This window comes from Herpailurus yagouaroundi, unplaced genomic scaffold, assembly GCF_014898765.1.
Source record: "Herpailurus yagouaroundi ecotype Mexico unplaced genomic scaffold, PumYag 100, whole genome shotgun sequence".
NCBI lineage: Eukaryota > Metazoa > Chordata > Mammalia > Carnivora > Felidae > Herpailurus > Herpailurus yagouaroundi.
The window spans coordinates 89,505,960-89,578,048 of record NW_024412391.1 but is presented as its reverse complement, the minus strand read 5'-3'; the positions used below and the strand labels follow the sequence as shown (position 1 = coordinate 89,578,048).

The following is a 72,089-nucleotide window of genomic DNA, read 5'->3' as shown; positions in this document are numbered from 1 at the left end:
CAAGATTGTGACCCGAGTGGAAACCAACAGTCAGATGCACTTGAGTTACACAGGAGCCCCAGGCTTTTTTTTTGTTTTGCTTTGCTTTTTGAGAGAGAGAGAGGGAGAGAGAGAGAGCCTGGGCACATGCTGGAGTGAGCAGAGGGAGGGGGAGAATCTTAAGCAGGCTCCCCACTCATCACACAGCCAGGTGTGGGGCTCGATCTGGCAACCTGAGATCATAACTTGAGCTGAAATCCAAGTTGGACGCTTGACTGGCTGAGCCACCCAGGCGCCCCTAAAATTTACTTAAGACATTAAAATACCAAAAGGTAAAAGCAGGTCTGCTTTCCTGAACACAAAGCAGCTGCAGGCAGTGGGGTGGGGAATGTTGAGGCAGCACTGTGGTGGAGGGCTTTCTGCCCCGACTGTTTGGATTTTCTTTTGTTTCTCCCTACTCGGGATGGCTTTGGGGCACTTACAGAAATCTCTGGGTCTCCACGGAGCACAGGCTCGACCACCCACTTCACAGATGAGGCAACCGAGGTACAGAGAGGTCAGTCATGGACCTAAGGGGCCCAGCTGGTTGACTGAAAAGTCAGGTGTCTAGAAGTAAAGATTGAGGTTTTTGAGCTTTGAAAGAATTTTTCAACACACTCCAAACCAGAAAGAAATTCGGGCAATACTTGCTAAATACACATATAACCCCTCGATCAGCATATATTTATTACATCTCTGGTTATTTACCGAGAAGGGCGATATATCCCTGGTACCAGGGGATTAAAAAAAAGTCACATTTCTCACCCCCAAGGAACTTGTTGTCTAGTTTGGAGAAGAAAATTTTTTAAATCTATTTTTCTGAACCGAGCATCCATCTATCTCTGCATTCCATGAGCACTTACTCAATAAATATTTAACGAACATCTTATTTATTAGACATACTCTATGTCTGTACTCCACTTTCCTGTTACCTCTCTTACATTTTCTCCTTCTTTTACAGCTCTTCCCTTTTCCTCTCCTGATTTCTGATTTCTTCCTCCTTTTCTCTCTCCTCATCACCAGCACCATCATCTAAAACATCGCTGTAAGCAGGTGAAAGCCTGGAATTTCTTTTAGCATAGCAAATAGCCTTGCATTCCACATTGGAAGATAAAAGGATTAAAATGCAAATGAAGGGTTGAAAGCACAGGTTCTACTTGTGTGACTGGATTTCAGTTAAAGTGCAATTAATCAATCCATCATCAAGCATAAGTGACTGATAACAGAGTCTTTCCTGTTTTCATAGGTGCAGTGGGCGGGAGAGGGGGAGTAAAGACAGTAAGAGGCCTTGGGCACCTGCAGGGGTGGGGGAGAGGTAGCATCTAGAAACAAGGGGGTCTGGGACTGCCAAAGTCTTGGTAGTTTTGCCCGGGACAAATAGAAGCATTACCCTGAAGTATCTGTGGACAGCAGCTGCGACAGCAAGGCAGCTCTACGTGATTTATGAAAGGGCTCACATGATTTATGAAGACTTAAAAAAACATCAGCACACAGCTGACTTTCTATAAAGGAGCTCCCTTCCCCGGGGATTCAAGGAGCTTGGAATTTAATGAGGGAAACGGAATCTACAATGAGAGACGATAAGGAAATGAGACTGTTTCTCACACAGACATACCAGAATTTATGTATCCTGACACTCTGGCCTTCACAGGCCTCAGCCAGAGCCCGAGATTCCTTGTTCCCCAGGACACTCGTTGGAACCCTTCCACTCTGCCCGTCACCCTGACGCTCTTTCTACTGTGATCATCCCCAAGGAGGATTCTCTCAGAACCTTAGTTGGCTAATATCTGCCCCCCCCACCCCCGCCCCTTGCTTGGTTGTAATCCTGCCCATCCCTCACATCCTAATCTGACTGTCACATAGGATCTCTCTCACCCCCTAACTTGTATAGCACTCTGCTTGCAACCATAGCAGGTAGTATGTTTCACTTTGCTATTGGCCCACATATTTTTTTCAGGCAAAAAAGACAAAAGCGAAAAATTAAAAACAAAAAGAAAAACAAGAAGGTGTTAGGCCTTGGTGGGCTGTGGGTGCCTGCAGGAGGATATAAATGGATGACATAACCAAGGAATCCCCGTGTCCTAGATCGCTTCCAGAGAGAAGGGGGTTGGTTCTGTATGTTTGCCAGCGAGCATTCCCACCACCTGGCCCGTGGCCATCCAGAGTCCCGGTGGAGTTGGGAGTGGTGGGGGAGGGGTGGTGTGGAGAGGCCTGGGCTGGGCCCCCTATTTTACTCCCACTTGTGTGGACACAGTGATTGGTCTAAGCGCTGGCGGGTGTCTCAAGTCCAGCCAATCAGAATACTTGCCCAAGATCTCTTCATCTAAAATATTAGATGAGGAGCATTTGGGCTATGAGTGGGGCTGCTGGTGTTTGTCCCCAGTGAGAGAGAATGAAGTCAGATAGACACATGAGCGAGGAAGAGATGGAGGGGGAGAAGCTAGTTCCAGTTCCCAAGCTTATGGTTTCTTAGGTCTTTTGTGCCTGTGTATACCCTACCTTCTTTTCTGTTCGCTCATTTAAGTCGGGTTTCTACTGCTTGCAACCAAATGCCTTTGCTAAAGTGACCTCAGTTAAAGGAAATGATCTTAAAACCCAAATGGGTAGAATAATGAAATTTTTTTAAAGAGCCAAAATATAATCACTTAGTAGGTGAAGTAATTCTAACAGAAAGTCTTGCTTTTTTTTTTTTAATTTAATGTTTATTTATTTTTGAGAGAGACAGAGCATGAGCAGGGGAGGGGCAGAGAGAGAGGGAGGGGCAGAGAGAGAGGGAGGCACGGAATCTGAAGCAGGCTGCAGGCTCTGAGCTGTCAGCACAGAGCCCGATGTGTGGCTCGAACTCACCAACCGAGAGATTGTGACCTGAGCTGAAGTCAGATGCTTAACAGGCTGAGCCACCCAAGTGCCCCTAGAATGTCTTGCTTTTTAAAAATAGTTTTTCTGCCCTGGCCTCAGTACATATGCCTATTGTCAGTGCTTAAAGAGGCAAAACGAGAGGAAAAAAGAGGTATAGACATTTGCAAAGACAGGTACAACATTCCAAAGGAAAAAAGGAATGGTCATGGCAGAGATGGTCAGCTATCCACCAAGGTTTATGTTCCCCTTGCATAGCTTAGAGTCAGCCGGGGAGAGACTAGATCAAGTTTCCACTTGGTAGAGAGTCATGTGACTGGCTAAGAGCCAGGTGTACCTTCTCCACCTTCTCTTCCTCCCAAAGACTTTGGGATGACAAACCCATGAGTAATTAAGTCCCGAAACTGCCATATGGAAGTTGTAAGAATCGTGAACTACTCTGGGGTTTTCATTGCATTAATCCCACTACGACTGGGGAGCTTACCTGTTGCAGCAGTTGTACCCCACCAGTACAGATGGGTTTCTCACGCTCAGGCTGGAGAGCAACAACTGAGTCCTGGAAAGATTCTGTGCCGAATCTTGGATGTTAGAAAAGGAGACTAGCACCCAAGAATAAGTTATGTCAGACAGACCTGAGCTTTTCCTGAAGCAACTGCTAAGCAAGAATTAACAGCGAGGCATGTCAGTACATCTGGCATATTTGGATGTAAGCAAGACGATTGACATAGCTTTGTTAATATCCTCAGACACAAGGCAAATTTACGAACAACTGAGCTAGGGGAGCTGCGCTACATTGGGGATTAGATTGATGTTATCTGGAGGACGGCTCTCCTCCTTATAGGTGATAAGACTGTATGCTGTCGTGTCCTGGTCTGTATACATTTTTTGAGATTTTCTAAAAAATATAAAATGTCATCGTTATCATATTGGAGCCCTTGCAAGAAAAAAGGGATGGATTACTCTATGGTCAACAACAGATTTAAAATTGAGACCAGCGTTTGGCACACTTTCCTGTACATGGCCACACAGTAAATATCTTAGGCTTTACAGGCCGAGAGGTGAAGTTGAGGATAACATGTAAATACTTTCATGTAATTTTCATGTGTCATTAGCATACTTTTGTCTTGATTTTTCCCACTGAAATTTGAATGTAAGAACAATTCTTAGATGGTAGACTTAGATGGTGCTAATGCAGGTGATAGGCCAGATTTGGCCCACAGGCTGCCATGTGTCAACCCCTGATCTCAGACGAAATATTGGAGTGAATATAAAAAGATGAAGTTATTCTAGATTAAAAACAAGATGATGACATCAGACCTAAAGAATCAGCCTCCCACATACGGGAGGAGAGACCAGGCTTAGGTATAGAATGAGATTTGGCGGCCTTAAAACATTCCTCCGTGGACCACACCCCAGAGGAATGGTTGTTGAAGACTCTGGAGACAGTGCAAAGGACAGAAGACTTCAGCTTTGGGATTTTAGATGAGCTGCTCCCTGGAAAAGGAACCCACGCCTTTAGGGCACGGGGAGTCACAGGGGTGTTCTTCCTGGGCTCTAAATCTGCCCGATAAGAAGACAATCCAGGACACCTGGACTCCCCGGGACGGCTGGCCTAGATGGCCCTTAATCCTTTCCCAATCCTGAGAGTCTGTTTTCCTTCCCTTACAATCAGGCTTCCTGAAGACATGGGAGGTATCTGTTTCACGATTCTATCTCTCACCGTAAATGTTCCATGAATATTTACTAGTGAGTGAACCTACTAGAGTTTGCAAATTGCTTTGATATATGAGACAAAGAAAAATAAATTCTCCAAGCAGAGGGAGGTGGGCTGCCCGAGCGTGGGGCTTTGTGGTATGAAATACTCAGGGGTTACTGGACTCAACGCAAAGTTTGGCTTCAGTTCTTTTTAACCTTGGCCTTGAGGAGCAGAACGGGTTTTATTCCCATTCTCGGACTGCGTTACATTAGTGCTTTCAACACCAGAACAAACACTCCTCCGGGTTTCAGGCCAAGCTAATCCCGGATGCCCTCCAACACCCACCCACACATTTGCAGGCCGGAATCTTCCCCAGGAAAGGCTGAGTTTTCCAGCTTGGCTCATAAACAAGCAGTACACAAGTCCTCAGAAACCCATTTAACGAGTGTCATCCAGGACTTACAAGCTGGCTGCAAAAATAGAGAGAGAGCTCAGTAAAACACCCAGGGGCTGCAGAGCTCCTGGAAACCGAATGCAAGGGCAGGCACCGGGGATCTTACAGTGAAAGTAATTTCCAGAGCTCACGTTCAACGCCCGGCACTTTGATAAGCATTTAGAAGGGGTCCTATTACTACTGCAAATTAACAGACAGCTGCCTCGTCTGGATTTTGCCCCAAGGGGCCGGGATCAGCAGAAGGTCAACCCAGCAAACTGCTGAGACCTCGGGCGCTGGCCTGGGGGCACAGCCGGGCCTGGGTGCCCAGGTAAGCAGGTCCTTTCCTGGACAAAAGGGACTCCTTGCTAGCTTGGTCCCAGCAGGGTTAGGGTGGTGTCCCAGACCAGCAGGCCACATGTCCCGCCTCCTTGGATCTCAGTCAAACACAAGAAGTGTAAATGACTTTTTCTTTCTGTGCATCAAGTCGAAGCCATATTTAAACGGACACCAAAAAGCTTGTTGTTTTAAGAAGTTTTCTTTTTTTAAAAAATTTTTTGAATGTTTTATTTTATTTTTGAGAGATAGAGAGAACAGAGTGCAAGCAGGGGAGGGGCAGGGAGAGAGAGGGAGACACAGAATCCGAAGCAGGCTCCAGGCTCTGAGTTGTCAGCACAGAGCCCGATGCGGGGCTCGAACTCATGATCCATGAGATCATGACCTGAGCCGAAGTCGGACGCTCAACCGACTGAGCCACCCAGGTGCCCCAAGAAGTTTTCTTAAGAGACAAGCCCCACCTGTTTCTTCTGCTCCCAAGGGACTGTTTCTTTACTTAACAACTCAGTCGTCTCCCTGGGAGGATAATCAGAAAGACAGAATCAGCCCCTGGGAGGGCCACTCACCAGACAGGGCAGGGAGGAGGTGGGCTGTTATAGGCAGGGTCCCCAGGAGCTCAGTGTGGCCTCTCTGCTCTGGGCCCTGGAACCAGGATATTCCAGTAAGAGTTCTGGTGTCAGGCCCAGTCTGGGTAGGTTTCAGAAACCCCAAGAAGAGCTGGACATGCGTAGGCATGGGTGAGATTTGGCAAAGAGCACAAAAGACACATTCCTGGGTCATTCCCCATGGCCTTTAGTGAGTTCTGGGTTCCCCCACTGCCCATCCCCTAAGGACAGGCAGGAAAAGTAAAGGAGGATAAACGGGTTGACATTCTTTGTTACGAGGGGCACATGTGTCTATGAGAGACAAGATGGAGGATGCTTACAACATGAGGTGCTCTGGACTCTGCCAGCAGGCTGCCGGGGCAGGCCTGGACCTTGGTGGTTCTCTGCGTCCCCTAGCCCCCAGTCACAGGAACAAAGTTCTGTTCCCCAGCCAGCTCAGTGGGGTGGCTGCAAGCTGACAAACCCTCCAGACTTCCCCTGGCACGGCTCTGAGACCCACCTCTGCTCTGATCATGCCCTGATTAGAACCCTTCAAAGGAAAGTGTGAAGTTCTTCAAGTGGTGTCTGGGCCCTTCTGGACCCTTCCCGCCTTTCTTGTAGCACCTGCAGAGAAGTATGGCTCCCCCAGCCTCTCCCACGGCTCCTTCACCACCAAGTCACCTCCAGGTCTCCACTCCACTCTGGCGCTGTCCACACTGCCGCCCCTCCACCTCCACCCCCCTCCCCCCCACACACACTCCCCGGCTAGCATCTCTTCACCCTTTACAAATTAGCATGGATGTCACCGCCCTGAGAAAGCCCTCCCTGACATCACCCCCCCAACCAAAGTGTGTTAGATGTTTTCCGAAGTCCTCTCTAAAATCTTGTTCTTACCTTCATAGTTCAATGGTCACGCCATCGTGTCTGTATCACCCACTAGACAGAAGTTCCACGAAGGTAGGGCCATATCTGATATATCTGGGTTTTTTTTTTCCTCCCAGGCACCTAGCACAGAGCCAAGAACTTAGTAGGAGCACAGCAGTCTGGTTCATTAAATGAAAGAAAGAAGGAAAGAATGTGCTTTCCCATTGCTTTCTTGCATTGGTTGGCCCGGATTACGTCATAGTGTCAGCATCTGCTACCTGTCTGTACCCATGGATGCTCTATTCACGGGTGCCATGTGTGGACAGGAACACAGGACTTCCTTCTGCATTGTCAACCGGCTCCAACACAACACCGCTCCCCCCCTTCCCATAGGGAACTCTGACACCAGGTCCTGCTCTCTCCTAACCTGCTCCCTTTGGTTACAGTTGACTAGATCTTTCCACGTGGTTCCTGTAGACCCAACAACTGGAGTTGGATAGAGATGCAACTCAGTACCGATATGTTAGGAAACAGCCTTAGAATTTAAGTTTCCAGCACATTCTGTGGGAGTCTGCCATGGAGTTGCAGAGGAAGACAGTGCTGGCAGACTACATTTCCTCCACTACTGTCCTGATAGTGGGAGGCAGTGGCCTATCCTAAGGGACATGTGTCATACCAAACTCACTGAACCAAACTCAGTTCATCCCTGAAGAGGAAAATGAACAGATTTAATTTGGGAGAGAAACATGACAAGCAAGCAAAGATTGTATAGGTCAAGTTGGAGGTGGAGAGGAGAGAGGAAGTGATATGTGAGCGCTCTCTTCAAATATTTAAAAAAAAATTTTTTTTTAACGTTTATTTATTTTTGAGACAGAGAGAGACAGAGCACGAACGGGGGAGGGGCAGAGAGCGAGGGAGACACAGAATCGGAAGCAGGCTCCAGGCTCTGAGCCATCAGCCCAGAGCCCGACGCGGGGCTCGAACTCACGGACCGCGAGATCGTGACCTGAGCTGAAGTCGGACGCTTAACCGACTGAGCCACCCAGGCGCCCCTCTCTTCAAATATTTGAAAAACAGGCCATATGAGGGTCATGGATGTGCTTTGTTGGGAGGGAGCTGGTCCATGAACTCCATGAATTATAAGCAAAACTTTACCTGTATGCACATTTTACTTCCTGGAGAGAAAGTCCATAGCTTTATTTTGTTTCTCAAAGAGAGCTCCAAAATATTAAAAACCTAAATATGATTGAAAACCAAAAATTTATTCAAACCACTGAAATATATTCTTCAGCAGAACTGAAGACCAGTCAAAGGCATGATCAAGTAAGAAATGAATATATCCAGTAGGAGAAGGGGCAAAAGAAAGGACAGAATGACAAGGAAAGCTCCACATTGGTTATGGCAAGTGTTTATAACAACACCCTTGAGTTAAGTTTTCCAGATGAAGTTTTACTGAAGCCTGACCATTCCTGTAGTTTGACTCTGTGGTTTTCCTGCAGCTGATCTTAAAGGTGAGGTTTTCTAGCATCTGACACCTTTAGTATAGTATAAACCTTTAGTATGATTACATGTTTTTTTTCTAGAATTTCCTTAGTTGTGTGTAGTTGCTGGACAGTGCAGGAGAGAAATCAGCCCCAGAAATAGCTCCTGAAACGGTCTTGAGTCAGGATGCTCTCTGTGTAATTCTTCAGAATCTTCAATACTCCTCCATGCATCCCAAGAAGCAGCCAACACAGGTGTGTGATTACCCAGCAGTGGGTACGATAGGCTTTAGCCTTCCCTCGTGGAATGGAGTCACGAGAGAGCAGGGTGAGGGTCTTACTCCCACCCTCCAAAGCTCCAAGAGTGGCCCTGCTTCCAGAAGCATGACAGAGTTGAGTATTAATTACTTGCTGAATTTCATGCCGAATAAAACCACATGTGTCTTTCAGCTGTGGTTTGGAAACATTTCCACCCTGGATATTATCTGTGAAAATTGGATGGGATTACATCACCTTGCTGCTGGTTTATGCATGTTCAAATTTCATGTCAGCAGGGAAGAGAAGGCGCTTCTGTGTGTTTCTCCTGGAGTGCTTCACAGAGAGACAGCAGACTGACTGGGGCAGGGAGAGCTGTGTCTGCCATCTTGGGAGCCTGGAGTTTACCCTGCAGGCAATAGGGACCCATGAAACGTTTGTTTTTAAAAACTTGAGTGGTGTGTTTATAATAGCCTAGTGTCGGCATGGAGTGATGAGGGTGTAAGAAGGGAGAAAAGTTAGGGATTGAGGGCCTGAGAATAGAAGATATAAAAGATGGGAAGCATTTTGAAAAATATGGAGCATAAGAAGTAACTCTGATGATTCATTGGATACTGGACACTCAAGGGGGTGCAGCATCTCAGAAAAATTCCAGGTTCTGGCCTGAGTGACTACTGCATGGTAAAGCCATGACAAACAAAGTTAGGGATCACAGGGAACAGGTTTGAAAGGAAAATAATGAGGTATGTTGGGCCCCTTGAGCTGTGAGCTATTTATGTGGCAAGTAAGTGTATGACTTTTAGGGGGCAAGTAGGGATATGAATTTGGTATGCTCATGAAAAGTGGGGCAAGGAAGACAGTTTGGGGTCATTGTCCCATAGGGATAGATGACCAGCAGCATGGGTGGGCTTGCCCTGGGACAGCAGTCAAGTGAGGACCATTGCCAGCCAAGCTGGGGAATCCCGGGAACCCCGATGCTCCCATGAAGGAGATTGAGAAGAAATGCTCAGATTTGGGAAGGATGTATCAGGAAGAAGTAAAAAAGAGAGAAAAAGTAGTGGACCTGGAGGGATAAGAAAAAATCAGGAGAAAGTGGTTACAAGAATCCAGGCACATACAGAATTCCAAGAAGTGTAACAGTAAATGCATCAACTTCTGCAGAAGATCAAGGAAATAATAGCAAAAATATTTTTTCTTGAAATGCCAATAGGGAGAACATTGGTGATTCTTTTTCGGGAGCAGTTTCAGAGGAAGAGTGAAGATAAAAGCTACATTGAGAGGCTTTGAGGGGCACTGGGGTGGCTCAGTTGGTTAAGCATCCAACTTCTGCTCAGGTCACGATCTCATGTTTCGTAGGTTTGAGCCCGTGTGGGGCTCTGCACTAACAGCTCAGAGCCTGGAGCCTGCTTCAGATTCTGTCTGCTTCTCTCTCTGCCCCTCTCCCGCTTGTGCTCTCTCAAATATGAATACATACACTTAAAAAAAAAAAAAGAGGCTGTGAGATGAGAATGGGATGTGAAAAAATTTAGAGGAAAAATGTATTCTAATTTTTCTTGACTTCTAAGAAGGGGGATAGGTCCAGTGTAAGGAAGTGTTTCATATGGGAAGACGTGCAACAAGAGAGTAGGTGATCCCTGGTCGTCTTTCTGGTCTAACCAGGCAATAAAGAGTCAACTCTGCTGGTTGATCATGCACTTCCCACACTCCTAGATGAGACTATGGCAGAAGGTGGAGCTAAAAAGAAGGGTATCCAACCTTTCCCAAGATACTTTAATGCGACTACTACCACTGCCACCTTGTTAGAAAATTAAATTTTCAGGACCAACAAGATCCTAAGATAACAGGCATACATCAGGACTCTTTAGGGCAAATCGGAAAGTTGGGTCCCTCTGGGGTGGAAGACCACCCCCAGAGAGGAGCTCAGTGAAACCAGCATCCTCGGGGAAACAGCTTCAGAAGCCCTGTGAGCATGCGCAGGTCTGGCCTCCAGCCCCTCAGAAGGGGGCGTTTCCGGGCACTGCTGAGACTGCCGAGGAGGCCGGGCAGTCGCTGCGTGTCCCCACCATGGCCTCTGCGGGGGTTGACTTCTTGCTCTTTTCGGTGGCAGCAGCTCAGAAAGATTTTTCTGCTGGGAAGATTAGCTTTCATCTTTGAATTGTGGTTTCTGGTCTGGAGTCCACAAGGCTAAAGCTAAAAAGTCTCCTTCCTGCTGTCAGAAGTCCTCTTGCTTAGAAGAGACAGAGCGTCCCAGGGCACAGGGTCTGGAGTCGGCTCAGTTGCAAGCAAACGAGGGTAATGCCCACCTGACGTAACGTAAAGGACCCACCCCAAATCTCCCTCGACTATTTCATCACCATGGCTGAACTTTGCCCTTACCGTTAGCCTTGTAAAATGTAGACAGCCCCTGGAAATAGAGAATAATCCCTTCTTTTTCACATTTTACTGTGACTCCTGAAAAGGAGGGAGAAATCGGGATTAAGCCTGTGGTGCAGGGGTGGGAGCTACAGATCAGAAGGGCAAACAGGTGAATATGTGTGTGTGAGGGGGGTGAGGGCTGGGAAGAATGGAGCTGGTGATAGTTGACCTGCTGCAAAGCTCTGTTGGGAGCGGATCTCCTGGGGGGAATGCGGCTGAGCAAGCACATCTTTGTTTTTGCTTTTTGAAATTGGTCTCGTAAACAGACTCAGGTGAACATATTTGACAGAGTCTGTATCTGTTATCCCGGTGTCTGGCTTGGGCTTGGCAGCAAAAGTAGAAAGAGGGAGGTGTTTGAGAAATGACTTTCATTCCAGCCTCTCTGGAAATATTTAATGTCGAAAATATTTGGATAGTTAGGATTTACAACTTTTAAGAGATCTGCAAAGAGTAGCAGGAACTACCTAATTACTGAATCTGACCTTTCAAAGTTTTATTTTCATTTGTTTTATTGTGAAATAAAACAGATGCACACAAAACACACATATATATGTGTGATTTCAAAATGATAAAGCAGGGAATGAAAAAAAAACCACCTAGTTATGCATGCAACAACATGGGTAAATTTCACAAACCAATTATTGAGGAAATGCAACCAGACTAAAAATAAAAAGAATATGTACTATGTAGTTCCATTTATAGAAAGTGCAAAACAGGCAAAACTGATTGATAGTGTTGGAAGCCAGAATAGAGTTACCTTTGAGGGGCTGACCTGCCATTCTTTATTTTGTAAACTTCTGCTTACTTTGTCTCTCTCTCTCTCTCTCTCTCTCTCTCTCTCTCTCTCTCTTTTCTCCCCCATTAGGATAGCTAGTGATTCAGATGGAGTTCTGATGTGCTGGAAATTTTAGCTCCTTTCACTGAGCTGTATACTTCTGTTTCTGCACTTTTGTGCATATATTTTAGTTTGCTAAGATAATAATACAGAGAACACCCAAGAACTAAACATCCATGTAGAGTTGTAATCCATCCAAATAGGTTGTGCCATTTTCCTAGATACCCATTCCGTGTGTCACTCCTCCCTCTCCACCAAATGTAATCAGTATCCTGGCTTTTGTGATAATCATTGCTGTGCTGTTCTTTATGATTTTAAGACTTTTGCATATATCCCAATAATGCGTTGCTTCGTCTGATTGGTTACTAAAACGTTTTACAGTTGGAATCATACTGCATGTACTTTCTCTGACTTGATAGTTTTGCTCATGTTTTGGCGATTCTTCTATGTGGATGTAGGATGTTCATTGATTTTCACTACTCTGTGGTAGTCCACTGCATAAACGCATTGTAAATTATTTGACCGTTGATGGATTTCTTTTCAATTATATGCTATAAAATTTAACTCCTATATATATGCTTGTCAACTATATATATATATATATATATATATATATATATATATATATATTCTTGTCAACTAAAACTAGTTTATAGCAGACTCCACTCAGGGGGGTTCATCCCTTTTTTCTAGAAGTGAATATTTGCTGGAAAGGTATAAGGTCTGGCATGGCTCTGTTCTTCTGGTGATAACACTGTGGCTCTGTGGCTGCTCCAGCAAGACTATGTTCTTTGGTGCATACATATTTACAATTGTTACACCTTACTGCTAAATTGAATCATTTGCAATCTGAAATTCACTTATATCTAGGAAATCTTTTGACCTTAGAATCTTTTTTGTAGATGATTAACATACAGTGGCTTTTGTTATTATTAATATGTCCTGATACATTATCTTCTATCCCTTTACTTTTAGTCTCTTGTGCCCTTAGTGCTGGGAATCTGCCTTGTGTAAACACATGTCCATAGAGTTGGCTTTTGAAAAATTCATCCTGAAGGGGTGACTGGGTGGCTCAGTCTGTTAAGTGGCCGACTTTGTTTTAGGTCATTATCGGTTTGAGTCCCATATTGGGCTCTGTGCTGACAGCTCAGAGTCTGGAGCCTGCTTTGGATTCTGTGTCTCCCTTCCTCTCTGCCCTTCCCCTGCTCACACTGTCTCTCTCTCTTTCTCTCTCTCTCTCTCTCAAAAATAAACATTAAAAACATTTTTTTAAATTCAGCCTGACAACTTTAGCATTTTAATTGCATTATTGAGTCTATTTACATTTGCTGTAATGAATGTCTCATGTACTGTATTTTAATTTGCATCTGTCGTCTTGTTTTTTGTTTTTCAGTTGTCTTGTATGCACTTATTTGTTCATTTTTGGACTTTTGGGAACTTGGTTTTTTATCCATCTTTTTCCTCCTCTAGTTTGGATATTGTGCATTCAGTTTCTATTCTTTTGGTGTTTACCTAAGAAATTATAACATGCCCATTTATCAACATTAAATTTCATTAATATCTTTATCCTCTTTCCAGAAATATAAGGATCTTAGAATACCTTGGCTCCATTCACTTCCTTCCCAAATTTTATGCTCTTTTTATGTTGTACGTTATTTCTCAATGTCAGAAGAGTTACTGTGGATTTATTCAGTCAGTAGTCATTAAATATTACCCAAATATGCATTTCTTTGTTAGCTCTTTGTTATTCCTGGCATTCCAAATCGTTACCTGGAAATTACTTTCCTTTGAGCTGAAGGCATACTTTAGAATCTTTTTTTATTTTTAATATTTAAAAGAAATGCTTATTTATTTCAGAGAGTGAGAGAGTATGAGTGGAGGAAGGGCAGAGAGATAGGGAGAGAGAGGAAGAATCCCGAGCAGGCTTCATGCTGTCAGCGCAGAGCCCAATGCGGGGCTCTATCCCACAGACAGTGAGATCATGACCTAGGCCAATATCAAGAGTCAGATGCTTAATCCACTGTGCTGCCCAGGCACCCTTAGAATTTTCTTTCGTGAGTTCTGTGGGTAACAAAACCTATCTATTCTTGTTTCTCTAAAAATATCCAACTTCATTTCTGAAAAATATTTTCTTAGGCTCCTAGGTTGAATAGTTCCTGGGTTTAGTTTGCTTGTTTGCTTGTTTTTCCTCTCAGTACAACGAAATTTCCACTGCCCTATCTTCTAGTTTCCATGTGGCTTTTGAGAAGTCTGTTGTCAGTTTGACATACTTTTGAAGGCAAATTGCCTTTCCTCTCTTGCTTCCCTTACAGTACCTCTGCTTTGGCATTCAAATTTCCCAGTGTTGAAATGATCTTATACTTACTTTCTTTTCCTTTCTTTCTTTCTCTTTCTTTCTTTCTTTCTTTCTTTCTTTCTTTCTTTCTTCTTTCTTTCTTTCTTTCTTTCTTTCTTTCTTTCTTTCTTTCTCAATAGCATGAGTGGGGGAGAGGGGCAAAGGAGAGGAAGAGAGAATCTCAAGCAGGTTCCACACTCAGTGTGGAGCCCGACATGGGGCTCAATCTCACAACCTTGGGATCATGACCAGAGCTGAAATCAAGAGTTGGACACTCAACTGACCAAGCCATCCAGGCGCCCCCTATGTCGTATTTCAATTCTTGAATCTCTTGGCCTGAAAATTCTCATAATTTTCTCTGCAGACATTTCCTTTGCCACATTCTTTATCTTTTCCACTTCTAGAACTGCAACTAAGAATAAGTGAGAACTTTTCATTTTATCCTTCATGTCTCTTAACTCTCCTTTATAATTACTGTTTCTTTGTCTTTTGTGCTAAATTCTGGATAAATCCTTCAGCTCAGTGTTCCAATTTACTCTTTAATCTCCAGCTTTGTCTGATCCATTTTCAAATGCAAACAAACAGAGTTTTTAAATTTTCATCATTATGTGTTTTCTTTCTAAAAGTTTTGATTCTTCTTTGCTTTGTTATTTTGCAGTATTTTATTCTCTGTTTAGGGAAAGTTGTAGCTCATATTCTACTAACTTAAACTTTGCAAACATAGTTGTTTTGTTTCCGTGTCTAAAAGTTCACATACAGTGTTCAACTCTGCTGTTTCTCACTCAAAGATATCTTGTTTCTTCATCTGTTCAGTCATTTTAACAATGTGAGCTGTGGGGCACTTGGTGGCTTAGTTGGTTCAGCATCTGACTCTTGAATCAGGCTCAGGTCATTATCCCAGTGTCATGGGATCAAGCCCTGTATTGGGCTCCACACTGGGAGTGAAGCCGGCCTGAGTTCTCTCTCTCTTACCCGTCCCCCCCTCTCTCTCTCTCTTTTTCTCAAAAAACCCAAACCAAACCAAACCAAACCAAAACAAAAAAAACCCTAATGTAAGCTGCTAATTTTCCTGTGTGGTTTGCTTATGCATGTAAATCTTGTAAGTACTGAGACAAAGGTTAGTACCTTTGTACCTAAGCCTGGGTGGCTCAGTTGTTTGAGCATCTGCCTTTAGTTCAGGTCATGATCTCACAGCTCATGGGTTCAAATTCCGCAGCTGGCTCTGCTCTGAGCCTACTTTGGACTCTGTGTGTCTCTCTCTCTGCCCCTCCTTCACTGGCACTCTATCTCTCTCTCTTTTAAAAATAAATAAACATTAAAAAAAAAAAAAGAAGAAGAAGAAAAGGATTATTGCTTTCCTCTGCCAGGTAACAACCAATCTAGGATTATTTAAACAATTTTATTTGAAATTTTCTGGGCCATCCAGATGCTATGAAATTAGGGCAACAAATCCACACGAGAGCTAGCTTGTAAATATAATTTCTCAGTCTTGTCTCCCCTTCCTCTCAGTGCCAAGATTTGAGACAGGCAATTTTCTTTCTCTTTTTCTCCTTTTTTTTCTTTTCCCTGTTACCATTTTCTGGTCAAAAGGCGGGGGGGAGAGTTTATCTCTAGTTCACTGTTGTACTGAAGATATAGCTTCTTGATGTTCCCACGTTATGGGGAAAGGTTTCCCATTAGACTCTTACTTGGAAGGGACCTGCACTTTACTTTCTGGCCTCCACACTGAACAGGATCATAAAAGCTTAAATGGTCAGCTTCTGCAAATGTTCTCAAGGTGAAAATACTGGATGAAATGCCATGCTTGCCTCTCTAGGTTCTCATGTTCACTGAGATCTGGACCCAAGTATTCACTTGCTTGCTAGCTCACCAAAGCAATCATTCAACAAATAGTTCTGGAGTGCTCCCAATATGCCAGCTACTTCTATGTGTTGGGGGTGCATCAGGGTAAGAAACAGACAACGCTTCCTTCCCTTAAGGCTTGTATGTCACAATCACTGAGTGGTTGTTTTAACAAGATTTTTTTTTTTTTTAAATATTTCATCTAGCTTTTCTATTTGTTTGTTTTCAGTGGGTTGACCTAGCACTAGTCTGACATATGTCAAAAACAGAATATCTTTCTTTCAATCAGACCTTGTAAAATGTAGGACAGTAACAGTTTTCAGGGGATCTCTTTACCTCTCTCTTTTTTAGGTCCCTTGGATTTAGTGCTTTGAAATGAGCATACGACTGAGAAATGGGAAGATGAAAGGTTAATCCCATTTTACATTTTAGCAAGTACAAATATCAGACCTTAATTTTCTTCCTGGATTAAATGGGTTGATCATGTCTCCACTACAGGGTGACCAGAAGGCATTAATGGTAAATGTAAGTGAAGGCACACTGCGGGGATTATTCTTCAGATGCCAATATTCTGTTGTTTTTGAACTAGAGAAATAGTCCTCAAGGAGTGAAGTATCATGTCCAAAGTCATCCATAATAAGGTACTATTCAAGTCAGTCTCTTTTTTTCAATGTTTATTTTTGTTTTGAGAGAGAAAGAGAGAGAGGGCATGAGCAGGGAGGGGCAGAAAGAGAGGGAGACACAGAATCTGAAGCAGGCACCAGGCTCTGAGCTGTCAGCACAGAATCCGAGGCGGAGCTTGAACTCACGAACCGTGAGATCATGACCTGAGCCGAAGTCGGATGCTTAACCAACTGAGCCACCCAGGTGCCCCTGAGTCAGTCTCTTTTGGATGAGAAGGTATAGTTCTTTCAGTGAACAGGGTTCACACTCAATACAGGCTTTTAAATTTTCTGGCTTTTGGGGAGAAACAACTCTCCTGAATTCACAGGACCACCCCATTAAATAGGGTATAAGCAACAGCAGAACGGTTGCTCTGATGAACAACCATAAAGCTACATACTGTATGTTCTTGGGAGCAGAAGGAAAGGGAAGATGGAAGATGTGGGGGGAGGAGACCCAACCTCTCTTGAAAGTCCTGTTTTCTAATACCCACAGCCCCTTAAAGAACTACCTCATCTGGGCCGACTTTATCCCCCTGGTATCAGTGAACACCCACACTGAGAAGGCTGAGAGGCAAATCGACTGTCTGGTGGGCCTCTTCCGTGTTCTGATGACCAGTGAAGGGCTGACCGAGGCATGTTCCTACAGAGCTCCAGGCACCTCTGTGCTGTTCCGTTGTGATGTAAGTCCGGAAAATCGTGACCGAGTGGTCCAAAGTTCTGCAACGTAGCTGAATCCGCTGCTACCTGGGTTGAGGTAGAAAGCCTGCAATGTACTGGCTAATTATTGGTTCCTTTCTCTGCGTTCACCAATGGATTCTAGAGAGATTTAGAAGATGCTTTGCGCTTCTGGTCCGGTGCTCAAGTTGCTCCGGAAACCCAAGTCCATGGACTAGTGGAATTCACAATCATACCCGGACAAAGTGTTTATTTATAATAAAAAGAGAGTTTTTCTAATAAAGAGAGGCAGATGTTAACCATCTTGATTCATTTCAAATGTGCTTGGACTAATTCAACAAGCTTCAAATGGAGGATCAGAGGGCAAGCCCTGTTTTCCTTATATCCTTCAGGGTCACATTAAATCCATGTTGTGCTTTCTGACAGATTAGAAACAGACTGCCCAACGTACCCGACAGTGTTGAGATGCAACTTTTCTGTTGAATGTAAAACCCCAGTTTCGTTTTCATGGTTATGATTAACAGTTGTTATTTATGCTAAATTCCCTTTTATTCAAAATCTCAGACATGCAAGGAGGCTGCCTAAACGCCGATCATTTCACACTCTCTGTTTAAACCACTTATCCATCATTAAGTGCCAAATGGGTATCAAGGTAAGCAAAACTCAAGGGATGTTAAGAGACCCATTCATAATTTTCTAACAATATAAAGATATGTTTCTCAAACGGAAGGACAACGCTGCATGAGTAAGACTCCCCTGAGTCCAAGGATGCTGTTTAATTGTTTCAGAAGTTTACTCTTGCCTTAAGTAAAGTGAAACTGGTAACTATTAAGTCCCAGTGCAGACCCACTGATGAACAAGTTGCTTCAGTGCAAACAGAGAGGCTCAAATATTTTGACTTTACCATTTTTCACTGAAGTTTTTCAGGAAACCTGACCACAGCTGTCCTTGAGGCCAGATGTGAGCTGTAAAATTCAGTGAATTTAATATACCATGCAACCTCCCTGCCTTTTTCGACAGGCTGAAGCCCACAGCGTCTGCGTGTATTAGCTTTACATAGCTCTGGTTGCGGGGTCCAGATGCCTATTATCCTGGGGGAGGGGGGGCGGGAGGGGGTTGGGCGGTGGCTCAGATTACTGCCAAGCTGGCGCACAACCACTCCATTCAGAACCTTCTGCTTCTATTGAGGTGAAGGAACCCCACAAATTGCACTTGATACTGGCCGTTCCGGAAAGTATTGGGACGAAGTCAGGTACCTTCCGTTTTTATCACGGTGAAGCCGCTGCCCGAGCCCAGTTCACTGTGGCCTCCGCGAAAGTACTTTTCCCGGAGGGTTGCAGGATTGCGCCGGGCATGCCCCACAGGACAGTGAGCACTTTGCAGAGCGCCGCGCTGCTGGGTTCTCAGCTCCCCACCTCTCGCCAGTGCATTTTCTGGTCTGTTAATTAGAAACTCAGGACGGTGCAAATGCCTGTCTGTAACTCCTCAGGGCGAATTCACAAAGCCTGGAGAGCAGTGATGCAATGGAAAGAGCGCGGGCTTTCAGAATTGGAAAGACCCAGGCTTAAATCAAGCAACACCATTGAATTCCCTGAATGCCCGTTGATTCCTGCCTAAGCCTCGCTCCTCCCGACTTTAAGCAGTCATTTTCAAGCCAGGCTCAGGACTGCTTCAGGGTCTGCAAATGTCTGAGTGGCTTTTTAAAAGACACATTAAAAACTTTAAATAAAATTGTAATTAAAAAGCACAGACACTCAAATAGGCCGGGTACCTAAACTGCCCCAGTGTTCTTACGGATGGCCCTTCCCCATATGAGATAATAAACTTTTACTCATGAAGTCCTACTTTAACCTATACTGTATGTTGGAATCCCAGGTAACATTTGGGGTAAGAAAAAGGCCTCCACTGTTTAAAATATTTCCCTGGCTCAGTTAAGCGCCCGACTTCAGCCCAGGTCATGATCTCGCTGGTTGTGAGTTCCAGGCCCGCATTGGGCTCTGTGCTGACAGTCCAAAGCCTGGAACCTGCTTCCCATTCTGTGTCTCCCTCTCTTTCTGTCCCTCCCCCCCACCCTCATGCTCTGTCTCTCCGTCTCTCTCACTCTCTCAAAAATAAATAAATATTTAAAAAAGCTTTTAAAACATTTGAAAGTCACTGCTTAACAGCCCGATTCCAACCCTCCCCAAATGTCCTTCCACTCCCGAGGAGGACCCGGGTATTGTGCATCACCCAGGAAATGCTGCAACTTTAAGGTGCTTCATTTTTTAGATCTTTCATCACTCCTTTGGAGGTTTAAAAAAGTGACAGGGATGTGGGGCCGATTGGGTGGAGCACATCCTCTGCGCTGGCGAGCGGATGGATAGCACTGAGCCTGGGCACAGACTTCTCCACTCGCCGAGCGCCCTTTGGAGGAGGAGTGGTGGGGTCTGGAGGATGGCGGGGTGGAACTTTCCCGCAGAGGAAGCCAACGTAGCCACCGGAAGCCAGCAAGGCCTTCCAAAGTTGGGGCTTGTTGAGTGCAGCTGGAAGGAACGTGAAGAAGAGAGACGGATGAAATACATGCAGAAAGCTAGGCAGTGAGCGAATGATGCAGGCTTGGGTATGGGGTGCAAATGCGCTTGGATTTCATCCAGTGAGAGCTCAGTAAGCCCGTGGAAGTTTATATATATGATTGATACACACAGCGTTACATTAGTTTCAGGTCACAAGGGTGGGTAATTTTTTTTTTTTTTTTCAAGACAGATATTTGGGAACTTCCACATGTGTCTTTTGTATTTTCCGGACGGTAGTATGAATTACTCTTCCCTTTTTCAGCTCTCATGGTTACATTATATAGCTTTCTGGGTTTGGGCTTGCTTTTTTTTTTTTTTTTTTTTTCTTCTTGGATCAAATAGGTCAAACAGAGCTGTTTAAATTTTCACTGGTCTTGGTCACTTCCTAGGGTGACTTTGGCCAAACTCTTAAGCATCTGAATCGAATTTCCTAGACCTGGCACCATTTCCTGGGAAGCAGATTAGCTCACAGTAAGGGAGGACCTCATTTGCACGAGTTCTTTCTTCCCAAGACACTCTTGGGACTCTTCTTCACCCAGAAAACTTCTCTTTATCTTAGCACAGATGTGCTTTGCCCAGAGTGGCCTTTACCCAGGTACTCAGACAGGATCAGGGCCCTGAGATACTTTCCAGAAGCCCCTGCAACAGCCCAGGACTGGCCTGTACCAGTTGTCATGCTTGTAATGATTTGCCGGCCTTTACTTTTTCTTTTAAAGAAATGATCATCAATGCTGTAGCCTCTGGGCTCTTACAGACATGAAAAAGTCCGCCAACTATCTTGATAAAATCACCAAGTAAATAGGGGCACCTGGGGGGCTCTGTGGGTTAAGCCTCCGACCTTAGCTCAGGTCATGATTTCTCGGCTCGGCTCGTGGATTCGAACCCTGAGTTGGGCTCTGCACTGACAGTGTGGAGCCTGCTTGGGATTCTCTCTCTCTGTCCCTCCACCCACTTGTGCTTCCTCTCTCTCAAAATAAATAAATAAAAACTTAAAAAAAAAATCACTAAGTAAAATCAAGTTATATGGCCATGGAGAAATCTGAGGTTAGCTTGATATTTTTCCACCTTTTTCCCCCCACCTTTCTTAGTACGTGGTTGCTTTTTTGCTTGGATGACTGAATAATTTTTAGAGCTTTATTGAAGTATAATGTACATAAAATAAAATATACATGGTCATAGTGTACGATTTGATAAGTTTCAGAGTATGTATATAACCATCAAATAATCACCACAATGAAGATAACAGACATGTTCGCCGCTTCCAAATGTATCCTTGTGCCCCCTTGTAATTCCGGCTGTCTCCATCTGCCCTTTCCAGGCAACCGCTGTTCTGTTTGCATCACTGCACATTAGCTTGGGTTTTCTAGAGGTATCTATAAATGGAATCATACAATTTGTACCTCCTGTTTTGGCCTGCCTTCTTTTACTGAGCATAATTATTTTGAGATTCATGCAAGTTGTTGAATGTGTGAATAGTTTATTCATATATTTACTTAGTCCATTACTGAGCGGTAGTATACTACTGTATGAATGTACCAAAATTTATTTATCCATGCACCTGTTGATGGCATTTGCATTATTTCCAAGTTTTTCCTATTGCAAATAAAGCAGCAATGAATATTGCTCTGTGTGTGTGTGGGTGGGTGGGTGTGTGTGTTGATAACATTGGTATTTATCAAAATAAGAACTTCTGCCCTTTAACTTTTTAGTTGTTTTTTTAGTGTTTTACTTATTTTTGAAAAAGAGACAAGAGTGCAAGCAGAGGAGGAGCAGAGAGAGAGGGAGACACAGAACCTGAAGCAGGCCCCAGGTGCTGAGCTGTCAGCATAGAGCCCCACGCGGGGCTCAAACTCAGGAACCGTGAGATCATGACCTGAGCCGAAATTCGACGTTTAACCGACTGGGCCATCTAGAGGCCCCGAACTTCTGCCCTTTAAATGACACTGCCTAGAGAATGAAAATACAAATCACACACTGGGAGAAAGCGTTTGCAAACCACACCTCTGAAAAGGTCTTGTAACCAGAATACACGTATTGTGTATTTGAAAGTTGCTAAGAGAGCAGAACGTAAAGCTTCTCATCACAAGAAAAAAAAAGTCTGTAGCTACGTGAGGTGACAGATGTTAACTAATCATTTTGCTATACGTATATTATTTATATAACATATACCAAATAATTATGTTGTATATTTTAAGCTAATACAATGTTATGTTTCGATTATATCTCAATAAAACTGGAAACTATATAAAAAAAAAAACTTCAAAAATTTCATACTAAAGGGGCACCTGGGTGGCTCAGTCGGTTGAGCATCTGACTTCGGCTCAGGTCATGATCTCCCGGTTCGTGGGTTTGAGCCCCGCGTCGGGCTCTGTGCTGACAACTCAGAGCCTGGTGCCTGTTTCAGATTCTGTGTCTCCCTTTCTCTCTACCCACCGCCCCACCCACTCACACTCTGTCTCTCTCTCCTTCAAAAATAAATAAACATTAAATTTTTTTTTAATTTAATACTAAAAACCAAAAAATCCAACTGAAAAAGAAATGGGCAAAAGATTTGATCAGACATGTCACCAAAAGAGTTACTTAGAAACATTGAACACATTGAGGACATTGTGGGTCTTGCCTCCAAGCTCTGTTAGGCTGGCCCAGAGCAGCATTTGGTCTGGAGCTAATTCTTTCCTATGACTGAGGCATCTGAGCACTGTCCCCGATGGCCCATGAATTCTGAGGCTTTCCACTCTGGCTCTTGGGAACAGAACAATTTCTGGCCCTGCGCGAACCTCAGCAATTATCTTCCCGATCCTTTCGATGGTTCTCAGAAAGCTTCCTCCCTTGTGTGTGCTGACAGTGGATGGGGACCCCCCACAGATCTCCTGAGTTCCTCTGGACAGCTCTCCCCTCTCTGGTCCTCTGCCCCATACGCTGGACACCTGGCCTCCCCAGAAGCCCATCTCCATCTCTTCAGCTCCGGGGAAACCACTGGCTCCACCTGGGGTCCCATTTCCCCCGGGGCGTAGAACCTCTCCCCAAAAGACACATTTGAGCAGCTGTGGGGCACATCTTATTCTTTTCCAGTCCCTCAGGGATCACTGTGGTGTGTTGTGGGGAGTGGGGCGCAGGAGGGTCTCATGTCTTGAAAACCCTTCTTGTTCCATACAGTTGGTCCAATGGGTGTTAGTTTCAGGAGGGAGAGTAAGTCCAGTCTCTGTGACTCCATGTCAGCCAGTGTAGAACTCTGAATGATTGTTTTTGTTTTTTTCACATTTATTTGTTATTTTTGAGAGACAGAGAGAGGCAGAGCATGCGTGGGGGAGGGGCAGAGAGAGGGAGACACAGAATCCCAAGCAGGCTCCAGACTCCGAGCTGTCAGCACAGAGCCTGGCGCGGGGCTCGAACTTACGAACCGCGAGATCGTGACCCCAGCCGAAGTCGGACGCTCAACTGACTGAGCCACCCAGGCACCCCTCTGAATGATCGTTTTTAACCTAACAGTTATATTCAACCCGCTTCCTGACAGTTGCTTCATCCTCACAACAACCTTCTGAGATATGGCATTTTGACCCCCCAGGCCCCCTTGAGAGGTAGCACAGATTGCCAGTGAGGACACAGACTGTAACTAAAAAGAACTGAGAGCTGAACGCTGGCAGTCTTACTGTCAGCTCCACATGCTTCAGTAATATACTATACAGCCCATTCTTGAAACGTGGTACCTTCATCAGTATTTCTTCTGTGTCCAAATTCTCTGTCTATTTTTTTCTGGAACAGAGTGTACCTTATTAAGTGAACTTTTGTACTTACAACTTGAATACATTTCCAAGAATCCGCTCTCTGACTTTTTTTATTCAGGTACATCTGCCATTTGTGTGTTGGATTATCTTTGAAACAGATATTCATCGACGGCAGAATGACTCAATGCCATATTTTCTCACAAACGATAACGGTCACGATTAGATGATGCTGGGTTATGCTGTGCTACTGAGACATCAGCTGGAGAAAAACACAGACATCAACAACTCTGAGCTGGAAAGCGATGGAGGGCAATTGGACACAATGTGAGAAACTAGTTATGTCTTAACTCATTTATCTTGTTATAAATCTTGATAAGGTATCCTTTTTGTGTGCGCCAGAACGGTACGTGATATAAAACAATCTTGCCTATGATTAAATGAGCTCCATCAGGAAATATAAAAATGCTAAGACAACCTTGTGTCCTGGTGTTATCGGCAGCTCTTTTTTCCTTTTTGAGTGCTACGTAAAATAGCCGTGCGTCTTGCAGTTGATGGTAACTTTGCTTTAATGAAATAAGATGTCATCTATCTAAATGTTTTAATTGTTTTCTGTTTCCCCTCAGCACCAACCCTTATCTAAAGCCTTTATTTCAATAATTAAATTTCAGACATGGTGTTCTGTTTATTACATGCCTAATGTATGTGTTTCCAATATTGCTGTTTTGTTCCTTATTTTGTTTCTTTAACTGCAATCTCCATTTTTTTTCCATTCATTCTATTGTTTTTACTATTCCTTTCTCTGAGCTCGTTCTTTGAAAATGAGTTTTTATTAGGTTCTATGGTGGTAAGGGAATTTCTTTCATTTCCTTGGTTTGAGTTCTTGCCTATGGAATTAATTTCCCAAAAGGACTTTCTCGCTTTATTTTTTCTACTTAAGCTTCAGCCAGTTTGCTCCCATACATCCTTTCCTTCCTCCTTCGGGGTCCTGCCCTGGCCGGCCCCTCCAACTTCAGCCTGTCAGATTCCCTTCAATTCTTCAATGCCTGCCTCGACTACATCTTTAATAATGCTTTTCATGATTTTGTGAGAGCGATGAGACCTTTCCCTCTTTCCGCCCCTTATAGCATTTTTGTCATGCCTTCTAGAGCCTTCCAGATTCTCTCTTGGAGTTTAATCAGTAGGGTTTAATCATTTAGGGCTGCGATAGGTTTTTGTTTTCTTTTGTTTTCAGCATACCTTTGTGTTCCCCAGTCAGAGGAAGGTGATTTGTACCTGATAGATTCTTGGCAAATATTGGTTGATTTGAACCAAATTGATACACCTAAATTGTATGGGAAAACTCCATCATGTGAACTGTTAATTTCATAACATGATTTTAACATCATTGAGGAGGTCTTCACATATCTCAAATAGCGGTTCTCTGTCTTCAGGACATGTGAGAATCACCTGTGTAAGTAGTTTTTGTTTGTTTGTTTGTTTGTTTGTTTTAAACAGCAATCCTTGGTTCCGGCCAAATCTACTAAAACTGTAATCATTGAAAACGAGCCCCAAGAAAGTGTTTTTAGAAGCTCTACAGAAAATTTTGCTCATAAAAGGTTAAAATACTGCTGTTAGGAAGTCAAGTGATGATTTTCTTTTGAGCTGTATGTAGATTTGGGGACCTTTCTTAGATGTCCTCATAACTGAGCCTGGGTCCTAATCACCTAAATGGCGAATGTGCTAGCATGGTTAAAAATCTGTTCTCCCAGGAAGAGAAAAAGGTAGAACACAGCAAATATGGGGCTACTATAAGCCATTTCTTCACAGATTAAACATATATGTTGATGTAAAAATAATGTAGCCCTGACAATTTCTTCTTTTCCCCCTCCTCCTCCTTCCTCCCTCTTCTTTCCTTCTTGACACGATGTCATGAAAGAGAGAAACATACATTATAACTATGTTGTGCCCCTGCAGTAACATAGGCTCAAATGCAAAAATATACATTCTGTCAACTAAGAATAAAGCACTTTTTTTTTTTTTGGCAGCATCTGCTTTATTTTGTGTAAATAGTGTGGAAACATGATTTTCAGCATGGCTAGCAAAGCATGTATGGACAAGTTTGTAAGAGCGTATTTATACACCACCCCAGGTAAGTCGTCAATCAGGTAATGTACACAGTTCTTTACTATGTACTGAGTAACCTCATGTTAATCATCCTAAAGCATTAGAATCTTTATTAAAAATTAATGTGTTTAAGTTAGTGCCTATACAAATTTCAGAATAGCCTCTAGGGTTCCCATCCTCCAGAAATTTAGAACCTAACGTGGATGAAAGAATGTGAATACAAATGAATTTACTTAAGTGACACAGAATTGATAGAATAAGTATTTTCTCTCCCATTGGCTATAAATAGGCATGTCTTTGTGGATCTGAGACTACTTGTGAATTTGCACAAACCATACAGCAGAAAAACTATGAATCTTCTGTAAAGATACAGATGTTCGAAATGCCAAGCTTTGGAAACAACAGGATCACAACCTCTACGTTTCAGGAAAAAGAACAAGTCTGGATTTAAATCACCCGTATCTTCTGTTGTGGTATCGGACACCTGATACCTTGGACACAGCTTCCTTGTGAGCGGTCCAGGGTTAATCAGTGTTCACACAGGTAAAAAACTCCTTCGGAGTCAGTTGAGTTAGAATAAGAGGTTCCACTCAGGGCTGGTTGCTTTTTGAGCCCCTAAAACACACTCTTTTTGGCAGCGGAGTCTGGGGGAGATGTTTTTGTGTAATCTGTCACTAGGATGTAAGGTTCTAGAGAGCAGAAATGTGATGGGACCCCAGCACAGCCCTAGCATCAAGAACAGTGCAAGGTACACGGTACATGCTCAGTGAATGTTCTATACAATGCTTTCAATTGAAAATTTTGTTTTTATTTTAATACTTAGTTCCTGCTTATAAAATAAATCAGTTCATGATAGAAATTTGGAAAAAACTTAAAACCTTAAGGAGAATATAAAAATTATGGATGATCATCATAAACTTTTTCAGTTAATGTGTGAGTGTTTTTATAAAAATGGTTTGGTGCATGTGTGTGCGTGTGTGTGCATTCACATGCATGAGTGTGTACACGTGAGAATCACTGAACTTATGCGCGTAATGTTTTTGGCAACATATCATGAGTTTTTTCTCATATGATTAAATTCTTTGGAACCATGATTGCTAGTGGTTACATAATTTTCAACCATGTAGATTTACCATAATTTGTTGGGCATGTACCCTATCAGGGACCATTAAGGTGGTTTTACTTAGTTATTTTTGGTAAAAATAAATAATACAATTAAGAATGTCTTTATATGTTAGTCTTTTGACATGACTAATTATCCCCTGAGGATAACTTCTCTTTGAAATGATGATAGAAATTTATAGGGAAATAAAAATTTTCAGGAATATCCTTTTATTTCACTTTTTAGAACATCAGTTATTCTTTTCCATTGTTTCCAACTATGTAAAAAATAATATCTCATTTCCTGTGAATTTGAACTTAATTTTTTATTTGTGCATAACCATGTTTTCATACATGGATATTTTAATTAAATAAATTAATTGTGTATATTATTTATATGTTTTTGGTTGTCTTTTTCTTAGTGACTTATAAAAGCATTTCACATATTACAGATAAGAAGCATTTTATCTGTGGCACAAATTTTCCCCTTTGCCATCTCATCTTAAACGTTATAATGCTTTTGATGGACAGAAAATTTACATTTGTGTATATTCCAACACATCTGTATATTCCAACACATTAATTTGTGGTTTATTTTATAGTTTTCATTCCTACAATGCTCTTTGTTAACTGTTATCACCTATAACCATTTTGTTTTAGTTCTTTTGTGGCTTTCTTTTCAGGAAGGTTGAATTTCTTTTGACCAGTCTGTAATTTATTTCAATGTAAGGTGTGAGACAGAAAGAGAATTTTATATTTTACTAGTTGTCATGTTACAATGTATTCAATAATGGTTTCCTTCCCCAATTATTTTGTATACACATTTTCTCATCTATTGAATTGTGTTCCTGATCTCTTCAGTTAAAATATCACTTTCTTCATACCTTATGTATGCCAAAGCTTGATAATACCTTATATGTGGTACAGTAAATCTTTTCTCTTTACTCTTCTTCTTATTTTTTTAATTTCAGGACAATTCCCAGTAGTTTAAATTTTCAATAAACTTTAGAATCCTGGGGCACCTGGGTGTCTCAGTCGGTTAAGATCAGGTCATGATCCTGGTGTTTGTGAGTTCAATCCCTGCATTGGGCCCTGCACTGACAGCACAGAGCCTGCTTTGGATCCTGTCTCCCTCTCTCTTTGCCCCTCTCTGGTTCTCTTTCAAAAATAAATATTTAAAATAATGAAAAAAATGAACTTTAGGGGCGCCTGGGTGGCTCAGTGGATTAAGCATCAGACTTCGGCTCAGGTCATGATCTCACAGCTCGTGAGTTCAAGCCCCGTGTCGGGCTCTGTGCTGACGGCTCAGAGCCAGGAGCCTGCTTCGGATTCTGTCTCCTCTGTCTCTCTCTGTCCCTCCCCCACCCTCTCTCTCTCTCTCTCTCAAAAATAAATAAAAATATTAAAAAATTAAAAAAAAAACTTTAGAATCCCATTACCAAGTCCAAAAAGGGGGAAAGGTAAGGTTTCTACCCAAAATAAATAATTAAAATTTAAAAGTAACTTGGGACGAGTTAATCTGTTTATAATACTGAGTTCTACAGCACCTTAGGCCCCCACACAGCCCAACATCCAACATTATGTTTTCACAAATACATCTCTCCTTTCTTTCAATAAAATAAAATCTTCTTTCATATTTCTCATCAAAGTTGTAATATTTTCTTCACGTAAAACAAGTGTATTTCATGTCGTATGTATTCATGTGTATCTCAATATTTTTTCTTGGGATTTTTTTTTAAAACACTTGTTGGACATATAGGTTGTTTTTCACTTTTTGGCTGTTAGGTTTAACACTGGTGTGGAGTATTCATGTAGACATGTGTCTTTAGTTCTCTTGGGTAGACACTCAAGAGTAGAATTGCTGGGTCTCAGGGTGACTCTATATTTAACCCTCTGAGTAACGGCCAGGCTGTTTTCCACAACAGTTGCGCCATTTGCGTGTATAGTGTTTGGGTGTTCGAATTTCTCCATCCTTGCCAACACTTGTTATTATCTGCCTCTTTCATTCTAGCAATCCTAGTGGGTGTGAGGTGGTACCTTATTGTAGTTTTCACTTAACATATTTATGATACCTTTATGCTAGTTATTGCTGTTATAAAATAAAGCTATACTAACTCTCATAACAGATCTTCCCAAGCCCTCTTCCCCTATTCCTCTGTCCGACATGGCACAATGAACACTAGTGGTCTGTCTGCTGTTCTCCAGCATCCACGTGGGAGAGTCGGGACAGTGCACTGCTGAAGAACGCAGGTCCTGTGCCCACACTGCCTAGAGTCACATCCCAGCCCTGCAACTTACCTGTTGGCGTGACCTGAGAAAGTTACGCACATTGGGTCACAGATGTTCCCAAACTCTTGGAATTAACAGGTATGATTTATGTGAGAAAGACAAAAGGGAATTTTAATGAGTGTACACACGCTAAAGGAAATAACTTTAGTTTTATAACCCCCAAATTGACAAGTTGTCATGAATTTTTTAGTTGAAGTCATGTTTGCAAGCATATTTGTATAATTTTAATGATTCACCACTTTAGCAAGTTGTCTTCAAGGAACAAATCGAATACTGCTATCAATTTTATTAAATAAAATATTTCCCCAGTATTTTGTACTTATTTTATAGACACTTATCTTTTTCAATTAATTCTAATTGATTTTTAAGAAACAATTATCATCTATAAGCAGTAACACACTAGTAAATGTTTAATAATTGGCTCTGAAAAATGTATGTATACATATGTGTGTATGTGTGTGTGTGTGTGTGTGTGTGTGTGTATGCACACACAGACTTATACATTTTACTGGTATAAAAGACTGTAACACACAATTTAAAAAATACAATTGGGGTGCCTGTGTGGCTCTGTCGGTTAAGCATTTGACCTTGGCTCAGGACACAATCTTGCTGTTCACAAGTCAAAGCCCTGCATCAGGTTCCCTACTGTCAGCATGAAGCTGGCTACAGATCTTCTGTCCCCCTCTCTCTACCCCTCCCTGACTTGTGCTCTCTCCCTCAAAAGTAAAACAAACAAACATTAAAAAATTAAAAACAAAAACAAAAACAATTCACTGAAGTGCCTGGGTGGCTCAGTCAGTGATACACTCGCTTTTGATTTTGGCTCAGGTCATGATCCCAGGATGGTGGGATCGAGCCCCGCTTTCACTGATTTTTGCCAAACCTTTTTTTATTTATTTTTTTTAATGTTTTATTTATTTTTGAGACAGAGAGAGACAGGGCATGAACCGGGGAGGGTCAGAGAGAGAGGGAGACACAGAATCCGAAGCAGTCTCCAGGCTCTGAGCTATCAGCACAGAGCCCAACGCGGGGCTCGAACTCACGGACCGTGAGATCATGACCTGAGCCGAAGTCAGACACTCAACTGACTGAGCCACCCAGGCGCCCCAAACTTTTCTATTTGAAGCAACCTATGGTTGTACTTGACCCGTGAACTGAAAAGTGGAGTTACAACCCAATTTGCTTCCCCCTCCAAATTTATTGTTATCAAATTGGGCATGTGATCCATAGTTACCCTCTTTCTTACCCTTGATAAAGGATATTAATCTGTAGCATGCAGGCCTTCACGGAGACCATGGTCCTGGTGCTCAGAAGATAGCCCAGAGTGTCATCTGTGGTTGGAGTACATTCATCCCTCCTGTTCCATTTATTGCAAAATGAGCTGTTGAATTACTCAACAGGACAAAGTTTCCTCAGTGACAACGAAGACACTATTCAGATACATCAGCCAACTGTAGTATTAGCAATTGCTAGGGAAAGTTAACTTTTATTTATCATTTTCCTCTTCTCATCTTTTCCATGTAGCTTCTAAGTTCCTCACACATGTCTACGATTTTTCCAAAGTGATTTTTACAAAAGCTGATTTATCATACTCTACTCGTTTTGTATATAACCTTTCAACCAGCCGGTATATATTTTTATTCTTAATGCAGACTCCCCTGAGCCTTATTCATGACTACTCAAATTTGTTTCAAAGATAAAACGTCCTCTTCAATCATTTAGAATCGAACATGAGAGATTCTCTAAATTTTCCTACTGTTCAGGCAGCAAGTTTCTCTGCAGTTCTAGAAAACGTTTTTTTCATTGACTTGCAATATTGTCTAAGAGATTTGACCATTTTTCTCTTTTGCTCATCTTTACATAGTGGTTTATAGTTAGATATGAGTTATAGCTATCCCCAAAATGGGACAAACACCTGCCTGAATTTTTGAATCCAAATGAAAGAAAAAAATGACACTTGCTGTACTTCTGCATTAGTTTATAGAGATCCAGCAAACCTAGGAAGACCCTTGAGAATCTCAGAGCATTTGGATTCTAATATTTCCTCACTGTGTTTGAAAAAACACGAGTAGACATGAGTGAGGTCTGCTGGTGATGGACTTTCCTTTGAGCAAAGCCCGAACTCCAGGAACACGCAATGGCAGGAGACAGTATTTCCCTTGGTCTCCCTTCATGCCCTAACCACCCAACCACAGTGGGTTCCAGTGTCTTGGCAGCTTCCAGATGGCAGAGGGCTCCAGAAGCCCCGGGGTCTTTACGTGAGGTCTTATTTAGCTGAATTAGGAGAACTTACAGGGTTTTCTTAGTGTCTTCTCTGATTACTTCCTGGGCAGCTGCTCCTTCTCAGGAATGGAGTCTGATGTGCATTACTTCCTGCGAACTATATTCCCTGATGTTCCAGCTGGAACCTGAAAAGCTGGCCTGAAGTTCCAGCTGGCGTTGAGACTTTCACAAAATGATCTTCTGTCCCTTCCTTTCCTCTCCTCCCCCTCCCCTCCCCGCCTTCTCCATCCATCATCTCCCTCTTTCTTCTTTCTTCTTTCTTCCATAGATTCCTGATGAGCTGTTGTCCAGGCAAATTAATTGTGATGCATATAGTCAATTTCAGAGGCCACCATGGTTCCCTCGTGTAGCCAGAAACTCAGTATATTAGTTTCTTATTTATGCTGTAACAAATTGGCACAAATATAGTGGCTTAAAACAACACAAATTAATTAATTATATTGTAGTTCTGGAGCTCAAGAGTCCGAAAAGGGTGTTAGGATGTTAAAATCAGGGCCTACATTTCTTCTAGAGGCTTTAGGGGAGAATCCATTCTTGGTTTTTTCCATGTCCCTTAGGCAGCCCACATCCCTTAGCTCAGGGCTACGTCACTCAGCCTCCGCTTCTATTGGCACATCTCCTTCTCTGACTCTCCTGACTTGCTCTTTCCTTATAAGAACACTTGTAATTACATTGGGCCCACTTGGATACACCAGGATAATCTCCCCATCTCAAAATCCTTAAACACAACTGCAAAGTTTCTTTTGTCATGTAAGGTAACATATTCACAAGCACCAAAGATCAGGATACAGACATTCTGGGGGGACCATTATTCTGCCTACCACACTTCCTCTCTATCATGCTTATCTTATGCTGCCATTTCTGTGTTTGTGTGTTTATTTTTGCAAACAGGGTTAACATGAGAAAAAGGCTTCTGAACTTCTGCTTCAATTTTGTATACATATTCAGTGATTTCTGGAGTGGAGCCAAATACAGACATGGAGGGTTGATCATCTGTTTACCATAATGTAAACAGTATCAAGAAAATCCAAGCAGTCAAATATCCTCGGTAGAAAAGAAATCTGAGGTCTTGCTTATGAATACAGTCAATCTTATTCTTGAGCCAAATAAATGCGAAAATTATCCTGATACTTGGTTGGAATCTAGTAAAGAGCTCAAAATCTTGGATGTAAAATGGAACATTCATTATATGTAACAGAAGGGATCGTGAAGCTTATGCATTACTTATTATTTTACATAATAATTTACAGACACCATGTGAATATTAATTCAATGGAGGATCTACTCTTGTATTTCACTATATGAGAAGATAAACCCCAAGTTACTGTTGGCCTCCCTGATCAGTCTACATCAGTCCTTTGTAACACAGACTATGAATCCCAGAGAGGACCTCATGGGGACCACATATTATTAATGGCTTCTGTGGAAAACGAATACTCCTCCCCTTCTTCCACTTTTCATTCAATCTGGTCCTATAAATAATGAAATTGTCACTGTATTTAAGGATGATACTTCTCTTTGAATATGTTGATACAGTTATGGCCATCTGGTTATATTACATTTTCCGTAGGTTTTTTATGTCCTGAGGCAGTTTTGAATTCAAAAGATTTGATGTTGAATCTGTCAGTCATGATGGGTGGAAAAAAAAAAAAGCTGTCATTTCAGTGAATGAAACTCACCAAAGATTTTAGATCGAATTTAATCAGATCAGGTCAAATATAAAGCATAATAGCTTTATATTGGTGGTGAAATCAAATGTTCTCAGAAAAAACTGAAACGATGTATCCGGTTATACAATTTGAGATGTTTTCTTTTTTTATTTTTATTTTTATTTTATTTTATTTATTTTTTTTTAATTTTTTTTTTTCAACGTTTATTTATTTTTGGAACAGAGAGAAGCAGAGCATGAACGGGGGGCGGGGGCGGAGAGAGAGGGAGACACAGAATCGGAAACAGGCTCCAGGCTCTGAGCCATCAGCCCAGAGCCCGACGCGGGGCTCGAACTCACGGACTGCGAGATCGTGACCTGGCTGAAGTCGGACGCTTAACCGACTGCGCCACCCAGGCGCCCCTTGAGATGTTTTCTTATGCAACAGACGACTTAACTATAAAAAAGTACCCTGTCCATAACTTTTTGACTCCAGGCTAGATGGAATGAACACACTCTACCCTGTGACCCTCTCCCACCACGCACAACTAGAAACTCTGGACAGAATGGATGAAGTCGTGATGTGAGGATTCTGAAGAGTAAACAAGGCATATTAAGGAAACAGATCACACTCTGATGTAATATGACACTCACAGGAGTTTCTCATCTCTTCCCCTCCAGAATCATTCTACCCAGACTCAAAAACAGCCAAAGCCCAGAAGTGTACAGCAGGTGGAAGTGGAACTCTGATAGGAGTCCTCTCTTACAGGTCCAAGAGCAGAAAACAAGACTCCAAGTGTCATAAAGAGTGAGATGAAATCCCTCTTTTGTTTCTTTCCTTTCCCACCACAGCCCCTAGAGACTATCATTATGGCACATCAGGAGCAAAGATGATGGGAGCAGTGGCTCCAAGGGAACCACTCTGAGGGAAGAAGATTCACTCTGACCAGAGGAGTTGTAGTGACAAGACCATGGGGGCAATTCCTACTGCTGGTTTTTTGGTTTTGTTTTTTTTTCCCCCTCAGTTCTTGTGCTTCTTGGTCCCAAAACAGATGCAGTCATGAGAATTGTGAAGCAGATCAGAGAAAGTAAAGTTTGCCTTGCTGGCTGAAGTACTAGAAAAGGCAGAGGGGGTGAGGGATCACGGAAACTTTAGTGAGATTATAGAGGGGAGGGAGATGAAGATATCAATCCCATAATGTTGCTTATAAACTCCTAAGTTCATCTAAGAGCTGTTCAAAAGTACATCTAATCTTTTTTTTTTTAAATTTTTTAATGTTTATTTATTTCTGAGACAGAGAGAGACAGACAGAGCATGAGTGGGGGAGGGACAGAGAGAGAGAAGGAAACACAGAATCCGAAACAGGCTCCAGGCTCTGAGCTGTCAGCACAGAGCCCGACGTGGGGCTCGAACTCACAAACCGTGAGATCATGACCTGAGCCGAAGTCGGTTGCTCAACTGACTGAGCAACCCAGGCGCCCCTAGTGCATCTAATCTTAAACAGCATACCCAAGCTTTGAGAACTTTGCTATAGGACAGACCACCAGCCAGGTCTCAGATTAGCCACCACGGCCGTACATATAGAACAGACTTAAGTGGCACTGAAAAGGCAGAGGAATCTAATGGATAATGAAACCACGGCTGAAAAAAGGTGGATCAGAAGTTGTGGACTGAACCGAACCAGGTAAATTGCCTGCTGGAACAAAAACAAAAAGAAGACAAAAACAAAAACAAAAAGTCAACAGTCTCAAGATACAAACAAGACTCACAGTCTCATGATACAATATTCAAAATGTCCAGGATGCAATCCAAAACTGCTCGATAAATGAAATGTCAGGAAACTCTCAATTTATAATGGAAAAGGGAGTCAAAACAGCTATTATGACCATGGTCCAAGAAGCAAGGCTGAACATTTTTGAAACAAATAGTAAGATAGGAATTGTCAGCATAGATATAAAAAATATTTTAAGAGGATCAAATAAAAATTTCATAACTAAAATAGACATAAATCAACATAAATAATGTAGTAGATGGGATAAAAAAAACAATGAAAATGGCAGAAGAAAGAGTCAATGAATTTGAAGAAGTTATACCATGTGAACAGTGGAGAGAAAAGATGGGAAAAAAATGAAAAAAAATAAAAGACTTCTGGAAAAAGGAAAAGGTCTAACATTTATGTCATCAGACTCTCGCGAAGGAGAAGAGAAAGCATGGCACAGAAAACCTGTTTGAGGAAAAAACATACCTGAAAACTCCAAATTGGGCACAAGACATAAACTTACAGATTCAAAAAGTACAGCAAATCTAAAAAAGTGTAAGCTCAGAGAAACACACACCCAGATACATAATAACCTTATTAATGCAATTAATTAATTGCACTAGAAATAGAAAGAATGAATGCAATAGAAAGAATTAATTGCAATGAACGCAATAGAAAGAATTTGAAAGTGGCCAGAGAAAAAACAATGCATTATCTGCTTGGAAGCAGCCGTTGGAATGACCATGCACTTTGAGTGAAAAGGCTGGGCCATAACAGTATAAAAGTACTGAAATAAAAACAACAACAACAACAACAACAAAACTATACATTGAAAATTGCATATCTAGCAAAAATATTCTTTAGGAATAAAGAAGAGATAAAGACATTCTCAGATAAAAGGAAAGTAAAAATCTGTAGTCAGTCGACTTGCTATATAAAAGAAATATGAAAGTGAGCTCTTTAGGCAGAAGGGAGATGATATCAAAGGGAAAGTGGGAACATCAGCAATGAAGGCGTGAAAGAAATAGTAACTATACAGATAAACACAATGGGCTAGTCTTCTCTTTTGTTGTTTGAAACATGTATGCAGTTGAGAGAGAATTTTATAGCATTGTCTATAACAGTGGGTTTTTAAGTATGCAGAGGTAATACATGACAACTACAAGGATGAGGAAAATAAAGACACTTATGTGGTGGGAAGTTTTCAACATTCCACTCCAAATGGTAAAATATCAATCCTAAGTAGAGCATGAAAAATTGAGCTTGTATAATCCCTAGAGCAACCATTAAAAAACTACACAAGGAAACGTAGTCAAAATTCATAGAAAATTTAAAATGAGTTGCTCAAAAAATTCAAATAATCAAAATATCAAAGGTGAAAAGAAGGAATAAAAAAGAGAAGAAACAGAATGCAAAAAGCAAAATGGTAAACCTAAATCCAAATATAAAAAATAATACATGAAATATAAATGATCTAAGGGCACCTGGTGGCTCAGTCAGTTAAGCATCCAACTCTGGCTCAGGTCATGATCTCATGGTCATGAGTTCGAGCCCCACATCGGGCTCCGTCCTGACAGCACAGGACCCAATTCAGATCCTGTGTCCCCCAATCCTTCCTCTCCTGCTCGTTCTCTCTCTCTGTCTCTGTCTCTCTCTCAAAAAATAAATAAGTTTTAAAAAAAGAAATATATGGGGCGTCTGGGTGGCTCTGTCGGTTAAGCCTCCAACATTGGCTCAGGTCATGATCTCATGGTTTGTGAGTTCGAGCCCCGCGTCGGGCTCTGTGCTGACAGCTAGGAGCCTGGAGCCTGCTTCAGACTCTGTGTCTCTTTCTCTTTCTGCCCCTCCCCAACTTGTGCTCTGTCTCTCTATGTCTCTCAAAAAATAAATAAACGTTAAAAAAAAAAAGAAATATAAATGATCTAAGTACATTAATTAAAAGGCAGAGATTGTCATAATGGATAAAAAGAAGATCCAGCCATATACTAAAAGAAGCCCGCTTTAAATAATCATATGGAAAGGATAAAGATAAAAGGATACAAAAGATTTCCCATGCAGGGGCGCCTGGGTGGCTCAGTCGGTTAAGCGGCCGACTTCGGCTCAGGGCATGATCTCGCGGTCTGTGGGTTCGAGCCCCGTGTCGGGCTCTGTGCTGACAGGCTCAGAGCCTGGAGCCTGTTTCAGATTCTGTGTCTCCCTCTCTCTCTGACCTTCCCCTGTTCATGCTCTCTGTCTCAAAAATAAATAAATGTTAAAAAAATTTTTTTAAATAAATAAAAAAAAAAGATTTCCCATGCAAATAGCAATGGAAAGTAAACTTACGTGGACTTACAAATATCACATAAAGTAGATTTCATAGCAAGGAAAATTGCTAGAAACAGAGACATTCCATAATGATAAACCTAAGTAAACAAAACAACCTAAGTGTTTATACACCTAACAACAAAATTTCTAAGTACAGGGTGAAAAAGTGATTGAAATAAAAAGGGGATTATAGGTAGAGATTTCAAAGTCTCTCTCTCTCTCAGTAATCAACGAACAGGTCAAAACAAAATCAAAATGGGAGACAGAGAAAAATACAATTGGCATTTATAGAATGTTCTTCCAACAACAGCAAAATACACATTATTTTTAAGTGCACATGGATAAAATATGCATAAACATAGACCATATTCTGAGTCATAACACAAAACTAATGATTTACAAGATATAAAGTCATTCAAAATATATTTTCTGACCATAATGGAATTAAACTAGAAATCAGTAACTGGAAAGTAGTAGAAGGTAATAGAAACTCTTTATCCAAACTCTTGAAAATTAACATACATCTAAATAAACAACTTGTTACAGAAGGAGTCTCAGGGAAATTAGGAATATAGTTTGAATGGACCCAAAAGAAAAATATAACATATGAAAATTTCTGGAATGCAGTCAGAACAGTGCTTAGAGGGGAACTTATCACATTAAATGACCATGCCAGGACATCATGTCTAGGAACTTTTGTGGCTGAAAAACTGGTCAGCTGAATGGAGAAGGTCTGGAGGAGAGACTTGAAGGATTCCAAGCTGTGTGTGTTCAGGATCTGTCAGGTCTCAAGGATTGGGCACAGGCGTAGGGAACCTCATGTAAGAAGAGTTTATCGATCAGCTATACAGGGAATACAAAAGAAAACAAAAATCAGTTTTAAAAAATTGTTAGCAAATACATACATGCCTCACAAGGAACTGAACTGTGTTCATCATCTTTTGGGATATAACAAATGCACGAGCTTTGGATTTAGGCACATTTAAGTTCAGATCTAGGATCTGCCACTTGCTAGTTAAATGATCCGAGGTGATGTACTACTCTCCGGTCCCTGATGCATAGCTAGTCTTCAATAAATAGTAGGTGGTAGGTGGTGATGGTGGTGACAATAATAGCAGATAGCAGCTTTGAGATTCAGCGCCACCTCTGCGGTCTGTGTGTCGTTGACTCAGCTTCTACATTTCTGCTTCCCACAGCTTCTTTCTTCTCCTCTATCGTTTCATTTCTCTCTCTTTAGACCTTGCTTCAGAGTCTTCCATGATCCTGGATTAAGACTTATCTGTGTGGATTACATGATCCTGTATATAGAAACCCCTAAAGATTTCATCAAAAAGTTATTGTAACTGATAAATGAATTCAATACAGAATACAAAATCAATATACAGACATCCACTACATTTCTATATGCTACATCCCGAGAAATTAAGAAAACCATCCCATTTACAATTGCACCAAAAAGAATGAAATGCCCATAAATGAATGTAACCAAGGAGGTAAAAGACCTGTACTATAAAATCTATAAAACAGTGATGAAAGAAATTGAGGATGACACAAATAGAAAGATAGCCCATGCTTGAGGATTGGAAGAACAAATATTGCTAAAATGTCTATATTACCCAAAACAACCTGCAAATTTAATGCAATCTCTAGCAAAATACCAACAGCATTTTTCACAGAACTAGAACAAATCACCCTAAAATTTGTGTGGAACCACAAAAGACCCCAAACAGCCAAAGAAATCTTCAAAAAGAAGGACAAAACTGGAGGTATCACAATCTCACATTTCTAGATACACTACAAAGCTGTAGTGATCAAAACAGTATGGTACTGGCACAAAAATAGACACATAGATCAATGAAACAGAATGGAGAACCCAGAAAGAAACCCATGATTATATGGTCGATTAATCTTTGACAAAGCAGGAAAGAATATCCAATGGGAAAAAGATAGCACGTTCAACAAATGGTGTTGGGAAAACTGGACAGCTACATGCACAAGAATGAAATTGGACTACTTTCTTAAACCATGCAGAGAAATAAACTCAAAATGGATTAAGGGCCTAACTGTGAGACCTGAAATTATAAAAATCCTAGAAGACGGCACAGACAATAATACCTCTGACATAGGCTATCATAACATTTTTCTAGATGTGTCTCCTGAAGCAAGGAAATAAAAGAAAAAATAAACTATTGGGACTACATCAAAATAAAAAAGTTTCTGCACAGCAAAAGAAACAGTCAACAAAACTAAAAGATAATGTACAGAATGGGAGAAGATATTTGCAAATGACATATCCAATAAAGGGTTGGTATTGAAAATACATGAAGAACATATACAACTCAACACCAAAAAATCAAATAATCTAATTAAATGGGACAGAGGACCTGAACAGACATACCTCCAAAGAAGACATCCAGATGGCCAACAGATACATGAAAAGATGCCCAACATCACTCATCATAAGAGAAATGCAAATCAAAACCACATCACCTCACACCTGTTGAATGGTCAAAATCAAAAATGCAAGAAACCACAAGTGTTGGTGAGAATGTGGAGAAAAAGGAACCTTTGTGCACTATTTATGGGAATGCAAACTGGTGCAGCCACTGTGGAAAATAGTATGGAGGTTCTACAAAAAAATTAAACATAGAATTACCATATGATCCACCGGGCACCTGGCTGGCTCAGTGGGTAAAGCATGTGACTCTTGATTTCGGGGTTGTGAGTTTAAGCCCCATGTTGAGTGTAGAGATTACTTAAAATAACAATATTAAAAAAAAAAAAGAATTACCATATGATCCAGTAATTCCACTACTGAGTATTTACCCAAAGAATCAAAAACACTAATTTGTAAAGATGTATGCAACCCTATATTTATTACAGTATTATTTACAATAGCCAAATTATGGAAGTAGTCCAAGTTTTCAATTGATGAATAAAAAAGATGTGGTATATGTATGTACATACATATACATACAATGGAATATTATTTAGCTATAGAAAAGAATGAGATCTTGTCATTTCCAACAACATGGATGAATCTATAGGGTGTAATACTAAGTGAAATTAAGTCAGTCAGAGAAAAACAAATGCCATATGATTTCACTCATATGTGGACTTTAAGAAACAAAACAAAGAAAAAAGAGACAAACTAGAAAACAGATTCTTAACTATAGAGAACTAACTGGTGATTACCAGAGGGGAGGTGGATGGGGGGGATGGGTAAAATAGGTAAAGGGAATTAAGAGTGTACTTACTGTGATGAGCACTTAGTAATGTATAGAATTGTTGAATCACCTGAAACCAATGTAACACTGTGTATTAACTGTACTGGTATTAAAATACAATAAATGAAATGAAATGAAATGAAATGAAATGAAATGAAATGAAGTGAAATAATAAAAATGAAACAATAAAATATAAAATAAAATAAAATAAAATAAAATAAAATAAAATAAAATAAAATAAAATAAAAGTAACAGACTTGCCCGTCTGGATAATGCTCCAGGGTTCCATGCTTTAGCGACACCAACAACATAGGGAGATAGCACTCCATGCTGAGGATTCAGTAGCCCATTTGCTTCTCACCAGGACCCCATATTGTAACAGTTTCATCTCAATCTTACTAGCTATGAACAGAGATTCAAAGTGTAAGAGAATGATGTCTGTCCAGCTGTCAATCCTGTACTGTCTTTCCTGCATCACACTGTCGCTGGGGTAGATAACATTCCCTTGACTTCGGTTTATAAAGTAGGTTCTGTTCCCTCTGAATGTTAAGATACCACTTCCTCTAGCAGAGCTAACATATAGCAGAGCTGGCTTGAGTTTTTCCCTTTAGTTTTCATCTGCAGTTAACAGTTGGTTGCAGTTCTAAGAAGCAATGAAATCATTAAAAGCAGGTAGAAAAATCCACCAACCAGAACGTTACTTATTAAACAATCAAGAGTAGATGGATTTCTTGCTCATGTGGATTGTCAGGAAGTCCCCGGGGGGAACCTCGAGAGGATTACTGAAACCTTAGAGGCTCTGTTGGCCTCGTTCCCTCAAGCCCTCACTGCTGTGGCAATCTGTGCCTTAGAAACTATTATACATCTGCTTTCTTGGACAGAGTTTGTGTAGATATCCTGGACTATCTCAAGGACATGAGAAGAGTCCAAAATGCACCAGGCCCCATCCCAGAGGCAGCCCCCTCTGGGGAAAGGCCTTTTTCAGCCTCCTGCTGTAATCCATTCTGGTGTGTGTGTCTCAGGACGTTCTGGTCAGAAGGGATATTCTGACACTGGCCTGCTTCTCCCGTGTAGCCACTTAAGCTCAGTTCTTCTGAGAGCGGGGCAACAGCTGGTCACCTTCAGGAAGGCGCGCACTCACTGCCGGCATGTTGAGGTTACTGAAGCTGCCAAGATACTTGTTGAAGAGTGCATGTGTCTCTGCCTTCTATATTCCGAAATGGCGCTGTTGAAGAGTTGTTTTCCACGTCTGTCAGGAGGGCTGAAACAACCGACCGTGATCTTGGACAACATACAAATGAATATTATGCTTGTCCTGATCGCAGAATCTCTTGCTGCTTAGAGCTCTGTCTCCTGACCTTGCAAGACTACCTGGTGTCTTTGCTCAAACACTCTCCTCTTGTTCTCTGCCCTGTCCCCCTCGCAATACCCTCAAAACCTTGCTGACTTGCAGGGCCTCTGCCTTCCTCGGTTTCCAAGCGGCGCTCAGTCGTGCTACATTATCTGAAAGGGCTTCCCTGGTCCTCGTCACATTTCATTAGCCAGCCTGGCTTGAGTTCTTTCTACAGCAGCTGCTTTCGAATCCTGGGGTCACTCAGTTTCCAATCTGTTCAAGTTCTTGGGCTGCTCTTGAACTATGGTGACTGTCTCCACAATGTTGAAACCTCAACACCAATCTTGCCTTAAATGTTTTTTTCTTTTCAGACAGTGGTTCTCAAACTTGAGTATGCGTTGGTATGCATTCGGACTCCTTTTGGAATTCTGGTAAAATATAGATGAATAAGCACCATCCCACACCTGCTGAATCAAAATGATCAGGGAAGGACTCTTCATGCAGTCTATTAAGAAAACGCTTCCCCCTGAGGCCCTGAAATGACCTCTGGTTACATGGTTTTTAACGATCTCCAGGGAATAGTGGTTCTCAAACTGTAGCATGCTTCAGGATCCCCGGTAGAATTTGGAAAAACGTGACTGCCCTGCCCCACCATGAGATGTTTTAGTCGGCCTAGGGTGGTGTCAAAGAATTTGCCTTTCTCACAAGTTTCCAGCTGATTTCGACACTGCTGTTCTAGGATAACACTTTGAGCATCCCCCCACTTTCGAGAATCTTTTTACTGTTTGGTTTATGCAGTTGGTCTTTTGCGCAAAGAAAAGGAGAACAGAGGAGTCAGAGAAATGTTTCCTTCCAGGTGAAGATATCTGGTCCGTACGATGACTGACCGATGATGATGATGGCTGTGACATAGGTCTAAACATGCAAAGAGCCTAAACGGGGGTGGGGGGGTGGGGCACACCACCAGACATTACATATGCGTGCAAAAATAGCAGATGTCTGTTGACTTTTTTGCCTGCCTGGCATCTCCTCTTCCGTCTCGTGTTAAAAGAATTCTCTTATCAAGAACTTATCCCATGTAGTTGAAGTGGGAGTAACTCCTCCTCCTTCACTTCTCTCATGGGGTGGACACATGCCCTAGACCTGGCCCGCCATAATTCTACATTCCCCTGTCCACAGTGTTTGGATTACAGATAGATGTAGCATCCAAGCTGGCCGATGAGCACTCTCTGCGGATTGTGCTGGGATTCTCAGAAAAGAGGCATTCTTTCCTTCTGAAATCACAGATTTGCCACTTCATAGAAAGAGCCTTCTTGCAGGGAAGGGAGCAAAAAAGAAGTGGGGCTAAAAGGTGGAAAGAGAGAAAGAGGAAGGTCAAGGAAGAACCTGACAAAGCCCTCCAACTGAGCACCAACTCACCAAGCTGTCTTTTAACCCTTCTGCTTCCCAGCTACACGGCCAGTGCATTTTGTTTTTACTTAATCTGCTCTTGCATTGACTTTTTACCATCTCTATCCCTAAGAGTTCTGCCGAATGCAGTGCATACTCCCAGATGTCTACAATCTTACACAAATTCCCCTGCCATAATAAACTGGGATCTTAAAACATGCAAGGGTGGGGCATGCTTTGTGTAACGTTATGTGACACAAAAGGGTCTCACTGATCAAATACATTTGGGTAATACTCCAGATTATTTCTTCTCTTGGAAATGCATTTCACACATTAGCATAGTTAAGAACCTGAAAAGTTTGGAAGCAAATTAACCATTTAAGTTTTGTAACTCAGCCTTTCCCAAATATGTTTGATCATAGAGACTTTTTTGTCCGTGTGTGGAACTTGCTATCCAACATCCATAGCTTTTGTTTTACTTCTGTGATGAATTGCAGGCCATTTTATACGGTCCATAGATGAAGTATCACTCTTATGTATAAACCATTCCTCCAGAAAACACATGACACCTGTTATAGAACAAATACTATGTGAAATTAAAAGGCATGTGGCCCCTTTCCTGGAAGGATCTGTCTATAAATAGCACTCCCTTTTAGCTTTGCCTATGAAGGATTAAGAGGTATGATCAAAGTTTGGAGTAAAAGAAGACTTTCTTTGATTTGGGAAGAGACCTATATTTACTTAACGGCCGATCTCTCCTTTTGATAGCAGTTTTGGAGCTTGGCCTCAAAGTCTCCCTGGTAGCTTGTGCTGCGGAAACAGCATGTGGTCCGAAGGTCATCACTTTTTAGTCAAAGAACAAATATGTGGAGTGAGGTTAGGAGGAAGGGCCAACCACAGTCACATCCTCTCCTCCTCAGGTCCCTGCTGGTCCAAGGGTAATCTTCTGAATCCTATTCCCTCTGATTCTGTCAGCTCCTTTTAAAATGAATGGGAAAATTATTCACGTAGTAAAAATTGTCACACGTCCCACCCCAGGGCCGTTGGGTGTTGTCTTTTGGTCACTTGTACAAAGTCTGCCAAGGCTGGATTTCTGAGTGATGGTGTGTGACGGTCCCCCAGCTCTGCCAGGTCCCCCAGGCCCCAGGGGCCATTCACAAGAACTCACATAGCCTCTACTCTTCTCCTACTGTGGCCTCCACCACGTTCCAAGGACAGGCACTTCTGCTCAATCTTTCTGTTCAAATGAGCCTCACAAAACAGGCACTCCGACTGCTATTGCCTTCTAGTATCTTGGCTGCTACATCTCCGAACACCCAAACCTGACCAGAGTCCCCACACTGACAAATGGGAGATAAGGGGAGAGAAGCCCCTCTCCCTTTCATTCAGGTGGCTCTCGCCCACCCCCTTCAAAGAGATCCTTGGACAGCGCTGCATTTGGCTGAACCCTTAAACAGACTGTAGTAAACTAACTCCGGAGAAGCATTTATGTCCCAGATTCCACTCAGATGAAGAGGTGAGTCTCGGGGAGTTGTGACTGGAGGGCAAATTCACTTCACTGGAACTGAGCTGTGCTCAGAATGCACCTCTGTGGCAGCCACTGCCTTCCTACTGGGGCCCAGCGTTCCCGACTCTGTCTTGCTTCACGTGGAGTTTTCCAAAGACGTTCCTGAGTCCCCATAAAAATGAGTTTCTGGAGCTCTCACTTCCCTGCCTAGATAGGTCTGGGGCTCACACTCAAGCTGGAACGCTTATCACAAGGTCGTTAAAATGATAAACAAAGACAGCAAAGGAAATAAGAAGATATATCAATGATATCTGAGACATCTTCGGTGACTGGTGGTCCTAGGGAACCCAGTTACCATTTATTTGCCTTCTTCCATGTCAGAGATTAGGAATCATTTTCTGTAAAAGGGCAAGTAGTAAATATCTTCGTCTTCACAAGCCCTATGCTTTGTGTCACAGCTACTCAACTCTGCTTTTGAGGCCCCAAAGCAGTCAATACGTAAATGAATGGGCACGTCCGTGTTCCAATAAAACTTTATTTGGAAAAACGGGGCAAGCTGGATTTGATCCAGGGGCTGTAGCTTGCCATCCTCTATTTTTGGGGATAGAAATATTACAAACTCTTCCTTCTCTGAAGTGTTCATAAAGTGCTTGTAATTTATTTTCCTGATACACATGTTGAAAAAAGGCATTTGATTGATATTTTCTTTTGTTGTTGTTGTTGTCGCTGGGTTTGGTCTTCCATTAAAATGTTCAGCGCTTTGTAATGAGGAGCTGCTGAAACATGCCTTTAAGGTCTCGCACTAGAGTTAATTTGGAAGCCCGAGATACAAACCGTCTGGGAAGTGTTTATTTAACTCAGTCAGATTGCCAGAGCCGAGTAGGTATTTCTCAACTTCTCTCCCAAATATGGAAGATAAATACAGCCTTCACTGCACCTCATGTGCACACAAGAAGGTAGCAGAAGTACCTGATTCCTTCACTTCTGAAACGCCTTTCCATTGCCTCACCCCCAACCCGTCCCTGAGCACAGTTTTAAGACCCACGTTTATTTTGCGTCCACTTCCTGTAGCAGAGCAAGACTGCACTATAAAATTTCCCGTTCCCACTTTGCCTTCTGCTCCATTTCCTTCTTCTCTCTTCCACCAGCCCCCCACACCCCAGTTCCACCCTTTTCCAGCTCCCCTTTAGGAAAGTAGCTAAATATCCGTGCAAATTGAAAATTAATTTAACTTACTTAAGAAAAAGATAAGAAGAGGTAAATGAGGTTCGCTATAGTGTTGTAAGAGAGGATCTCAAGGTTAGAGAAAGATTCCATTTTCTATTTCAGGAGTCCGTTAGGCATCTTGCAATCATCCAACAAGCAAGGATTGAATACCTAGCATGCGTCAGGTCTATGCTAGGCATTCCGTGTGGGTTATCTCACTTAGACATCTCGCTTTTGCAGCCTCAGGAACCACCCAGAGCTTAGTGAATCGGAACAACAAACATCATTTTTGTTATTTTATGCGCGATTAGAAGGCCAAATGGGCTTGTATACAAACATCCCCGACTGGTAACTCTGCTAGAAACCACAAGAAGGAAAAGTGAAAACTCTCTGCAAGAAACGAAGAATGTGATTTCACTGAGAAATGATACTAAACAGTATTTTTTAAGTTTCCCCAAATATCCACTGAAAGGAAGAGAAGTTTGAAAGGGCCGAGAAACACCCTGGAGAGCTTATCTTGTGATTCTACAGGTCCCTCTGGTCTGGAGCCTGTGCAAGGCTGGCCGGGGCCTCTTTCTGCAAGGTACCTTCACCCTGCAGCCTGCCAGCCTGGGCTTGCTCATGAGGACAGAGGGGCCTGGCAGGAGAGCAAGTCCCAGAGTGCAAGGGACTCGCATTTGCCTTCCAGCTCTGTTTGCCCCACTTGTGCACTTGTCCCATCTGCCAAAGCAAGTCACTGGCCAAGGGGTGGAGAACCTCTCATGGGCAAAGTCATGGTGCTCGGTGGCATGCAGACAGGGAGGCATGCCACATTGGGGCCACTGTTGGAACAATCTACCCCTGCCAACAAGGTCTTTCCTGCAAGCCATCGAATGAATATCCACCCCTCCTGTTTTATTTCCTCTGAAGAAAGAATTAGAAAAAGGCTCTGTTGGCCCATGAGCCCTCATTACAAATGACAGTGGCAAAAGAGAAGGCCAGCTGCTGCACCGCCAGCTCGTAGGTGATGTAACCCAGAACAGCTCTGCAAATTATACTTGGGTGGAATTAGAGCTTTTTACTTAGTAGAGCTTTTCCATTGGGGGGGGGGGGGGCAGAATGAAAAGTAATAGGAAAAAAATATACCTTTCCCTGCACTGTGAGCCCCAGAATGATGCTGCATTTTACAGATGAACCCATTATTTGGAGAATGCCTTCTCTTCCTTCTAGATGTTGGTTATAATAGGAGAAAAAAAAATTACCTTTCTTTCTGTGCCCCGTGAAAAATCAGCACACTACAAAACCGGGAATGCTGGGCAGGGCTTTTCAAATGCACATAGTTTTATTAAGATAATGTGGTGAACGCGAGGTCATTATTCCTCTGTGTATTTTTTTAACAGACATGTTGCATCCTCCGGACTGAAAAGCCAAGCTAGGAGTTAAGATGGGCATCTCGCCTGACATGAAGATTAAGTGGGGGTTGTGTTGTGGGAATTGAGTAACAGAGCCAAGAAACCTGGTGGCTGTTTTCATGATAATTACAAAGTTTCAGCCTCTTCTGAAACCTGGGATTTTAACTTTGTGCCGGAACCAGGCCTTCCACTTAGGTTTCTGGTACTGTTTGCTCCTAGTTAGTGTGGGCCAGAGACCACAAAACAAAACAAAATAAAGAACTCCAAGCTCAGGGGTTGGGGAAGGGAGGGCGAGAGTGAGAGGTGCTGTGAACACAGGCCTCCGGTCAGTCCTGGTGTGCCCAGGAGAGAAGAAACGCTTTCAGTCTGTCGCACAGAGGGTTCACGCATGGCACCTGTTTCACGAGCAACAGAAGGGCCGAGAGGCCAGCCAGAGGAAGCCAATGCTGTCAGAGGTTCGCATCAGGAAGCAGCGGCTCACACCTCGAGGTAGAGGGCCCTTCAGAGGCCAGCCAGCAGCCAGGCCCAGGAGCAGCCTGGCTGTGGGTTGTGAGGCGCTGTGTGCTCCTGGCCCCAGGGAACGCCCTATGTGGTGGCCCCCACGCGCCTCCACACCCCAGGGTTTCCTGGGACGGGCCTTTGGCGCCTGATGCAGGACTCCTGACGGGCCGAGAAGCTCCTCCATCAGCACCGCACGCTCTGAGTGCAGGGGGTGGCACTTCCTGTCCGATCCTTTCTACTTCCGGATTGCGCCGGAAGGCAGCGGAAGGCTCTCACCGCCTGCCCTTGTTCTCTCTTGCCTTCGTCCATCGCTAGCATTTGCCTCCGGGAAATCTCTCACGTGTCTGATTCCATCTCGGCGTCTGTGTGTCCGAGAACATGAGCTGATCTCACTCACAGTGAAAGAGGGGCTGCAGCCTGGTCCACAGACCCCACGGCAAACACTCCCTCGTCCCTGCCTCTGACAACACGAGCCTCTCTCCTTCTTGAGCCTTAACCTCCACCGTCGTCTGAGGCCCGGGTCGCCCTCCTTTCTCCATCACGGTTACCCTTCTCCATCATTTATGCCCTGTTCCACCCCGTCTGGCTCCTCCCGGGCGGGAAGAACCCCGTCCATTCCCGAAGGCCCTCACTTCAGCCCCCAGGCTCTCTCAAGCTTCCCAGCTTTCTCTCGCTCCTTCTCACAACCGGAGTCCTCAGGTGGGCACTGGCCACACTTACTACTTCTACCCATATGGCCAGGCCCTCACAGCCCCCAGGAAAAAACCCACATCCAGTTCCTGTACCTTATACTAGTGACAGTTCTGTCCTCTTGTTAACCACCCAGCCAGCCTCTTTGGATCATTTGGCACTTTTAGCTGTGCCCTCCTTTGCTGGAAACTCCTTTTTCGCTTCCTTTGGGGACACATTTTTCTTTAGTTCTATAACTAGCCCTTCCTAGACTCTTTTGGCTATTCCTCTTTCTTTGATCTTTCCCTAGGGACCCTTCACTGGGTCCCTGATCATCTCACTTTTCATAGGCTTCCTGGGCAGTGAGATTCACACGTGGGACTTTAATTTCTAGTCCAAAGTTGATAGTTCTAAAATCTGTCTCTACCGTAAAACTCTCTCTAGAACTTGGGACTCCTATATTTGAACTGCTATTATGTACTTTCACTTCTATTTCTCCCAGTGCACGTCAGACTTAACACATCTACAACACAATAATCCTCAGCTTCCTCCCCATCCATATTTCTGGACAATAATTCCTGATAATCACTTTATTATTATTATTATTATTATTTATTTATTTATTTTTGTATTGTAATTTACAACACTGGGGCTCTGGGAAATAATGACAAGACTTTTTCAATTCCTGCTGAGCCTTCCCTTTCCAGATTTTTTTCTTTTTTTTTTTTAATTCTATAGTATGCTAGCTTTTGGCTTATCCCGTGGCTCCTTGGTTAGATAAAAGTACATAAACAGAAAAGGCATAGATGGGAAGGGCTGGGAAACCGGACCAAAGATACATCAGTAAATAAATTCTACATCAGGCTTAAATCACCTCTTATAGCCTCAATATTCCAGATCTTGTTCAATCACTCCTCTCTTATCTAAACTACCTGCTATATTCCCATTTCCTCAGGGCTTTGCTAAATGAATTGTTATCTAATTTCTGAGAAATCATTTCATTAGAGTATTAATGCTCTCCATTATTTAACATATTATCCTCTGGCAGATAATATTTGCATTTTGAGAGGTACCTTCTGTGCCTTAATCAGAATACTGAGCAATGTGTTAATTTTAGGCACTGTGTCAAATCTTTGGGAGACCTATATCTGCCCATTAAATCGTAGAAGAAACCACCCATGCTTAGTGCTGTTCCAATTTATGGCTTCAGTCACCAGGGAGTTTTTTTTTTTAACCGGTGCTGGACAAAAGATTCCAAAAGGTTAAATTCTAGAAACGGCTGATGGAGGGTGGTTAGTGAGGGACTTGTTTTGGATTCAGTGGTCACAGCTCAGCTTCTGGATGTTACACTTAATGGCTACGTAACCTCGGGCATATTATTGCCTCCGTGTCTTTCTCTAAAATGGTTCTTAGGTTCTTCCCATGACAAAAACACCATTAGAATTCACCATAAATTATTTCTTACAGGTTGAAAACGCCCCGTTGCGAAACACTATAAATCTGAAATATGTATTTACTGAGGAATACCTGTATTTTTCAGCTATGCATTACGGTAGGATTTAGAAAAGTTGCCCTGTTGTTGGTGACTGGCAGAAGTGGGTACAGAATGGCTAACAAGGAGCATTTGAGAGCTGGCCTTCATAGTTTACTTGGCCTGCTCTCCTTTTACCCTAACTACCCAATTCATCTTTTGTTTACAGAATCTTGAGCCTTTGTTTGTACTTTGAAGGCAACAGAGTTTTAGTCAGTTCATAAGGTGGTAGTGCCTAGAGGGAGATGAGAACTGGCTATCTTGATGATGGCATTCTACCTTTAAAGGACGGATAAGCCATTCTCAATGCCTTAGAGGCTGAACTCTCAACCAACTATTTTATAGAGGGCAGCAGAGCCTACTTCACCACAACCTGGAAAATAGCAAGCTATTTGCTCTCCAGGGGTGACCATTTTTTCCTAAACAAATAGAGATAATTGCTTATTTAATTTATGACTTGGGGCAAGTCACTTACTGCCTGAAAATATTCATTGGAAGAGCCTGGCATTTTTAAATTAAAATACACTGTAATTTGAGTTACAAGCCATCATTTCTTTTTAACCCAATCATCTTCTTTCATTTTTATGTAAACAATTTTGATTGAAAATATATATTCAAAAAAAAACAGCTCCTTTCCCGACTTCCTTCTAAATGACCCATTGTGGACCCAGAAAAACATAAACACTCACAACAGCAGAGAAAACTGGAAGTTGCAAAGAGCCGATTGCCAGAATCTGGGAGAAATGTCTGCTAATTGCGAGGATGAGATAACTAGTTTTGAAGTGAGGAGCACTTGATTAGGCCACCAGCCAAGTGGTGAGTGTCTGAGGTCAGGTCCCAGGAAGCTAGAACTAGGAAAAAGAGAAGGCTTCACTTAAAGCAACATGAAACATCATGAAATAGAGAAACATTCCACATCAGGGCTTTTTAAGAAAAACCAAGCTTTCTGTATGAGCAACAACTGGCTTTGAATAACAAGCGCATTCACCAGATGTCTTATGCAGAACACAAAACCACTAACAAGAAAAGAAAAAATTGAGAAGCTGGACTTCACGAAAACTAAAACTCACAGAAGACACCATTAAAAATATAAAAATGCAAGTTACAAATTGAAGAAAATATTCACTTATGTATACATATATGTGTCACTATGCACGTAAATATGTGTTTATGTATTAAATATATATATATATTAAATGGACAAAAATTTAAACAACTACTTTGCAACACAAGATGTGAATTGCTATGTGAAAAGATGCTCCATAGTAAGCAAGGAAATGCAAATTAAAACCACAATGAGCTACAATTCCACATCCTCTGAAATAGCTAATATTCAAAAGAATGACAACACTAAATGTTGGTGAAGATGAAGAATAATAACTGGAAACTACTTTCCTTTAGAAATTTAAACGCATTTACCTACGCTCCAGCAATTTCATCCCTAGGTATTCCCCCAACAGAACGAGGATATATGTTTTAAAAAGATTCATACAGTAAATACGCAGTGTAGAATATTCACTTATACAGAGGAGTGTTGCTCAGCCACGAAGGGGAAAACAGCAACTTTTTCTCACCAAATCTTACGTGAACCTCACAGGGGTCATATTATGAAAAAGAAATGAAACATGAGAATATATACTACCCGGAGCAGGTACTGTCCTAATTTCTATCATCATAGCTGAATTTGGGCTATAAGAGCACTTTCTGCAATGCTAGCTGTTCTATAGCTTTACTGGTGTGTATATTACACAGATGCATGCCTTTGCCACAACTCCCCAAAATGTACCCTTAAAATCTGTGTGTTGCATGGTGCATAAATTGACTTCGTTTTTTGAAAAAGTAAAGCGTTACATGTAATTGTTGTGTTCAAGGAGTTAAAAGGAAAGGGGACGAACTTTGGGAGAATACTTACAACTTGTTTTAATTTGGGTTCCCACAAAAGGACATTTTGAGGCGATGATTCAATTATAAGTAGTTTATGTGGCAAGTTCAGGGAACACTGGGAGAAGGTGGGGAAGTAAAACAGGGAAAGGAAGTCGGCCAGTAATGGCTGTGTTTTGAAAGGGATTCCACATTGGATGAGAGTTTAACATCCTGGAGAGACCTAGGAAACAGCGCAAAACAGACAGCAGTACTGTGGTCCCGAGGGCAAAGAAACGAGTACTTACATACCTACTCGCAATAGGTTTAGGTTGAGGCTGTTCACACAGGTTGTTAATTTCTGGACATTCCCAGCATGCCATCTGAATAAGAAGAGATACATATTCTGTGAGTCCATAAAAATACACAGGCACAAAAATGCAGATACTGGGAGTTAGAATTCATTTGTGCCACACTAAATGATAATGTCTGAGGGATATGTGGGGATACTGATAGCATCTACTAAAAAGCATTTTTAAATAATCACAAGGAGAAGCATGGCTTCAGGGGGATATATGGGTGATATTAGACTGCACTACTGATAAGAAAAACTGTAGAAGATGAGAAGAGGAAGGAGGAAGAGGAGGAGGAAGAGGGGGAGGAGAAAAGGAAGAGGCAAGGAAGAAAACATTTATTGAATGGCACTGGAGAGCAACCAAGGCAGTCAGAATCTGAGGGTCTAAAATTCTTGAGAAAAGAGAAGCATATTGAAGTAAGCTCTACATGTGAAGCCACTTTACCCCTTTGGGACAACTGCCAATTCGTAGTATGGGGCATGGAAGCCAAATAGAAAGCAGTAATTTAGAACAGTGCTGTTCAATAGGAACATAATGTGAGCCACATAATCTTAAATGATCTAGCAACCACATTAAAAGAGGTAAAAAGAAACAGGCCAAACTAATTTTAATAATATATTTTACTTAATCCAATAGATTCGAAAGATCATTTCAACATGTATTTGATGTAAAAAAAATAATGCAACATTTTACAATTTTTTTGTACTACAACTGCAAAATCTGGCGTGTATGTTACTCTTACAGCACAGGCCAATTCAGATTAGCCACATTTAAAGTGCCCAATGGCCAATGACTGCCATATTGGGCAGTGCAGGACTGAAGCTTGCAGCAGTCTCACTGGGCTGTGATGACCACAAGGACATCCGGGATGTGAGATGCCAGATCCTGGAGAAAAAGTCACTGTGGATGAGTGAGCCAGATATTCTACATACGACTCTTCTCTAGATTTGCTAAAATCCAATACTGTGCAAATTCACAGAGAGACTCTGGAAACCAAAAAGAATATAACTGCTAAGATGACTAAATATAATAGCATTTTCAAGGGGCGGAGGAGACAAAATTGCAGTTCACAACCTCCCTAGTTGGCAGGGCCTAGGCTCACAGCATGAGGTGTATACTGAACCTACTTAAAGAGTTATAACAGAGAAGGAGAAAGGCCAGAAATGGAACAGTATCAAATAGACTGAGTTGAGATCCTCAGACTATATCCCCAACAACAAAAACTAAATTCTCTACAGAAGATATTAGGGGCACCTGGGTGGCTCAGTCAGTTAAGCATCTGATTCTTGATTTCAGATCAGTCATGGTCCCACGGTTCATGAGTTCAAGACCCGCATCAGGCTCTGTGCTGGCAGCATGCAGCCTGCTTGGGATTCTCTCCTTCTCTCTCTCTGCCTTTCCCAACTCATGTGCTCTCTCTCTCTCAAAATTAATAAACTTAAAAAGAAAAATCCAAAGAAGATATTATACAGAGCCTCTGTAGTGTTTCATTCCAAATAGTTGACACTGAATCAAAAATTGCCACACCTTTGGGGCGCCTGGGTGGCTCAGTCGGTTAAGCGTCCGACTTCAGTCTGGGTCACGATCTCGCGGTCCGTGAGTTTGAGCCCCGCATCGGGCTCTGGGCTGATGGCTCAGAGCCTGGAGCCTGCTTCCGATTCTGTGTCTCCCTCTCTCTCTGCCCCTCCCCCGTTCATGCTCTGTCTCTCTCTGTCTCAAAAATAAATAAACGTTAAAAAAAATTAAAAAAAAAAAATTGCCACACCTTTGAGGAAGCAGGACCAAATGGGCAAATCCAAGAGACAAAGCAGACAATTGAAACGCACCCATGTGATTCATGTATTTGGACTTTGCAGATGTGAAGTTAAAAATAACCGGGATGAAAATATGAAACAAAAGACCGAAAACATGGATAATTTTAACCGTCAACTAAGATCAATAAAAACGCTGTAATGTAAACCTTAGTACTGAAACAATGCAATAAATCAAATGAAGAACTGAATAGATATGTTTAACTATAGACTGGATGCAGCAGAGAAGGTGATTAGTAAATTGGATGGTAGGTAAACAGAAAACATACTAAAGCACAAACAGAAAACAAAGATGGAAAATACAGTTAAGAGTGTGAGAGCCACATGCAATTTGGTGAAAAGGTCTAATGTGTGGGTAGAGACTTAGGAAGAGAAAAGAGAGAGTAGGTCAGAAGTAATAATTGAAGAGATGATGGCTGGTGATGTACCAAAAGTTTCAACAGACTTTACATCACAGATTCAAAGAGTTTTATTAATTCTCAAGATTGAAAGAAAATACAACGTATGGACATTAAAATAAGCTGCTGAAAGGCAAAGTCAAAGAGGATAGCTTTAAAAAAAATTTTTTTAAGGTTTATTTTTGAGAGAGAGAGAGAGACAGAATTGAAGCAGGCTTTGGTCTGTCTGAGCTGTCAGCACAGAGCCCAACATAGGGCTCGAACCCATGAACCGTTAGATCATGACCTGAGCTAAAGTTGAACGCTAAACTGACTGAGCCACACAACTGCCCCACAAAGAGGGAAAAAAATGTAGCCAGAGGAAAAAAATGTTATTTTACCTTGAAAGGAGCATCGGTAGAACTGATGAGTGAATTCTAAACAGAAGCAAAGGATCCTGGATGAAAATGGAATGACATCTTTAAAGTCATTCTGAGTTAAACTGTGTCCAATCCCTTCTGGATCATTATTGGCCTTAACACCCAGTACCCCAGAATGTAATCTTACTTGGAGATAAGGCCTTTGCAGACATAGTCAAGTTCTATTTACCAAAAGGTGTATTTAAGAAAGTGAAGATATGAGCCTCAGATTGCAGAAGATATTTGCAAAACATACATTTAACAAATGATGCATTGCCAAGAGATATAAGGAAATTTTACAAATCAAGAAGAGAAAACAGATAATCCAATTTAAAAAATTGGACTTAGATAATCACATTGCAAAATGAAATACACAAATTACCAATAAAGATACAAGGTGCACTTGATCTTACTTTACATTAAGGAAAAGCAATTAAAACCACAGTGAGAACTTCTCTCAAGCAGGCTCTGCACTCTCAGCCCAGAGCCCTATGTGGGGCTCAAACTCAAGAACCCTGAGATCATGACCTGAGCCGAAGTCAAGAGCAAAATGACTAAATTTCAAAAACTGACCTTGCCAAGTGTTAGCGAAGATAGGAAGCAAAAGTTACTCAGCTACTGCTTGTAGGAATGTGAGTTTGTACAACCACCTTGGGAAACTTGTTGAATTCACAAATATCAAATAATACTGATAATTCACTCCTGGATATATACCTCCCAAAATGTGAAAATGCACTAACAATGCTTATAGTAGCATTATTTATAATAATTAAAAACTTAGAGCGACCCAGAAGTCTATAGAAAGAAGAATAAATAAATACCTTGTAATCTGCCCCATATAATGGAATACTACTCAGCAACGGGAATAAATGAACTATTGCTGCACATAAACAGATAGACACACACACACAGGATAACACATGAATCTCATAAACATAGTGTTAAGTGATATGTGCCAGAAAATAAAGATTTTATTCCATTTTTATGAAATTCTGAAGCAGGCAGAATGAACCATATGATAAAGAGTTAAGAGCACCAGAACGGGGACACATTTCATCATGTGCCTTTTGATATTATGCACTTGGAAGATTAGGACACAGCATCACTTGTATGGTAATCTCTCATCATACATGTGTGAGAGATTTCTTAGTGTAAGGAATTGGCCCCTGTGATTATGGAGACTGAAAAGTCCCACAGTATCTGCAAGCTGGATACCAGGGAAAGCTGGTGGTCCATTTGGGGAGCTAATGGTGTAAATTCTAGCCACAGTCTGGAGGCCCCAAAGCCAGGAATGTCAAAGGCAAAAGATCATTGCCCTAGCTTAGTCAGGTAAAGAGAGAGAATGATAGTTCTCCTTTCCTCCATGTTTTTGTTCTATTCAGGCCCTTAATGGATTGGATGATGCCCACCGGCACAGAGGGGATCAGCAAGCTTTACTCAGCCTAATAATTCAAATGCTAATCTTCTCTGGAAATACACCCCCCTCCACGCACCCAAAAATAACATTTAACCCGATATCTGGGCACCCCATGATCCAGTCAAGTTGACACAAAAAATGAACTATCACAAATGTATAACCTAAATTTAATCATGTGGAATCATCAGATAAGTCCACATTGAGGGACCATCTACCAATGCCTATCAAGGTTATAAGGGACAGACTGAGAGACTGCCCCAATTTAAAGGAGACTAGAGAGACACAAAAACCGAATGCAAAGGTTGGCCAATGTTTGATTCTAGAATGTATCCAGAACTGGAGGGTAGCTAGGATATGTGTACACGCATACACACACACACACACACACACACACACACATACTAGAAACATGAGCCATTGGAAATATCTGAATTAGGTTCCTATATTATATAATAGTGCAATCCTGATAATTTCTTGATTTAATAGTTAAATTATGTTTATGTAAGCAAATGTCCTTTTTCTTAGGAAATACACATGGCAGATTTAGGAATAGAGAGGTATAATATCTGTAATTTACTTGCTCAGAAAAAAAATAGTCATATGTATACATACAGAGAGAAAACAATAAAACACATGTGATTAAGTATTAAAAAATGAGAAATCTATGAAGAGTGAACAGGGATTCATTTTTTAATTCTTGCAGCTCCTCTGTAAGTCTGAAATTATTTAAAAGTTCAGTTACAAAAAAAATACCAAAAGATCCCAATGAAGGTATGAAACTTGAGAGAGCTAGACTAAAATACATACTTAGTGGTATTTCGATCCTAAGTCTACCTGAAATTTGGCGGAAAGGAACTTTATCTTGTTCCCACAAAATCATGACCACCTTAAAACTACTGTTTTGTTATGCAACCCTTTCTCCATTACCTGTCTTTCAGTACTCAGAAGATCCTATGACTCCATGTCAACGATAAACTGGAACTAGAGAGGGAAAGGCAAAGTCTATATATGTTTCCCCAGGAAGGAATATATATATACATATATATATTTCATAAAAGTACATATCGTTTTCACATTGCAGTTAGATATGAGTCAGATAGCTCTTCTGGAAGACTGTTTCAAGTGGTAATTCAGGGATCCAAGCCCCTTCCAACATGTGGCCCCATCGTTTTATCTACTAGCTTCCCAGACATGTGTGTGCATGTGAGAAAGATCCTGGGCACAAGCATGGGGTCACCAGAATGTTGCATACCCCTTTGTATGCTGAGAACTCGGTAACATCATCTAATTACTCTAATTAACAGGGCAGCTGAAAAATGCGGAGGGCATAAATGAGCACTGACAGTCTCTGCCACACCAGCTCAGAGCCAGCAAGATCTCTACTGGACAATAGGAACGAAGCTAGGTAATGTGTCCACCCAGAATTCACCCTGCACCAAAATGAGCAGAAACAGAGCCAATGGACAACCCACCTGATCTGTTGTCAGGTGTGTTTAAGTGTTAGCATCAAAACATGCAGTGACAGGACCCATGAACTAATTCTGTGGAACCACAGAAAAGAAATGTTACTCTGAGAATTCAGAAGCACGGACTTTTAAAACTCGTTTACTACTGAAACCAGGGGGAAATTTTTAGAGAACTATTTGGTATTACTTCCATAGCACAGTAGCCTAAAGAATACACAGATTGCTAGGTGCAAAGAAAAAAGCAGAAATGTGTAAGATAAGAATATTGAGCAACTAAAATTGAAATCACAGAAATATAATTTTTGTGAGAGTTCACAAGGAGCAGAATCGACAGTGTAAAAGTCATAGTAGTGATGTCAAAGCCAAGGACAAGATCTTCCAGGATTTGGAAGAAAGGGACAAAAGAAAAGGAAATGAATACGATTGATGCAGAGAATAGGAATCAGAGACACAAACTAAAAATTATAGATATTCCCAAGGAAGTCTCCAGAGCAATTACAACAGAAATATTTGGTGATAGTACAATTGAGTAAAAGTTTCATGAGCTGGAGGGAAAAAAAATCCATGAATGCAATCTTTAAAACATCAACATAGACATGATACATGCAAATATAATCACAGGTAGGTAAATCCTAGAATTATTTTTTGTTACAAAGATAATAAGAAAATCTAGAAGAAGTAAAACCTATGAGAGGGGGAAACAGAGCTCATATTTCCCTTTACAACAAAAATCAGAAGACAATGGAGTGATTCTATAAAGTTTTGAGGGGAAGAGAAAGTAGCTTGAGAAATTAAACACAATTTTTGTGATTGACCTTTGGAAAAAAAATTCTAAGACCCACTAATATCACCATGAAAAGCATTTCTCTTTCTTATGAGAAAAAGGTGGAATTTATAGATGTGACATTTGCTTTAAACCAGTCATACCAATATCTGTGTGTTTTTCTCCAGAATATTAGCTATAGGTTGCAGCAAAGTGGAGAAGAATGAAGGAGAATACATATCAGGCTTGCAACTTTCCTATTAAAAACTCAGCGATGTTTTTCAATTTGCTAGTCTGTTTCATTCTAGAGAATAAAGGGAAATCTTTCCCTTCAATGCCCCAAATGATATAAAAGCATACTAATTGCATGTCTGTATTGAACTTTCCCAAAGTACTGTTTCAGACAGGGTGGTCAGGAAAAGCTTCACTGATAAGGTGAAATTTAAGCAAAGCTTTGAAATGTGGGAGCCAGACATGCAGATTGCTGGTGAAAGTGATTCAGGCAGAAGAAAGGTCAAGTGGGAATGCCCTGAGGTAGGTGGGCACAAGGACAGTAAATAGTAGGATGTAGTTGGAGGGGCATGAGGAAGGGAAGGGGCGGGAGATGAGGTCATGATGGCCAGGGAGTTTACTGTTTGTGTGGGTCCTTGTAGGTCATCATAAGTACTTTTGTCTGCTCTGAGTGAGATTGTTGCTGGAAGGTTTTGGGCAAAAGTAATTGCCTCCTTTATGTTTTAAAGAAATCCCTCTTGACATTGTGTGGAAAATGACCTTGAGATGGAATATGGGGCAGGGGAGGGCGTGGTCAAGAGTGGATGTAGGAAGCTCAGGAATCAGACTACAGTAATAATCAAGGGCCCAGGTGATCATCTTGAAAGTGGGGAGAAGTGTTCTGATTCTGCATATATTGGGAAAGTCGAGTCAATACCACTTGCTGGAGGAGTGGATGTGGAGAATTAGAGAAAGGGAGGTAAAAGTGAAGCTCACTATCTGAATTCAACAACGCTGCCAAGATCAATAGTATCAATAGTACAGTGATACTACCACCTTTTAAAACTCTCACCTTCCCTTCTTGCCTGCGTTTTCCTTCTTGCATGACGGAGACTCCGTTTCCATCATTACAAACTCTCCTTTGCATATACTTCAACGCCCTTATCTCCTTCCTCTCCCTTGTTCTTACCTGTGCTCACCTGCCTTGTTAATTCACCTCTGCCTCATGCACACCTGTATCAAGAGCTAGACATGATTAGAGGAACACGCATGGCAGTACTTACTGATCTCAACATAAATTCATAGTTAGCAACTACAAAGCAGACGTTATAGTTGTTGGTGATGTTACAGATATTAGAATCTCACAATTCCCTCATCCAGTCACTCTTTTTGCTTCCTGCATTTTCTAGATTTCACCATTTCCTTGTTCTAACTCCTTTCCTGTTGTCTTTCCTTTGATGGCCTGGCTTCTTATATCCCTTGGGAAAATACAAGTGATCAGAAGAGAATTTCTACAAGCTTCACCTAACACAGTCACTCACCCACCTATATCAATATTGGTTTTGTCTGCCTTACTTCCTATTAAATACAAAAAAACAGTCCAATTCCCTAACCAAAGCCAACCCCTATCACTGGGCACTGACTCCCATCCTTTTGTGTCTATTCCAAGATACCTCATTTTCCCCATATCAAATTCCTTTCTTTATCAGATCAGTCCCATCAGCATACAGATAAATATTTCCACTTCTGCTAACATTCCATTTCTCTGTCCCCCTTTGCAGCAGATTGCTTCAAAAACTTTCTTGTTTGAGCCTATTTCTTCTTTTTTATTTTATTTTAATTTTAGTTAGTAAACATACAGTGCGACGTTGGTTTCAGGGATAGAATTCAGTGATTCATCACTTACATACAACACCCAGTGCTCATCACAAGTGCCCTCCTTAATACCTATCACCCATTTAGCCCATCCCCCACCCCCTCCCTCTGAGAACCCTCAGTTTGTTCTCTATCATTAAGAGTCTCTTGTGGTTTGCTTCCTTTTTTTCTTGTTTCATTCCTCTTGAGCCGATTCCAGGCAAGCTTGTCCATTACTTCACCAAGATAGCTCTTCTCAAGATCCTCCTTGACCCCCACATTGTCAGAGATGGTGGTCAGACATCAGTACAACTCCTAATCCTACTTGACCTAGGAGTGGCATTTGACAGCCTGAAACACTCTTTCCTTCCTGAAATAGTTCTCCATGTAGGTTTGGGGGCTACGTCCCCTCTCAATTCTCCTCTCCCTTCACTGACAGCACATTCTCCATCTTCTTTACCGGATCTTCATCTCCCTGACCTTTTAAATATTGGCCTTCCCAGGACTCGGTCATTTCCTTGGTGACCTCATCTACTTTAACAACAATAAATAATACCACCAGTGCCCTGGTATCTCCAAATTTATATCTTCTCAGAACTTCATATGTGCATATCTAACTGCATAATTACATATCTACGTTTGGTTTGGATGTCTAAGTGGATTCTCAAATTTACCCCATTCAAATTGTTGGTGCCCCCTGTGTCACCAAACCCGATTGTCTCATGTTCCTACTTCAATAAATGAAAATAGTATTCTTCCCACTGCTATGATAACACATTTGGAGTCCTCTATATCTCACACTCCATACTTCTGAGAAACTCCTGTCAGATCTATCTTCAAATAATAAGCAACGTCTGCAAATTTTACCAGCTCCCCAACCAGCACTGCAATTCTAAGCACCTAGACTCTTGAAACAGCCTCTGAACTGGTTGTTCCCATTCTGTTCTTGGCCTCCTTCAGACTATTCTTCACATAGAAGCTAGAATGATCTTCTTAAAATATAAGCTGTCTTCAGTTCAGAACCTTCCCGAAACTTTCCATTTGGAAAAAATGCCAGGTCCTTACAATAATAGCCTAAAAGGTCCTTCCAGTCTCTTTGACTTCATTTCTTCCATCTTCTCTCTAAAACAGTCAAACACCCAGTCACTCACTTCCCCACTGTATTAGTTGGAGTTCTCCAGAAAAACAGAACCAATTTTATGTATGTATGCATTTTATTATAAGGGAAGATTCCTGTGATTATGGAGGCTGGCAAGGTCAAAATCTGCAGACCTGATGTCTCAATTTGAGTCCAAAGGCCAGCACACTATTTACTATAGAACTAGGAAGAGCCAGTGTTCCAGTTCAAAGGCCTTCAGGCAGGAAGAGCCAATGTTTCAGTTCACAGGCTGTCAGAAAGATTCTCCTACTCTGGAGATGGTCAAACTCTTGTTCTATTCAGGCCTTCAACTGATTGGTAAGGACTACTAATGTTAGGGAGAGCAATCTGCTTTATTCATTCTATCAAATTAAAGGTTAATCTCATCCAAAAACACTCTCACAGAAATACCTAGAATAATGTAGAGTCAAATGTGTGGGCACTCCTTGGCTCAGTCAGGTTAACACCACAAAACTAACCATTATACCCACCCAGGACCTTAACATTTACTGTTTCCTCTCCTTAGCATATTCCTCCCTTAGGTGTTCACATGACTCCCTCACTCATTTCCTTCAGGTCTCTTCTCAAATGTTGTATCATCAGAAGGGTATACTCTGACCCACCACCCTCCTTATGCTAGCACTCACTGCTCCTTCTTGCCTATTATCATTTTTCCTTCTTAACATGTACCACCACCTGTTATGGTATGTGTTTATTTGTTTTTTGTCTCTTTTCTCTCTCCCAGTTCCCCCTTGCATGTAAGCCCCATGAGGGCAAAAATTTTGTCCATGTTATTTATTGCTGAATCCGCACAGCCTGACATATAGGAGTCCATCAGTGAATACATGCTGAATAAACTAATTCTTGATTTTAACCATGAAGTAACATCACCAATGCAGAAAAAGAGAGAAAGATAAATGAATGAAACTTACATAAGCCAAAGTGGTAATGTAATATTTCCTTGAGTTTTAGTATTTTGAGGAATTTCTCTTTTTTCTTTATTTCGTTAAACAAAAACATTTTATTAAGTCCAACCCACCAAAAAGAGCAAAGTTGGAGGAATGATTCTACTCAGCCTCAGATTTATTATAAAGCTGTAGTAATCAAGACAGTGTGGCATTGGTGAAGGAATAGGCAAATAGATCAATGGAATAGAATAGAGTGCCCAGAAATAGACCCCCATAAATATAGTCAACTGATCTTTGACAAAGAAGCAAGGGCAATACAATAGAGAAAAGAGAGTCTCTTCAATAAATGTTGTTGGAACAACTGGACATCCACATATAAAATAATGAATCCAGACACAGATCTTTCATTTTTCACAAAAATTAACTCAAAATGGATCACAGACCTAAATGTAAAAGTCAAAATGATAAAACTCCTATAAGGACTTATATAAACTCCTATATAGGAGAAAACTTAGAAGACCTTGAGTATAGTGATGCCTTTTTAGATACAACACCAAGGAGATGATCCATGAAATAAATAATTGATAAACTGGAAGTTATTAAAATTAAAAACTTCCGCTCTGAAAAAGACAAAACCAAAGGAAGTAGAAGACAAGCCATAGACTGGAACACAATATTTGCAAAACACACATCTGGTAAAGGGTTGTTACCAAAATATACAAGGAAGTCTTAAAGCCTACCAAGAAAAAAACAAAAACAAACAACCTAATTAAAAATGAGCTGAAGACCTTAACAGACACTCCACCAAAAGTGATATACACATGGCAAAAAAGCATATGAAAACAAGTTCCACCTCATATGTCATCAGGGACATGCAAATTAAAATAACCACGAGATGCCATTGTATACTTATTGAAGTGCCCCCAATCTGGAACATTGATAAGACGAAATGCTGGTAAGAATACAAAATGGCACTGCTACTTTGGAAGATTGTTTGGTGGTTTCTTGCAAAGCTAAACATCTTCTTACCATATGATGCAGCAATCACACTACCTGATTTTTACCCAAAAGAGTGAAAACTGTATGTTCACACAAAAACCTGAACAAGGATGTTTATAACAGGTGTATTCACAATGGCTCAAATTTGGAAGCAAGAAAGATTATCTTTCAATAGATGAATGGGTAAACTGTGGTAGACTTGGACAATGGAACATTATTCAGCACTAAAAAAGAAATGAGCTATCAAGCCAGGAAACACATGAAGGAAACTTACATGCATATTACCAAGTGAATGGAACCAATATGGAAGCCAATATGAAAGGCTGTGTGATTCGAACGGTAGGATATTCTGGAAAAAACAAAACTATGGAGATAATTAAAATATCAGTTGTTTTCAAAGGGTGGGAGGCAGGAGAGAGATGAACAGACAGAACACACATGATTTTTAAAGCATGAAAATACTCTGCATAATATTATAATGATTAATAGAAATCATTATACATTTGTCCAAACCCATAAAATTTATGACACCAAAAGTGAACCCTAAGGAAACTATAGACTTTGGGAAATTACAACACGTCAGTGTAGGTAAAAATGAACCAAGCATGTGTGGGGATATAGGATGTATAGAAATCTCTGTATCTACCTCTAAATTTTTTTATAAACCTAAAACTACGCTTAAAAAATATTAAAAGTGTGGGGAAAAAGTCCTATCAGTCTACACGCTATTATTTCACTGATTCTGTTCGCGTCTGAACTGCAGAGAAAGGAACTGAAAATCAGAATTCAAATATTTATTTTGTTCTTCAAATTTTTGCCTTTATTTTTATTTGGTTAAAAATTTTGCTATGACCCCTTTGTTTTTAAAATAATGTGCTAGATGTAGAGCCTCTTGGGTGGCTCAGTCAGCTGAGCATCTGATTCTTGGTTTTGGCTCAGGTCATGATCTCATAGCTTCCTGGGTTCAAGCTCTGCAGCAGGTTCTGGGCTGGCAGTGCTGAACCTGCTTGGGTTTCTCTCTCTCTCCTCTCTCTCTTCTCCTCCGCAACTCATTTTGTCTCTGTCTCTTGTGAAATAAATAAACATTAAAAGGAAAATAAAAATAATGTGCTAGTTGTTCATTTAAGTGGAGGAGACATCATGCGAATTCCTTCATGTACTGGTATAGAAATCTGTTGTTTCCGCCAAATATCTCGGTTAAGACAAGAGTATTAATTTATTTTGTACACATGCCTCAAAACACTTTAATAAATATTTGATGAGCACTTCTATACCAGGAACTCTAACAGAAAGCTGTTACTTTTTCTGTTGTCAATAAGCCCAGGGTAGGCAACTATGCTTCCAGGTCAAATCTAGCCCACTTCCCATTTTTACAAAGCAGTTAGTTTTCTTGGAACATAGCCATATTTATTCATTTCTGTATTGTCTAGAGCTGCTTTTGCTTTACAATGGTAGAAGTGAATTGTTGCGATACAAACTCCATGGCCCACAAACAAAATATTTGCTATCTTGTCCTCTATAGAAATGGTTTTCTGCCCCTGCCCTGAGGACTATGTCATGATATAAAAGCACTCGTTACAAGACAGCAATACATGCATGCATTTAGGAAGAATGGGAGGAAGGACACCTTGAGGGGCCAAGGAGGCAAGGTGGGGTGAAGGAGGTAAGACTGTGATGGGGGGGGCAAGGAAACTGGTCTCATGTGCAGAAAGCAAGAATGATCGGCAGTGAGAGGTCCATCTCAGAGGGAGATGATGACTGGAGACGGGCTACCGCAGTGTCGCATATAAGCTGTGCCTGATGGAGTGGAGGCGGCAGAGACAGTCTGTTTATAAATCTTGTGGGATCCTTGACAGAGACCTGCAAAGGAACAAGAATGATACTGTGGCTGGAGAAAAATGTTTAGGAGAAGAGGACACTAGAAATGCCTCATTTTTCTTACACTTGAGAAGAAAAACAGGTGCTTGGTAGCACAGTGGTTGGAAGAGAGAGATCTAACTGAAACCACAGCCTCCTGCCTGTCTGCCAGAGCCTGCAGCTGTTCAGTCTGCTGAAATCTCAAAGCAAATATACATGTTTGTACTGGTCATAAGTGGAGCTGACTCTTCTGAGGATTATCTATTGGAGAAATGCTGATGTTTGAGCAAAGGAAGGTGGTATTAAAGCACAGATGTTTCAGTTGTAGGTGGGTATTATGCAACAGGTTTTGAAATGAGAAGAAATATACTTCATTCAGACATAGTTCTTGGGGGTCCAGGGACAGGGCAGAGAGGGGAAGTGTCATTGAAGCAGGAGGTACCCCACCTGTAACCCATTGTACACAACTGCACAACCGCCCAAGTGCCACCTGCCTGAGGGCTTTCTCTGACAGCTGGAGCCCACTCAGTCCAAAGGCACAGAAAGCTGGAATTTCCAGAAAATACCACCCATCCCACCCCCAGCAGCCGTCTACAAATGGCCAAAGGGAGTGGGAAAAATAAATCCCCAACTCCCATCATCCTCAGGTGGCAGATATCCCACATTGTTCTCCCAGAGTTCCCTGGTGGGTTTGAGCTTCCCATCAACCACAGTGATACTGGCTTCAAAACATACGCTTTCCCTCCCTACTCCCCTACCAGTCCTAGAGGATCACCCCAAATCATTGTCTCCAGGTATCCTTCTGGGAGAATCGAAATTAAGGCAGTTATGTACATTAAGGCAAGAGGCGGCATGAGACAGAGCGCCTCATGAGGATACGTCTGAATTATACTCAACAAGGAATATGGAGATTGTCCCGAGAAAAACAGGTTCGTGTTTCTGGGTTGAGGAGCAAGATGAACCCCTAAATATGAGAATAAAACTTAAGAGTTTTAGGTCTTAAAGCATCTAAAGTTCTTAATATGGGTCAGAAAAAACTGGACATCTATTACATTTAAATGCAATTCAAGCAACCCATATGGGACCTAAATTGTATATACCGTGTGAAGAATTTGGGGCTTCAAAGTTGAGCACACAAAGGTTCCTGTCCTCACATGACATGATGACACACGAGGCTTCAGGGTTGTCAAAGTCCTTTTATGGTTACAGCCATGTCTCATCACTGATGCATCCCTGGGGGGGAGCCAGAGTGTATATGACTGGCCTCCTGAAAAGACAAAAGCTTAGAGGTCAAGAGTAGTTGATAGTCACAAAGATTATAAATGGGAGAGATGGGACAAGAATCCAGGACTTGCAAGAACTGATTGAGTTCTTATTTTCCTTTAGGCTTTCGTCTTCCTTTAGGTTTTTGTCTGTTCCCTTGCAATTTTAATGTTAACCGAAAGATCAGAATTGTACAGGGCCAAAAGGCAAGAATTTTCTCGGTCTAGTCAAACATCTGTAGCAATTGAATACCATTCAGTCCGACATGTATTTGCAGTGCATGTAATAGACAAAGGGAATAATTTCAAGTCTGGGCTAGATAAAGGGCACCCATTTGTCAGATTATAAGGAAATAAGGTAGCAGTATGTGTTGCATTTTACAGAGAGGGCCATGACAAATGTTGATGTGGTAAGTTATGTGATTCAGACCGGGCTGGTATTAATGGAAAGGTGCTGAGTCTATCTGTCCAAAGTGGCGCTAAGTGTGAACTGGTGTCCAGGAAAAGCTCCTAAAAGGTCAGCGTTTGAGCAGACATTGCTGGATGGATGGAACATGGTTGCTGGAGAAGAGGGATGGCTCTCCAGAAGAAGGCAAGGGGGGAAGGCATCAACAAGGAGATGAACAAGATATGGGTGGAAGACAGTGGGCAGCATAAGAGCATTTTTTACAGCTGTTTGATGGGGTTTCAAGGTTTTTTCTGTCACTGTGACAAAAAATGTGCTGCTGCTGATGATGTGACACTGTAATCTGTGCAGCTTTCCTTGATCTTTACCCTATATTTGAATCTCAGTCCTCCCTGAATCTCATTTCTTCTCATCCATCACTTAGCCCTGTGCCTTATTTCATCCCTCACCTGTGTCTCATCCTTACCCTTTCTCCATTCTTCCTTCCAGCCTGTACATGAGATGCACCCCCTGGCTCACCCACCAAGAAATTAGTCGGTAAATTCGTTTCTGATCCATCGGTAATTAGTCGCTTACTGGTTTCATTAATTAATTAATAACAACGAATTAAGTCAATAAACTAATTATTTTAAGTAATAATTAGTAAGTTGTTAAGCAGATAATTGATTAGCCCAACTAATTAGTTAATTGGTTATTAGGCTGATTGGTGATTTTTTAAAAGCTGACATTTTAATTGTTTGGTTTGGGCTCTATTAAAAAGTTCTTGTGCCAAATATCTAAGTGAAAATGCTATGTGCTACTTCATATAATCTTGGTGATATAGTCAGGTCAATGGCAGCCTAGTATTTACAGATCATCGCTGAAATCAAACCCAGGTGGAATAAATTTTTCTGGGATCAGTCATACTGCATTTACACAACCATGGATCCCACACCTCCATCCAACTACATTCATCCTACTAGACATATAATATTTTGATGTGGCTTTTAATTTTGTGTTTCCCAGAGGCCTTTAGATATCACTAGAAAGTGAACCAACAGTAATCCACACTGGGGGTAGGGAGAGATGGAAGAAAAAGGAGAGCGAGGACTGGACTAAGAGCCTGAGTCAGAGTTAGGAGAGAAATCAATTTTAAGATTGGATCAACAGCGGACTCAGCCTACTAGTGGGGACCTCCATTTATACAGATTCTCATTTTAGGGTAAATAAATTACAAATTATTCCTTAAGGCTGATCAAACGGTAGCTATGAATTACAAATGTCCCCAATTCTTTGCCACTCCTCCCACCAAGTGATGACATCCATATCCTTTCCCACGTGGGCTCTGGGCTGGCCCGGTGACTTGCTTCGACAATTTGAATATCCTAGAAATAACACGGTAACAGTTCCACAGCATTGGTCTTCAGGAGCCTTGCCATCTTGGAAGCCAGTTGCCATGTACAAAAGTACAATTACCCTCCTGGAGAGAAGAGCCAGGTGCAGAACGACTCTGGAGAATGAGAAATTACAAAAGGAGAGAAGCCCTCCCAGCCCCCCAGCTGAGACATCAAACATGAAAGTGAAGCCATCTTGGGTCTTCCACACTAATGAACGACCCTGGTCAGCGCCACAGGGAACAGAGATAATCCAACCCTACCAAACCTTAGCAAATCATGAGCAAATAAATAGTTGTTGTTCTAAGACACTAGGTTTGGGGGTAGTTTCCTACATGGAAATAGATAACTGGAACTAGGGTATAGGTGTTAAGTAATTAGAAAAAATAAATAGATAGATAAATAGATGCCCTAAGACTGTAGTGTCAATGTTGGGAATGAGCTGATGGCAAAGACAGGTGGGGTGACAAAGAAACTGTCGGTGGAGGCTGGAAAAGCAATGAGGAAATTACTAATGGAAGCTGGACATAAGACAATACCTGTTTCGTAGAAGTAAAATTTTGGCCATCCCATTGCCTGTGGTAATAAGAAACATAGAAAATGTGCCTAATGAATTTACGGGTTTGCACAGGATTATGAGGCAGAACATTTAAAGTGTTCTTTGACTTCTTTCAGCAGCATGTGGTAAGGTATGGTGACAGAGGTGAGCTAAAGCAAGAAGTATTAATAATGCAAGCAAACTGTGGAGGAAGTATAGAAGGCTCTAGACAGCTTTTCAAAGAGCAAAATGCTTTCAAAATGCGAAAATGCCTCGTGGCAAAGATCAGATCCAGGGTACACTGAATAAAATACAATCTCAAGGTAAAAAGCAAACAAAGGCTGTGGCTGTAAGATGCTTGTTAAGATTTCTGAAAGATTTACGACAGTCTCCTATCCCCTCTCAGCCAGACAAAACGACTTCTAAATTCTTAAGGATATTGCCATATATTAGTTTGACACACCCAAAGTAGGCAAAGGTTTGTTTGGCAGGAATTACAAATGAGGCTTTTAGTGCACAGAGTAAAGCTCAGAAATATTCATAGAAACCCCAAAAAGTTTTGAAGAGAATGACTTTTGACAAAGCACCACCAGCTTGGACTAAAATGGACACGAACCGTTCAAAATAAAAAAAAAGGTCTACAGGCTCTCAATGTTCCATGTACCAGAAGCAGCTTGAGAGAGCTATTTTTAGCTGCAAGTATAACCATTTGTTACAGGAAGTGAAAAGACTTCTCAGAGGATAGAACCAAAAAAGTAGAAGGCAAAATCAAGATCTCCAGAAAGCAGTGGATGAAGGAGTGAAACAAGGCCTCCTCAGGGAACATTCTCTGTCTGGTGGACCTGGCTGGATCATGAGCAAACAAATACCTTGTTGTTCTTTTAAGCCACTAAGTTTTAAGATGGCTTGTTACAACCATGTATCAGATAACTGAAACAGTCTTAGCTTGTGAATTTCAACAAACTTGGAAAGGATTAATTTGGTCCCTCATCCTCATTAAAAATCTATATTGTTATAAAATATAAAATGTATAAAATTACAAACAATCTATCATAAAAGCTATTATGAAAATCTATAATTTTATAAAATATAAAATTATAAAAGCAATTTCTGAAGAGAGATCACAACAGATTACAAGCAGTTAAAAACCTCTCCATCCAAGTGAGCGATGGTCCTCGAAGGAGGAAACTCACCCGGGAGACGGCTGACCAAGTGCTCAAAATGGAACAATGTCATTATAGTATTTTAAACACATCTTCCTTCTCAGCCGATGAAAGTTCAAGTCATACTAAATTCAAGTATATATTTAAAAGAGGTTAAAAAATATTTGTGTTTCCTAAACATTCACAAATGAACATTTTCTCCCAACGTTTTCACTGAAAGGCAATAAAACCTAGCAGTCATTTAAACAAATCATGGCTGGGGCGCCTGGGTGGCGCAGTCGGTTGAGCGTCCAACTTCAGCCAGGTCACGATCTCGCGGTCCGTGAGTTCGAGCCCCGCGTCGGGCTCTGGGCTGATGGCTCAGAGCCTGGAGCCTGTTTCCGATTCTGTGTCTCCCTCTCTCTCTGCCCCTCCCCCGTTCATGCTCTGTCTCTCTCTGTCCCAAAAATAAATAAAAAAACGTTGAAAAAAAAATTTAAAAAAATAAACAAATCATGGTATTCATCCCACATAGCTTAACTATAATAATATCGGTACGATTTTTGGAAGAGAAAAGGGAAATACCGGTTATGGAATGAGTAAGTCACGGGAATAAAAGGCACAACATAAGGAATACAGTCAATGATATTATAAAGCATCGTATGGTGCCAGATGGAGAGCAACATAATGTATAAACTTGCCAAATCACTATGTTGTATCCCTGAAACTAATGTGATATTGTATGCCAACTATACCGAAATAATAAATTAAAATAAGTCAATAAATAAATAATATATTTTAAACTTAGGATCATGTTTGTGGAGGTGAAATTTCAGGATACATTCTCTGATGTGGCCTTGTTAGGCCAAGGGGGAAATGCATATAAAATATTGTTAATTGGTGCCATATTAATCAATAAAGTGTATGCCATTCTGCTCTCCCATAAATGATGTATGAAAATACCAGTCTCCCCAGCACCCTCACATCAGAGTGTGTTGTAAAGCTAATGAAGTTTTGCCTGGCTGATGTGTGAAAAATGGTTTCTCAGTATAGTTTAAATTTATATTTCTCTTGGTATACAGTAGGCTGAAAACAGCTCTTTGTACATTTGATGGCCATTTGTACATAATTTTCTACAAACTGTCTTTATGTCTTTTGGCTGTTTTTCTATTTGATGTTAGTCCTTTTCCCCCAAATGATAAGAACTAGTTATATATCAGAGAAATTAGCTTTCTCCCAATTTATCTTCTCTCGTTGGTCTTTGTTCATTTATTTTGGCATGCTAAAGTTTTTTTATTTTATTTCTACATAGGTGAATGGATCTTTCATTTACCATTAATGAATTTACAATCATTATTAGAAGACTGTCCATACATCTTACAATATTATTTATTGTGCTGTTATTTGTAATTATAAAAATTGGAAGCACCCTAAATGTCTATCCTTATGAGATTAGTTGAGTATGTAACATTTTATCTAAACAATGAATTCTATATATTCATAAGGAAAAGTGAAGAAGATCTCAATGCACTGTTATGGAATAGTAAGAAAAAATATATTGTTGAAGGAAAACAACTCAATATGTAAAAGAATATATACAGTATCTTATCTTTAATGAAAGAAAGAAGAGTAAAGGTATATTCACTATATAATTTCTTTTTTTTAAATTTTTTTTCAACATTTATTTATTTTTGGGACAGAGAGAGACAGAGCATGAACGGGGGAGGGGCAGAGAGAGAGGGTGACACAGAATCGGAAACAGGCTCCAGGCTCTGAGCCATCAGCCCAGAGCCTGACGCGGGGCTCGAACTCACGGAGCACGAGATCGTGACCTGGCTGAAGTTGGACGCTCAACCGACTGCGCCACCCAGGCGCCCCTCACTATATAATTTCTAAAGGTTTTTAACAAACTATGAAACCATAGAAAGCTAACTAATACTTAAATGTTTAGAAGCAGTTTTTATTTATTTATTCATTTATTTTTAATTTTTTTTTTCAACGTTTCTTTATTTTTGGGACAGAGAGAGACAGAGCATGAACGGGGGAGGGGCAGAGAGAGAGGGAGACACAGAATCGGAAACAGGCTCCAGGCTCCGAGCCATCAGCCCAGAGCCCGACGCGGGGCTTGAACTCCCGGACCACGAGATCGTGACCTGGCTGAAGTCGGAGGCTTAACCGACTGCGCCACCCAGGCGCCCCCTAGAAGCAGTTTTTAAAAATGTAGTCTATATTTCTTAAGTTGAAACAATTAAACCATTGCATATATGTCACAGTATTTCAACAGGGTTTGTGGACTCCTGGGAGTCCAGGGATATATTCTCATAGGACTGCAAATTTTCTATA

General features: G+C 41.4%; 1 long non-coding RNA gene across 1 annotated transcript; it reads left to right on the top strand.

The window, feature by feature from the left end:
- The first annotated feature begins 15,377 nt into the window (after positions 1-15,377).
- On the top strand, positions 15,378-27,024 carry LOC121028936 (uncharacterized). Its single transcript, XR_005789508.1, has 4 exons — positions 15,378-15,475; positions 23,686-23,891; positions 25,592-25,695; positions 25,960-27,024. It is a non-coding gene; the product is annotated as an uncharacterized LOC121028936 (long non-coding RNA).
- Positions 27,025-72,089: the final 45,065 nt, after the last annotated feature.